This window comes from Callionymus lyra, unplaced genomic scaffold (genome assembly GCF_982586985.1).
Source record: "Callionymus lyra unplaced genomic scaffold, fCalLyr1.hap1.1 HAP1_SCAFFOLD_296, whole genome shotgun sequence".
Lineage (NCBI taxonomy): Eukaryota > Metazoa > Chordata > Actinopteri > Syngnathiformes > Callionymidae > Callionymus > Callionymus lyra.
Genome location: NW_028258697.1, coordinates 1 through 57000, shown reverse-complemented (window position 1 = coordinate 57000; position 57000 = coordinate 1). Strand labels below are relative to the sequence as shown.

The following is a 57000-nucleotide window of genomic DNA, read 5'->3' as shown; positions in this document are numbered from 1 at the left end:
GAGTGACGTCACAGTGTCCACTGTTGAAGGATAAGGATGTTGAGTGTCCAGCTGGAAGGAGCACAGGTACATGTTGTGGTTTATTAAAGTCTCTTTTCATTTTATTGACATCGGTAAATGTAACGCTAAGTTTAAGTGAAGGTATCAAGACCTGTCGCCCTTCCCAGCTATCTTCTAAATAATCCACGGAGGAAAAATTCAGAAAAAAAGTCTTATATAGATCCAGAGCGGTCCGTAATAGGAACAAAAAACAAAACAGGCACTCGGGGCGAAGGCAGGGCACTTCTGGAGATCGGGGTCCCAACAGCAACTAAAACAAAAAGACAAAAGGACTCACTTGAGTAAATAAAAGTGCTGACAACGTCAGGAGTATCCAAAGGATTATCCAGTTGTGATTCAAAGGCGAGGAGCGAGATCGAAAGGACAGCCAACCTGGTCTGGAAACGCAATACTCTGGCGAGTTCTTCCGGGTAGAGACGCTCCTTATCAATGGGAAGAACCCGCCACTCCATCATCCCCAGCCGCGCACCTGCCAGCGTCTGTCACTCAAAACACAGGACACATGAAAACGGAAAACCACCTTCAAAATAAAACAAAAGAACATAAGCATGACACTTGTATGTTGATTCTATCAAATGTATTCTGCCTATTTTAAATGTTGACCTTTTTTCTTATAAGAGTAACTGTCAGGAGTCTTGATGTAAAACGTCACTCAAATGTGTCATTTATTTATTTCTCTCACAGGATTCAGAGTCAATGTTCATTGCACAGAATTTCCATCTCCGTCCTGCACTGTCTGTGATGATGGAACTTACATGGACAAATTGAACCGAGAGAAACATGGTTTCAAGTGTCTCGTCTGTACTGAAGGTAAAGTTTGTTCTTCACTAGAATGATGAGTTGGTCAGTATGTAGATGTGATGTAGAATTTGTTATTGACTAACAGGACTGAGAGAGATCAGATCCTGTACCTTCACAGCAAACACCAAGTGTGAACCTCTGGAGGGTTTTTTCTGTGTGGACGGCTCAGTGGACACATGTGTGGCAGCACAGCAACACTCCACATGTGAACCAGGACAGTTCATCATCAGAGCAGGCGAGTTTCACATCCAACATGTGAAATGCAAGAGTGCAGAAACTATAAGACACACACAATGTTCTTCACAGGAACGTCCTCCACAGACACTGAGTGTGGAACCTGCAGTGAAGGAACATTTTCAAATGGAACGTTCACGTCATGTCAGGATCACAAACAGTGAGTGAAGCTTCACAAATGTTTGCTCCAGATGTTTTCTTCTAAACTGTCTCCACTTGTCTTTGTAGATGTTCAACATATCTACGAGAAGGAACTATTTCTTCTGACTCTGTATGTCGAGAAGGTTTGACACCAGGAGAAGTGGCTGGAATTATTGTTGCTGTGATCGTTCTACTGATCACATGTTCTGTAGTTTATTGGTATAAAAAAAGAAAAAGAGGTAAAAAACAAATGCATTCATAAAAATCACATTATTATATTGATTTGTGTTTATCTGGAGTCATTTCCTTGAATTATTTTTCTCCTTAACCAGATGGAAAAGAGTTCAAGAGAAGAAGGAAGGTATGTAAGAATGTTTTTTAGTCATTTATCAAAGTGATTTAATGTTTAAATGTAATGTTGATTAATTTTGCAAATGTCATCACTTGTACAATTAAAATGAATGTCAATTTTGGTTTAATATCTTCAGCACTGCAGTATTTGTGCATCAGAGAAACGATCATTATTTCTTATTAGGAGGTGGCAGTGGGAATGAATGAATGTATGGATTCAACGGAGCATCCGTGAGAATTTCAATTAGTTTGAGCTTTTTTTTTAATCTAAACTGACTTATTTTTTTCTTGTCTTAGATCAATTTATTCATCTGAGAATAAGTCCGATGAAGTGGAACATGTTCCACTGATGGTAGAACCCGGGGAAGACCCAGAACACACTGAAGAAGCATGTTCCTCCACTGGGCTGGAAACACAGGGGGGTCCTCCAGAAAGAGCTGGACGATGTAACTGGGGAGAAGAAAGTATGGACCTCTCTGCTGAAGCTGCTGCCCCCGTGACAAGAATCCAGATAAACAGACCAGAGATAGCAGACGTTGAATATGAACTAATTGGACACGAGGATATTAAAGTAGATTGTTCAGTCATTCAATAGAATGTTTGAGTTTTATACAACATGAAAAATGTGTTCATAAATGATGTGTTCAGTGAACATAACATATTTCTGGCTGTTTTCATTTGCCTGTGTGTGTAGCTTAGTCTGTGATATAGAAAACAGTTTCTGTCAAAGCTTTCATTAATCTCATAAATGGCTGATCAGTTAAACATCAGCCAGGTTTGAGGATGTACTTCACTCCACAGACGTCAGTGTTGCTTGTTCTTTCACTGCCCTTTTTGTGAGGTCACCAAATTCAGACCAGCACAGATGGACAAAACCCAACAGCACATACAAAGCCACTTGAGAAAGGCAATCATCATGGAGGTGTGTACAGTATATGTTTAGTTAGTTCCTCGTATATTGCATCATAAAAGTCTAACCGTTTACATTTTTATGTTTGACAGACTATCCGATACACAGATGTGGGCTGCAGACCAGAACCTCACGTCCATTGTCATGTGCGTGTCAATGTGCGTCAATGCGCGCGTGTGTCAATGTGCGTCAATGCTTGCGCGCGTGTCAATGTGCGTCAATGCTTGCGTGCGTGTCAATGCGTGTGCGTGTGTCAATATGCTTGCGCGCGTGTCAATGTGCGTCAATGCTTGCGCGCGTGCGTGTCAATGTGCGTCAATGCGCGCGTGCGTGTCAATGTGCGTCAATGCGCCCGTGCGTGTCAATGCGTGTGCGTGCGTCAATATGCGCGAGTGTCAATGTGCGTCAATGCTTGCGCGCGTGTCAATGTGCGTCAATGCTTGCGCGTGTGTCAATGTGCGTCAATGCTTGCGCGTGTCAACACACAACACACGCACGCACACATTAAACAAATGCGCACACCCACATTAAACAAACGCGCACGCACACATAAAACACACGCATGCATACACAGACATGCACTGACAAACGCACACACACACGGTGACATGCAAACATAAAACACACGCACGCACGCACACATTAAACAAACGCGGATTTTATAGGTTTGTTTGTGATGTGTAGTTATGCGTTTGTGTGCATGTCATTGGTGTGTGTGCGCATGTGTCAGTGTGTGTCTGCGTGTGCGTGCGTGTGTGTGTTTTATGTGTGCATGTCACCGTGTGTGTGCGTGTGTCAGTGCATGTCTGTGTGTGCATGCGTGTGTTTTGTGTGCGTCCGCGTTTGTTTTATGTGTGCGTGCGTGCGTGTGTTTTATGTGTGCATGTCACATGAAACAAATGCGCGCACGCACACATAAAACAAATGCGCGCATGCACACATAAAACAAATGCGCGCATGCACACATAAAGCAAATGCGCGCATGCACACATAAAACAAATGCGCGCACGTCACATAAAACAAATGCGCGCACGCACACATAAAACAAATGCGCGCACGCACATATTAAAGAAATGCGCACACAAAACAAATGCGCAAGAGCACACAAAACAAATGCGCGCGCACAGATAAAACAAATGCACACGCACACAACACACGCACGCACACATTAAACAAATGCGCACACCCACATAAAACAAACGCGCACGCACACATAAAACACACGCATGCATACACAGACATGCACTGACAAACGCACACACACACGGTGACATGCAAACATAAAACACACGCACGCACGCACACATAAAACAAACGCGGGTTTTATAGGTTTGTTTGTGATGTGTAGTTATGCGTTTGTGTGCATGTCATTGGTGTGTGTGCGCATGTGTCAGTGTGTGTCTGCGTGTGCGTGCGTGTGTGTGTTTTATGTGTGCATGTCACCGTGTGTGTGCGTGTGTCAGTGCATGTCTGTGTGTGCATGCGTGTGTTTTGTGTGCGTCCGCGTTTGTTTTATGTGTGCGTGCGTGCGTGTGTTTTATGTGTGCATGTCACATGAAACAAATGCGCGCACGCACACATAAAACAAATGCGCGCACGCACACATAAAACAAATGCGCGCATGCACACATAAAACAAATGCGCGCATGCACACATAAAGCAAATGCGCGCATGCACACATAAAACAAATGCGCGCACGTCACATAAAACAAATGCGCGCACGCACACATAAAACAAATGCGCGCACGCACATATTAACGAAATGCGCACGCGCACACAAAACAAATGCGCAAGAGCACACAAAACAAATGCGCGCGCACAGATAAAACAAATGCACACGCACACAACACACGCACGCACACATTAAACAAATGCGCACACCCACATAAAACAAACGCGCACGCACACATAAAACACACGCATGCATACACAGACATGCACTGACAAACGCACACACACACGGTGACATGCAAACATAAAACACACGCACGCACGCACACATAAAACAAACGCGGGTTTTATAGGTTTGTTTGTGATGTGTAGTTATGCGTTTGTGTGCATATCATTGGTGTGTGTGCGCATGTGTCAGTGTGTGTATGCGTGTGCGTGCGTGTGTGTGTTTTATGTGTGCATGTCACCGTGTGTGTGCGTGTGTCAGTGCATGTCTGTGTGTGCATGCGTGTGTTTTGTGTGCGCGCGCATTTGTTTTATGTGTGCGTGCGTGCGTGTGTTTTATGTGTGCATGTCACATGAAACAAATGCGCGCACGCACACATAAAACAAATGCGCGCACGCACACATAAAACAAATGCGCGCATGCACACATAAAACAAATGCGCGCATGCACACATAAAGCAAATGCGCGCATGCACACATAAAACAAATGCGCGCACGTCACATAAAACAAATGCGCGCACGCACACATAAAACAAATGCGCGCACGCACATATTAAAGAAATGCGCACACAAAACAAATGCGCAAGAGCACACAAAACAAATGCGCGCGCACAGATAAAACAAATGCACACGCACACAACACACGCACGCACACATTAAACAAATGCGCACACCCACATAAAACAAACGCGCACGCACACATAAAACACACGCATGCATACACAGACATGCACTGACAAACGCACACACACACGGTGACATGCAAACATAAAACACACGCACGCACGCACACATAAAACAAACGCGGATTTTATAGGTTTGTTTGTGATCTGTAGTTATGCGTTTGTGTGCATGTCATTGGTGTGTGTGCGCATGTGTCAGTGTGTGTCTGCGTGTGCGTGCGTGTGTGTGTTTTATGTGTGCATGTCACCGTGTGTGTGCGTGTGTCAGTGCATGTCTGTGTGTGCATGCGTGTGTGTGTTTTATGTGTGCATGTCACCGTGTGTGTGCGTGTGTCAGTGCATGTCTGTGTGTGCATGCGTGTGTTTTGTGTGCGTCCGCGTTTGTTTTATGTGTGCGTGCGTGCGTGTGTTTTATGTGTGCATGTCACTTGAAACAAATGCGCGCACGCACACATAAAACAAATGCGCGCATGCACACATAAAACAAATGCGCGCATGCACACATAAAACAAATGCGCGCGCGCGCACACAAAACACACGGATGCACACACAGACATGCACTGACACACGCACACACACACGGTGACATGCACACATAAAACAAACGCGGACGCACACAAAACAATGTGCGTCAATGCTTGCGCGTGTCAACACACAACACACGCACGCACACATTAAACAAATGCGCACACCCACATTAAACAAACGCGCACGCACACATAAAACACACGCATGCATACACAGACATGCACTGACAAACGCACACACACGGTGACATGCAAACATAAAACACACGCACGCACGCACACATAATGCCTGTGTTTTGTGTGCGTCCGCGTTTGTTTTATGTGTGCGTGCGTGCGTGTGTTTTATGTGTGCATGTCACATGAAACAAATGCGCGCACGCACACATAAAACAAATGCGCGCATGCACACATAAAACAAATGCGCGCATGCACACATAAAGCAAATGCGCGCATGCACACATAAAACAAATGCGCGCACGTCACATAAAACAAATGCGCGCACGCACACATAAAACAAATGCGCGCACGCACATATTAAAGAAATGCGCACGCGCACACAAAACAAATGCGCAAGAGCACACAAAACAAATGCGCGCGCACAGATAAAACAAATGCACACGCACACAACACACGCACGCACACATTAAACAAATGCGCACACCCACATAAAACAAACGCGCACGCACACATAAAACACACGCATGCATACACAGACATGCACTGACAAACGCACACACACACGGTGACATGCAAACATAAAACACACGCACGCACGCACACATAAAACAAACGCGGGTTTTATAGGTTTGTTTGTGATGTGTAGTTATGCGTTTGTGTGCATGTCATTGGTGTGTGTGCATGTGTCAGTGTGTGTCTGCGTGTGCGTGCGTGTGTGTGTTTTATGTGTGCATGTCACCGTGTGTGTGCGTGTGTCAGTGCATGTCTGTGTGTGCATGCGTGTGTTTTGTGTGCGTCCGCGTTTGTTTTATGTGTGCGTGCGTGCGTGTGTTTTATGTGTGCATGTCACATGAAACAAATGCGCGCACGCACACATAAAACAAATGCGCGCATGCACACATAAAACAAATGCGCGCATGCACACATAAAACAAATGCGCGCATGCACACATAAAGCAAATGCGCGCATGCACACATAAAACAAATGTGCGCACGTCACATAAAACAAATGCGCGCACGCACACATAAAACAAATGCGCGCACGCACATATTAAAGAAATGCGCACGCGCACACAAAACAAATGCGCAAGAGCACACAAAACAAATGCGCGCGCACAGATAAAACAAATGCACACGCACACAACACACGCACGCACATATTAAACAAATGCGCACACCCACATAAAACAAACGCGCACGCACACATAAAACACACGCATGCATACACAGACATGCACTGACAAACGCACACACACACGGTGACATGCAAACATAAAACACACGCACGCACGCACACATAAAACAAACGCGGGTTTTATAGGTTTGTTTGTGATGTGTAGTTATGCGTTTGTGTGCATGTCATTGGTGTGTGTGCGCATGTGTCAGTGTGTGTCTGCGTGTGCGTGCGTGTGTGTGTTTTATGTGTGCATGTCACCGTGTGTGTGCGTGTGTCAGTGCATGTCTGTGTGTGCATGCGTGTGTGTGTTTTATGTGTGCATGTCACCGTGTGTGTGCGTGTGTCAGTGCATGTCTGTGTGTGCATGCGTGTGTTTAATGTGTGCGTGCGCGTTTGTTTTGTTTGCGTCCGCGTTTGTTTTATGTGTGCGTGCGTGCGTGTGTTTTATGTGTGCATGTCACATGAAACAAATGCGCGCACGCACACATAAAACAAATGCGCGCATGCACACATAAAACAAATGCGCGCACGTCACATAAAACAAATGCGCGCACGCACATATTAAAGAAATGCGCACGCGCACACAAAACAAATGCGCAAGAGCACACAAAACAAATGCGCGCGCACAGATAAAACAAATGCACACGCACAAAACACACGCACGCACACATTAAACAAATGCGCACACCCACATAAAACAAACGCGCACGCACACATAAAACACACGCATGCATACACAGACATGCACTGACAAACGCACACACACACGGTGACATGCAAACATAAAACACACGCACGCACGCACACATAAAACAAACGCGGGTTTTATAGGTTTGTTTGTGATGTGTAGTTATGCGTTTGTGTGCATGTCATTGGTGTGTGTGCGCATGTGTCAGTGTGTGTCTGCGTGTGCGTGCGTGTGTGTGTTTTATGTGTGCATGTCACCGTGTGTGTGCGTGTGTCAGTGCATGTCTGTGTGTGCATGCGTGTGTTTTGTGTGCGTCCGCGTTTGTTTTATGTGTGCGTGCGTGCGTGTGTTTTATGTGTGCATGTCACATGAAACAAATGCGCGCACGCACACATAAAACAAATGCGCGCATGCACACATAAAACAAATGCGCGCATGCACACATAAAACAAATGCGCGCATGCACACATAAAGCAAATGCGCGCATGCACACATAAAACAAATGTGCGCACGTCACATAAAACAAATGCGCGCACGCACACATAAAACAAATGCGCGCACGCACATATTAAAGAAATGCGCACGCGCACACAAAACAAATGCGCAAGAGCACACAAAACAAATGCGCGCGCACAGATAAAACAAATGCACACGCACACAACACACGCACGCACACATTAAACAAATGCGCACACCCACATAAAACAAACGCGCACGCACACATAAAACACACGCATGCATACACAGACATGCACTGACAAACGCACACACACACGGTGACATGCAAACATAAAACACACGCACGCACGCACACATAAAACAAACGCGGGTTTTATAGGTTTGTTTGTGATGTGTAGTTATGCGTTTGTGTGCATGTCATTGGTGTGTGTGCGCATGTGTCAGTGTGTGTCTGCGTGTGCGTGCGTGTGTGTGTTTTATGTGTGCATGTCACCGTGTGTGTGCGTGTGTCAGTGCATGTCTGTGTGTGCATGCGTGTGTGTGTTTTATGTGTGCATGTCACCGTGTGTGTGCGTGTGTCAGTGCATGTCTGTGTGTGCATGCGTGTGTTTAATGTGTGCGTGTGCGTTTGTTTTGTGTGCGTCCGCGTTTGTTTTATGTGTGCGTGCGTGCGTGTGTTTTATGTGTGCATGTCACATGAAACAAATGCGCGCACGCACACATAAAACAAATGCGCGCATGCACACATAAAACAAATGCGCGCATGCACACATAAAACAAATGCGCGCGCGCGCACACAAAACACACGGATGCACACACAGACATGCACTGACACACGCACACACACACGGTGACATGCACACATAAAACAAACGCGGACGCACACAAAACAAACGCGCACGCACACATAAAACACACGCATGCATACATAGACATGCACTGACAAACGCACACACACACGGTGACATGCAAACATAAAACACACGCACGCACGAACACATAAAACAAACGCGGATTTTTTTAGAATAGAATAGAATAGAAAAGCTTTATTCATCCCCAGAGGGGAAACACACTTTCACAACAGCGCAGATTAAAAAAAATATATATAGGTTTGTTTGTGATGTGTAGTTATGCGTTTGTGTGCATGTCACTGGTGTGTGTGCGCATGTGTCAGTGTGTGTCTGCGTGTGCGTGCGTGTGTGTGTTTTATGTGTGCATGTCACCGTGTGTGTATGCGTGTGTCAGTGCATGTCTGTGTGTGCATGCGTGTGTTTAATGTGTGCGTGCGCGTTTGTTTTGTGTGCGTCCGCGTTTGTTTTATGTGTGCGTGCGTGCGTGTGTTTATGTGTGCATGTCACCGTGTGTGTGGGCGTGTGTCAGTGCATGTCTGTGTGTGCATGCGTGTGTTTTAGGTGTGCGTGCGCGTTTCTTTGATGTGTGTGTCCGCGTTTGTTTTATGTGTGCGTGCGTGCGTGTGTTTTATGTGTGCATGTCACCGTGTGTGTGTGCGTTTGTCAGTGCATGTCCGTGTACGCATGCGTGTGTTTTATGTGTGCGTGCGCGTTTGTTTTATGTGGGTGTGCGCATTTGTTTAATGTGTGCGTTAGTGCACAGTAAATTTCCAAGTGTCAAAAAGGAAGTGTTAATGTATTTTAACTATTTCATAGACTGGTTTAACTCTTCCAGATGTAACACAACAACAACAGGTGTAAAACGTGGCTCCTCCCCCTGCAGTGCTGTTGTCAATATCCAGAGTTAAAACCCAGGTGTTATTTATTCAGTGTAAAAAGTGAATGAACACTGTCAAGGGTCAATTTAACAATATTCAGTTTTAATATCTTAATATGCTCCGCCCATTTCAAATGATCCAGAAGTTTCTAGAGTAATTGGACCTCATGGACCACCGCCATGTTTCCATTGGTAAAGACTGTGGTAAGTCTCTCCATCTGCTGACTTATATTTAAATGAATTAAACGATTTATACAATTGTATTCACCGTGACTGTACTACCATTCGCTTTTTAGACTTCTAATGTAGATGAATTGCTATGTGGTTCACCAACATTAAGTTACATTCTATTACTTGTAATGCGGTACAGTTAACCTGCGCAGTGAACACCACGTGTAGACACTTGTAACCAATACCACTATGGATTATTGTGTATATTCGGTTTATGGTGCTCGCTCAAAACAACAGATGTATATGCTGTCTGTACATGCGCGCGCCAGTAAGTACGGTAGTTCATTCCCGCGCCACTCCCCCTCTGTCAGGCTTTAGTTTTTAGTAATGTAACCCAGCCGTTTATTTGTCGTTTTATGTTTCAATTATTTTCACTGGAAGTATATAATTAAACCCAGTTGTTATTTTCGTGTTTTATGTTTTATTACTTTTCAATGCATGTATCGCATCAAGACACTGTCGCTTTAAGACGGCCATTGTTTTTTACCTGCGTTCCACGGATGAGACGCGTGGTGTTCAGATGCTTCAGCGGCTCAGAGACTGAGACACGTGTAAGTAAGTAAGTAAGTAAGTAATATTTATTTATATAGCGCTTTTCGAGACCAGGGTCACAAAGCGCTTTAACAATCAAAAACAATACTCAAAACAGTACATACTTCAAAGATCAAGACAACACCGAGAACAACAAGTTCGAGAAATTCAAGGAAAAGCCTGAACAAATAGAAACGTCTTAAGATGTTTCTTAAAGGAGTCAGTAGACTCCATCAAGCGCAAAGAGAGAGGAAGATTGTTCCAAAGCTTAGGAGCAACAGCCTGAAAAGATTTCTCTCCTCTGGTCCTGAGCCGTGTGCGTGGAACCATCAGTAGATTCTGATCCACAGACCTCAGAGACCGAGCTGGGGTGTAAGGCTGGATCAGATCAGTGATGTAAGGAGGAGCCTGACCATGAATAGCTCTGAAAGTAAGAACCAGAATTTTAAAGTTGATCCTGAAAGAAACTGGAAGCCAGTGAAGAGTTTTAAGGATCGGAGAAATGTGAGTTCTCCTACTTGAGCGGGTCAGAATTCTCGCTGCAGAGTTCTGAATCAACTGCAGACGAGACAGCTCCTTCTTGTTAAGACATGAAAACAAACCGTTACAATAGTCCAGACGAGAAGAAACAAACGCATGGATTACAAGCTCCAGATCATGTTGTGACAACATTTTCCTAAGTTTAGAGATTTTTCTCAGTTGAAGGAAACAGTTTCTGGTCAGTTTTCTGCAGTGTTGAACAAGAGACATGTCTTTATCAAATACAACACCCAGGTTTCTCAGGCTCAGTTTGACAGACTGACCTAAGTCACCCAAGTACTGACTCAACCATGGAATCTTATCATCAGGAGCAATCACCAGAGTTTCAGTTTTGTCCACATTAAGCTGTAAAGTGTGCCAACGCTCCTGCAATTTTACTGAATACACTCGCTTATCACTCCTAGGTGAGCCTAAACAAAACGTTTATATTATTGTTTATATTGCTGTGTGTAAATGAATGTTGTGTCGAAGCAGCTATTTAAGTTTTTGTGTGAAACTTGAAGCATTGTTTTATAACTTTATTCAAGTGTATATTTTCGATAGTATTTTATATTGTACTGTTTCACTTTGTTTTGAAAGTAAGTTGCACTTTATATTTTGTTATCTCGTGGTGTTCAGATGCTTCAGCGGCTCAGAGTTCACCGCATCTGTTATTTAACACGCCGATTAAACGTTCGTGCTGTTGTATGGTTAACAAGCGTTGAATGTGTTGAAGGTGCCGTAGCTAAGAATCTTGAATATTAATAAAATAAATCGCCTACCATGACCCACCAATATAGCAAACTTTTTATTGGAATATAAATATATTTTCGTCCTTCAAAATAACAAACAAAATACGTGTGTGAGTTACATTATAATTAAAAAAGCTAAGTTTTAGCGAACTAGCTCTCGTGTTAACGCACCACAGAAAGTTACATTACACGCAATGAAACATTATTTCTGAGTCTTAAAGCAATAATGATATCTTACCTCAATAGACGAGTGACGCGCACCTGATTCCATCAAGTTATGCACAAACGTGAGGATAAAATGCGATCGATCTTTGTCAACAAGTGTGACGTCATCATCCGGAAGTTGCGTATGCGGCAATTTGAAAACTTTTTAGCTGACGCTAAATTTAAACTAAACTTAACTCGGTCTTTATACAAGCACGCATCTACTATTGTATTCATGGCGCTTTTAAACAAACAAGCACAATATCTCATTGTATTCCTGTGGTGTGACGTCACCGCTGCAGGATCAGTTGATTAGCATGTGTGACGTCACCCCTGCAGACTCGCGATTAATGTTGACAAACGTCACGTAGACGCTCATAATCGCAGCTAAATAAAAAGAAAACATATGTCCATAAACGCAATCTCAATGAAAGCTTCTATTTTCATAGAAAAGCGCACCGGATTATAAAGAGGATCAAGCGAAATAGCACAGACTTTATTTTACTCATTCATAAAACAATGTCAACATTATGGAGTTGAAACACCTAAAAATATACAATATAGTCACTTTTACAGGACCTTTTAAGCATGTTTTAATCCGCGAGAGCTTCTTGACTTCCGCGATGCGTAAACAATCCAAGCTCCAAAAAATTAAAATTAAGCATTTTTACCGATTTATATTCACTCTGTACCTCCTTAAAGTGGTTTGAGGTCGTTAAGCACAATCAGGATTAGAATCACACTGTTGATATTAAACATTTCAAATGAGCTTCATAGTTGTAGAATTACGGTAGCCAAATGAAACAGCGACACGTCACGTTACCAAGGCAACGAAGAGATGGGCGACGCGTCAAATGTAACCCGGGTCGTTTGAATCCGACGTCGGGGGGTGCTCTGTATAATACTGGGTGACCCGTGCGTGTCAATGCGTGCGCGCGTGTCAATGTGCGTCAATACGTGTGTGTCAATGTGCGTCAATGTGCGTCAATACGTGTGTGTGTGTCAATGTGCGTCAATGCGTGCGGGTGTGTCAATGCGTATAGACGTGTGTTTATATGTGTGTACATATATGTGTGTATGTGTATAGACGTGTGTGTGTATATATGTGTGTGTATGTGTATAGACGTGTGTGTGTATATATATGTGTGTATGTGTATAGACGTGTGTGTGTGTATATATGTGTGTGTATAGACGTGTGTGTATATATATGTGTGTATGTGTATAGACGTGTGTGTATATGTGTGTATGTGTATAGACGTGTGTGTGTGTGTGTGTGTGTGCATATATATATACGTGTGTGTGTTTATATATGTGTGTATGTGTATAGACGTGTGTGTGTATATATATGTGTGTATATGTGTGTATGTGTATAGACGTGTGTGTGTGTATATGTGTGTATGTGTATAGACGTGTGTGTATATATATGTGTGTATATGTGTGTATGTGTATAGACGTGTGTGTATATATATGTGTGTATGTGTATAGACGTGTGTGTGTATATGTATATGTGTGTATGTGTATAGACGTGTGTGTGTGTGTGTGTGTGTGTATATACTGTATATATATTGTAACGATCCTGTTTGTTCTGTTCATTAATGTTGCGGGCACTTTAAGAAGGTGAGTCTGTGCGCATGCGCAGTTGTTGTTAGAGAGATTTCGCGTTCAACTAGTGGTGTGAAGAACGAGCGGCGTTGGTTGTGGCCGAAACAATAACCTCTCTGTGAGTACAGCGAACAAAGAAACAATATCTGTGCAAGACAACCGTCTGGTCATGTGTGGAGGACCAAACGTTACATTGGTGTCAGAAGCGACTTTTTCGGACCTGCTCCTGAGGCGAAGCTAACGGTTATTAGCAACGAACTTTGCTAACGAACGTCCCCGGTATGTACGGGAAAGTGAAGAGCGAAAGTGAGGAGATGGACGTTGGTGCGAGACGACGGGACCATGCTCAACAGTTAAGAGACGCTGTGTTACAACTCTCAGAAGAAGAATGTGCGTCAATGCGTGCGCCAATGTGCAGCAACTGGGCTTCATCAAGTATCAAACAGATCACACATCACACCTACCATGATTTTGTTCAATGAGATGAAAACTTATTTGATGTTCAATCCAGTGTTCAGATTGACTTCAGTGCTTATGTTTTAGTAGAAGTGAAGCTGTGGTGCTTTAGTTTAATACATGGACACAGCACTAAACTTTGTTGTTGGTTGTTAGTTGTTTTTTTAGATCTTGGGATCAACCGTCACTTTTTAGTAATGGGAGAATTATTTCTCTGCACTGTGCGAGTCGTCCCAGAGCCATTGTTCAGCCTGAAGCCAATACGTTTTTAGGTTGAAAAGTTTGCCCCCCTGAAAAAATGTAATGCCCCCCCTTAAATGTTTTTCTGCAGCCGGGTCTGTCAGTGTTATACTAGATCCACTCAGTATAAACTGTTGTCAACATTGAAGTCAAATCATCTCCAGAAATTATACTTTGTGATGAAGTCTTAATGTTAAAAGAGACAAATGTAATAATATCTTTAATGAATCAATTCATGTACATTTATATCAAACCTGCTATTCCCTGCATGATGGGATCAGAAACACTAGAATTCTACTTTCTCGGGACGTTTTAGATTTACAACGACGACATCATTAAAAGTGTGAACTGCAGTCACACTGCAAGTTTATGTCCATAATCCTTAGATATTCTCTCCAAATGAGAACAATTTAACAGAAGAGTTTAACATTACCTTGGCTGTAGTCATGCTCTGTAGACAGAAGCTTCACCTGCACAGGTGATCTCATTAGCTCGTCCTGTCTCTCCACCTGCACGCAAAGCAACTTGTACTCTCTGCTGCCCTCTAGTGTTGCTAAAACGATTTATTATGTCCAATAAACAAACCTACAGAAAGACTTAACAGTGTGGGTCTTTCTTTTTATTTCAAGGGTCCCCATTTTATCTCAAACATCAATATAGCTAATATTTAACACTAATTGGTAAATATCAAACATGTATGCTTCATTACAGTTGAAACAATTGTTCTCTGGTAACAAATATTTATCATTAAACATGTGTGTTCATGTATGATCCATGGCACTCATCATGATGGACAAATATGATGGAAAAACATTCTATTAGTGTCAGTACAGTACACGAGGTTGGAAATCAACCACGCATTTGCGCATGCGTTGTCCACCTACAAGGAGGTTTATAACGGTCAGACGCGGAAGAATCTACGAAACTATCACTGATAGATTCTCAAAAATCATCTGATATTAAATGATCTTTTCTCTCAAGGATAAGGATGTTGAAGGAGTGACGTCACAGTGTCCACTGTTGAAGGATAAGGATGTTGAGTGTCCAGCTGGAAGGAGCACAGGTACATGTTGTGGTTTATTAAAGTCTCTTTTCATTTTATTGACATCGGTAAATGTAACGCTAAGTTTAAGTGAAGGTATCAAGACCTGTCGCCCTTCCCAGCTATCTTCTAAATAATCCACGGAGGAAAAATTCAGAAAAAAAAGTCTTATATAGATCCAGAGCGGTCCGTAATAGGAACAAAAAAACAAAACAGGCACTCGGGGCGAAGGCAGGGCACTTCTGTAGATCGGGGTCCCAACAGCAACTAAAACAAAAAGACAAAAGGACTCACTTGAGTAAATAAAAGTGCTGACAACGTCAGGAGTATCCAAAGGATTATCCAGTTGTGATTCAAAGGCGAGGAGCGAGATCGAAAGGACAGCCAACCTGGTCTGGAAACGCAATACTCTGGCGAGTTCTTCCGGGTAGAGACGCTCCTTATCAATGGGAAGAACCCGCCACTCCATCATCCCCAGCCGCGCACCTGCCAGCGTCTGTCACTCAAAACACAGGACACATGAAAACGGAAAACCACCTTCAAAATAAAACAAAAGAACATAAGCATGACACTTGTATGTTGATTCTATCAAATGTATTCTGCCTATTTTAAATGTTGACCTTTTTTCTTATAAGAGTAACTGTCAGGAGTCTTGATGTAAAACGTCACTCAAATGTGTCATTTATTTATTTCTCTCACAGGATTCAGAGTCAATGTTCATTGCACAGAATTTCCATCTCCGTCCTGCACTGTCTGTGATGATGGAACTTACATGGACAAATTGAACCGAGAGAAACATGGTTTCAAGTGTCTCGTCTGTACTGAAGGTAAAGTTTGTTCTTCACTAGAATGATGAGTTGGTCAGTATGTAGATGTGATGTAGAATTTGTTATTGACTAACAGGACTGAGAGAGATCAGATCCTGTACCTTCACAGCAAACACCAAGTGTGAACCTCTGGAGGGTTTTTTCTGTGTGGACGGCTCAGTGGACACATGTGTGGCAGCACAGCAACACTCCACATGTGAACCAGGACAGTTCATCATCAGAGCAGGCGAGTTTCACATCCAACATGTGAAATGCAAGAGTGCAGAAACTATAAGACACACACAATGTTCTTCACAGGAACGTCCTCCACAGACACTGAGTGTGGAACCTGCAGTGAAGGAACATTTTCAAATGGAACGTTCACGTCATGTCAGGATCACAAACAGTGAGTGAAGCTTCACAAATGTTTGCTCCAGATGTTTTCTTCTAAACTGTCTCCACTTGTCTTTGTAGATGTTCAACATATCTACGAGAAGGAACTATTTCTTCTGACTCTGTATGTCGAGAAGGTTTGACACCAGGAGAAGTGGCTGGAATTATTGTTGCTGTGATCGTTCTACTGATCACATGTTCTGTAGTTTATTGGTATAAAAAAAAGAAAAAGAGGTAAAAAACAAATGCATTCATAAAAATCACATTATTATATTGATTTGTGTTTATCTGGAGTCATTTCCTTGAATTATTTTTCTCCTTAACCAGATGGAAAAGAGTTCAAGAGAAGAAGGAAGGTATGTAAGAATGTTTTTTAGTCATTTATCAAAGTGATTTAATGTTTAAATGTAATGTTGATTAATTTTGCAAATGTCATCACTTGTACAATTAAAATGAATGTCAATTTTGGTTTAATATCTTCAGCACTGCAGTATTTGTGCATCAGAGAAACGATCATTATTTCTTATTAGGAGGTGGCAGTGGGAATGAATGAATGTATGGATTCAACGGAGCATCCGTGAGAATTTCAATTAGTTTGAGCTTTTTTTTTAATCTAAACTGACTTATTTTTTTCTTGTCTTAGATCAATTTATTCATCTGAGAATAAGTCCGATGAAGTGGAACATGTTCCACTGATGGTAGAACCCGGGGAAGACCCAGAACACACTGAAGAAGCATGTTCCTCCACTGGGCTGGAAACACAGGGGGGTCCTCCAGAAAGAGCTGGACGATGTAACTGGGGAGAAGAAAGTATGGACCTCTCTGCTGAAGCTGCTGCCCCCGTGACAAGAATCCAGATAAACAGACCAGAGATAGCAGACGTTGAATATGAACTAATTGGACACGAGGATATTAAAGTAGATTGTTCAGTCATTCAATAGAATGTTTGAGTTTTATACAACATGAAAAATGTGTTCATAAATGATGTGTTCAGTGAACATAACATATTTCTGGCTGTTTTCATTTGCCTGTGTGTGTAGCTTAGTCTGTGATATAGAAAACAGTTTCTGTCAAAGCTTTCATTAATCTCATAAATGGCTGATCAGTTAAACATCAGCCAGGTTTGAGGATGTACTTCACTCCACAGCCGTCAGTGTTGCTTGTTCTTTCACTGCCCTTTTTGTGAGGTCACCAAATTCAGACCAGCACAGATGGACAAAACCCAACAGCACATACAAAGCCACTTGAGAAAGGCAATCATCATGGAGGTGTGTACAGTATATGTTTAGTTAGTTCCTCGTATATTGCATCATAAAAGTCTAACCGTTTACATTTTTATGTTTGACAGACTATCCGATACACAGATGTGGGCTGCAGACCAGAACCTCACGTCCATTGTCATGTGCGTGTCAATGTGTGTCAATGCGCGCGTGTGTCAATGTGCGTCAATGCTTGCGCGCGTGTCAATGTGCGTCAATGCTTGCGTGCGTGTCAATGCGTGTGCGTGTGTCAATATGCTTGCGCGCGTGTCAATGTGCGTCAATGCTTGCGCGCGTGTCAATGTGCGTCAATGCGCGCGTGCGTGTCAATGTGCGTCAATGCGCCCGTGCGTGTCAATGCGTGTGCGTGCGTCAATATGCGCGCGAGTGTCAATGTGCGTCAATGCTTGCGCGCGTGTCAATGTGCGTCAATGCTTGCGCGTGTCAACACACAACACACGCACGCACACATTAAACAAATGCGCACACCCACATTAAACAAACGCGCACGCACACATAAAACACACGCATGCATACACAGACATGCACTGACAAACGCACACACACACGGTGACATGCAAACATAAAACACACGCACGCACGCACACATAAAACAAACGCGGATTTTATAGGTTTGTTTGTGATGTGTAGTTATGCGTTTGTGTGCATGTCATTGGTGTGTGTGCGCATGTGTCAGTGTGTGTCTGCGTGTGCGTGCGTGTGTGTGTTTTATGTGTGCATGTCACCGTGTGTGTGCGTGTGTCAGTGCATGTCTGTGTGTGCATGCGTGTGTTTTGTGTGCGTCCGCGTTTGTTTTATGTGTGCGTGCGTGCGTGTGTTTTATGTGTGCATGTCACATGAAACAAATGCGCGCACGCACACATAAAACAAATGCGCGCATGCACACATAAAACAAATGCGCGCATGCACACATAAAGCAAATGCGCGCATGCACACATAAAACAAATGCGCGCACGTCACATAAAACAAATGCGCGCACGCACACATAAAACAAATGCGCGCACGCACATATTAAAGAAATGCGCACGCGCACACAAAACAAATGCGCAAGAGCACACAAAACAAATGCGCGCGCACAGATAAAACAAATGCACACGCACACAACACACGCACGCACACATTAAACAAATGCGCACACCCACATAAAACAAACGCGCACGCACACATAAAACACACGCATGCATACACAGACATGCACTGACAAACGCACACACACACGGTGACATGCAAACATAAAACACACGCACGCACGCACACATAAAACAAACGCGGGTTTTATAGGTTTGTTTGTGATGTGTAGTTATGCGTTTGTGTGCATGTCATTGGTGTGTGTGCGCATGTGTCAGTGTGTGTCTGCGTGTGCGTGCGTGTGTGTGTTTTATGTGTGCATGTCACCGTGTGTGTGCGTGTGTCAGTGCATGTCTGTGTGTGCATGCGTGTGTTTTGTGTGCGTCCGCGTTTGTTTTATGTGTGCGTGCGTGCGTGTGTTTTATGTGTGCATGTCACATGAAACAAATGCGCGCGCGCACGCACACATAAAACAAATGCGCGCATGCACACATAAAACAAATGCGCGCATGCACACATAAAACAAATGCGCGCATGCACACATAAAGCAAATGCGCGCATGCACACATAAAACAAATGCGCGCACGTCACATAAAACAAATGCGCGCACGCACACATAAAACAAATGCGCGCACGCACATATTAAAGAAATGCGCACGCGCACACAAAACAAATGCGCAAGAACACACAAAACAAATGCGCGCGCACAGATAAAACAAATGCACACGCACACAACACACGCACGCACACATTAAACAAATGCGCACACCCACATAAAACAAACGCGCACGCACACATAAAACACACGCATGCATACACAGACATGCACTGACAAACGCACACACACACGGTGACATGCAAACATAAAACACACGCACGCACGCACACATAAAACAAACGCGGATTTTATAGGTTTGTTTGTGATCTGTAGTTATGCGTTTGTGTGCATGTCATTGGTGTGTGTGCGCATGTGTCAGTGTGTGTCTGCGTGTGCGTGCGTGTGTGTGTTTTATGTGTGCATGTCACCGTGTGTGTGCGTGTGTCAGTGCATGTCTGTGTGTGCATGCGTGTGTTTTGTGTGCGTCCGCGTTTGTTTTATGTGTGCGTGCGTGCGTGTGTTTTATGTGTGCATGTCACATGAAACAAATGCGCGCACGCACACATAAAACAAATGCGCGCATGCACACATAAAACAAATGCGCGCATGCACACATAAAACAAATGCGCGCGCGCGCACACAAAACACACGGATGCACACACAGACATGCACTGACACACGCACACACACACGGTGACATGCACACATAAAACAAACGCGGACGCACACAAAACAAACGCGCACGCACACATAAAACACACGCATGCATACATAGACATGCACTGACAAACGCACACACACACGGTGACATGCAAACATAAAACACACGCACGCACGAACACATAAAACAAACGCGGATTTTTTTTAGAATAGAATAGAATAGAAAAGCTTTATTCATCCCCAGAGGGGAAACACACTTTCACAACATCGCAGATTAAAAAAAAATATATAGGTTTGTTTGTGATGTGTAGTTATGCGTTTGTGTGCATGTCACTGGTGTGTGTGCGCATGTGTCAGTGTGTGTCTGCGTGTGCGTGCGTGTGTGTGTTTTATGTGTGCATGTCACCGTGTGTGTGTGCGTGTGTCAGTGCATGTCTGTGTGTGCATGCGTGTGTTTAATGTGTGCGTGCGCGTCTGTTTTGTGTGCGTCCGCGTTTGTTTTATGTGTGCGTGTGTTTATGTGTGCATGTCACCGTGTGTGTGGGCGTGTGTCAGTGCATGTCTGTGTGTGCATGCGTGTGTTTTAGGTGTGCGTGCGCGTTTCTTTTATGTGTGCGTCCGCGTTTGTTTTATGTGTGCGTGCGTGCGTGTGTTTTATGTGTGCATGTCACCGTGTGTGTGTGCGTTTGTCAGTGCATGTCCGTGTACGCATGCGTGTGTTTTATGTGTGCGTGCGCGTTTGTTTTATGTGGGTGTGCGCATTTGTTTAATGTGTGCGTTCGTGCACAGTAAATTTCCAAGTGTCAAAAAGGAAGTGTTAATGTATTTTAACTATTTCATAGACTGGTTTAACTCTTCCAGATGTAACACAACAACAACAGGTGTAAAACGTGGCTCCTCCCCCTGCAGTGCTGTTGTCAATATCCAGAGTTAAAACCCAGGTGTTATTTATTCAGTGTAAAAAGTGAATGAACACTGTCAAGGGTCAATTTAACAATATTCAGTGTTAATATCTTAATATGCTCCGCCCATTTCAAATGATCCAGAAGTTTCTAGAGTAATTGGACCTCATGGACCACCGCCATGTTTCCATTGGTAAAGACTGTGGTAAGTCTCTCCATCTGCTGACTTATATTTAAATGAATTAAACGATTTATACAATTGTATTCACCGTGACTGTACTACCATTCGCTTTTTAGACTTCTAATGTAGATGAATTGCTATGTGGTTCACCAACATTAAGTTACATTCTATTACTTGTAATGCGGTACAGTTAACCTGCGCAGTGAACACCACGTGTAGACACTTGTAACCAATACCACTATGGATTATTGTGTATATTCGGTTTATGGTGCTCGCTCAAAACAACAGATGTATATGCTGTCTGTACATGCGCGCGCCAGTAAGTACGGTAGTTCATTCCCGCGCCACTCCCCCTCTGTCAGGCTTTAGTTTTTAGTAATGTAACCCAGCCGTTTATTTGTCGTTTTATGTTTCAATTATTTTCACTGGAAGTATATAATTAAACCCAGTTGTTATTTTCGTGTTTTATGTTTTATTACTTTTCAATGCATGTATCGCATCAAGACACTGTCGCTTTAAGACGGCCATTGTTTTTTACCTGCGTTCCACGGATGAGACGCGTGGTGTTCAGATGCTTCAGCGGCTCAGAGACTGAGACACGTGTAAGTAAGTAAGTAAGTAAGTAATATTTATTTATATAGCGCTTTTCGAGACCAGGGTCACAAAGCGCTTTAACAATCAAAAACAATACTCAAAACAGTACATACTTCAAAGATCAAGACAACACCGAGAACAACAAGTTCGAGAAATTCAAGGAAAAGCCTGAACAAATAGAAACGTCTTAAGATGTTTCTTAAAGGAGTCAGTAGACTCCATCAAGCGCAAAGAGAGAGGAAGATTGTTCCAAAGCTTAGGAGCAACAGCCTGAAAAGATTTCTCTCCTCTGGTCCTGAGCCGTGTGCGTGGAACCATCAGTAGATTCTGATCCACAGACCTCAGAGACCGAGCTGGGGTGTAAGGCTGGATCAGATCAGTGATGTAAGGAGGAGCCTGACCATGAATAGCTCTGAAAGTAAGAACCAGAATTTTAAAGTTGATCCTGAAAGAAACTGGAAGCCAGTGAAGAGTTTTAAGGATCGGAGAAATGTGAGTTCTCCTACTTGAGCGGGTCAGAATTCTCGCTGCAGAGTTCTGAATCAACTGCAGACGAGACAGCTCCTTCTTGTTAAGACATGAAAACAAACCGTTACAATAGTCCAGACGAGAAGAAACAAACGCATGGATTACAAGCTCCAGATCATGTTGTGACAACATTTTCCTAAGTTTAGAGATTTTTCTCAGTTGAAGGAAACAGTTTCTGGTCAGTTTTCTGCAGTGTTGAACAAGAGACATGTCTTTATCAAATACAACACCCAGGTTTCTCAGGCTCAGTTTGACAGACTGACCTAAGTCACCCAAGTACTGACTCAACCATGGAATCTTATCATCAGGAGCAATCACCAGAGTTTCAGTTTTGTCCACATTAAGCTGTAAAGTGTGCCAACGCTCCTGCAATTTTACTGAATACACTCGCTTATCACTCCTAGGTGAGCCTAAACAAAACGTTTATATTATTGTTTATATTGCTGTGTGTAAATGAATGTTGTGTCGAAGCAGCTATTTAAGTTTTTGTGTGAAACTTGAAGCATTGTTTTATAACTTTATTCAAGTGTATATTTTCGATAGTATTTTATATTGTACTGTTTCACTTTGTTTTGAAAGTAAGTTGCACTTTATATTTTGTTATCGCGTGGTGTTCAGATGCTTCAGCGGCTCAGAGTTCACCGCATCTGTTATTTAACACGCCGATTAAACGTTCGTGCTGTTGTATGGTTAACAAGCGTTGAATGTGTTGAAGGTGCCGTAGCTAAGAATCTTGAATATTAATAAAATAAATCGCCTACCATGACCCACCAATATAGCAAACTTTTTATTGGAATATAAATATATTTTCGTCCTTCAAAATAACAAACAAAATACGTGTGTGAGTTACATTATAATTAAAAAAGCTAAGTTTTAGCGAACTAGCTCTCGTGTTAACGCACCACAGAAAGTTACATTACACGCAATGAAACATTATTTCTGAGTCTTAAAGCAATAATGATATCTTACCTCAATAGACGAGTGACGCGCACCTGATTCCGTCAAGTTATGCACAAACGTGAGGATAAAATGCGATCGATCTTTGTCAACAAGTGTGACGTCATCATCCGGAAGTTGCGTATGCGGCAATTTGAAAACTTTTTAGCTGACGCTAAATTTAAACCAAACTTAACTCGGTCTTTATACAAGCACGCATCTACTATTGTATTCATGGCGCTTTTAAACAAACAAGCACAATATCTCATTGTATTCCTGTGGTGTGACGTCACCGCTGCAGGATCAGTTGATTAGCATGTGTGACGTCACCCCTGCAGACTCGTGATTAATGTTGACAAACGTCACGTAGACGCTCATAATCGCAGCTAAATAAAAAGAAAACATATGTCCATAAACGCAATCTCAATGAAAGCTTCTATTTTCATAGAAAAGCGCACCGGATTATAAAGAGGATCAAGCGAAATAGCACAGACTTTATTTTACTCATTCATAAAACAATGTCAACATTATGGAGTTGAAACACCTAAAAATATACAATATAGTCACTTTTACAGGACCTTTTAAGCATGTTTTAATCCGCGAGAGCTTCTTGACTTCCGCGATGCGTAAACAATCCAAGCTCCAAAAAATTAAAATTAAGCATTTTTACCGATTTATATTCACTCTGTACCTCCTTAAAGTGGTTTGAGGTCGTTAAGCACAATCAGGATTAGAATCACACTGTTGACATTAAACATTTCAAATGAGCTTCATAGTTGTAGAATTACGGTAGCCAAATGAAACAGCGACACGTCACGTTACCAAGGCAACGAAGAGATGGGCGACGCGTCAAATGTAACCCGGGTCGTTTGAATCCGACGTCGGGGGGTGCTCTGTATAATACTGGGTGACCCGTGCGTGTCAATGCGTGCGCGCGTGTCAATGTGCGTCAATACGTGTGTGTCAATGTGCGTCAATGTGCGTCAATACGTGTGTGTGTGTCAATGTGCGTCAATGCGTGCGGGTGTGTCAATGCGTATAGACGTGTGTTTATATGTGTGTACATATATGTGTGTATGTGTATAGACGTGTGTGTGTATATATGTGTGTGTATGTGTATAGACGTGTGTGTGTATATATATGTGTGTATGTGTATAGACGTGTGTGTGTGTATATATGTGTGTGTATAGACGTGTGTGTATATATATGTGTGTATGTGTATAGACGTGTGTGTATATGTGTGTATGTGTATAGACGTGTGTGTGTGTGTGTGTGTGTGTGTGTATATATATATACGTGTGTGTGTTTATATATGTGTGTATGTGTATAGACGTGTGTGTGTATATATATGTGTGTATATGTGTGTATGTGTATAGACGTGTGTGTGTGTATATGTGTGTATGTGTATAGACGTGTGTATATATATGTGTGTATATGTGTGTATGTGTATAGACGTGTGTGTATATATATGTGTGTATGTGTATAGACGTGTGTGTGTATATGTATATGTGTGTATGTGTATAGACGTGTGTGTGTGTGTGTGTGTGTGTATATACTGTATATATATTGTAACGATCCTGTTTGTTCTGTTCATTAATGTTGCGGGCACTTTAAGAAGGTGAGTCTGTGCGCATGCGCAGTTGTTGTTAGAGAGATTTCGCGTTCAACTAGTGGTGTGAAGAACGAGCGGCGTTGGTTGTGGCCGAAACAATAACCTCTCTGTGAGTACAGCGAACAAAGAAACAATATCTGTGCAAGACAACCGTCTGGTCATGTGTGGAGGACCAAACGTTACATTGGTGTCAGAAGCGACTTTTTCGGACCTGCTCCTGAGGCGAAGCTAACGGTTATTAGCAACGAACTTTGCTAACGAACGTCCCCGGTATGTACGGGAAAGTGAAGAGCGAAAGTGAGGAGATGGACGTTGGTGCGAGACGACGGGACCATGCTCAACAGTTAAGAGACGCTGTGTTACAACTCTCAGAAGAAGAATGTGCGTCAATGCGTGCGCCAATGTGCAGCAACTGGGCTTCATCAAGTATCAAACAGATCACACATCACACCTACCATGATTTTGTTCAATGAGATGAAAACTTATTTGATGTTCAATCCAGTGTTCAGGTTGACTTCAGTGCTTATGTTTTAGTAGAAGTGAAGCTGTGGTGCTTTAGTTTAATACATGGACACAGCACTAAACTTTGTTGTTGGTTGTTAGTTGTTTTTTTAGATTTTGGGATCAACCGTCACTTTTTAGTAATGGGAGAATTATTTCTCTGCACTGTGCGAGTCGTCCCAGAGCCATTGTTCAGCCTGAAGCCAATACGTTTTTAGGTTGAAAAGTTTGCCCCCCTGAAAAAATGTAATGCCCCCCCTTAAATGTTTTTCTGCAGCCGGGTCTGTCAGTGTTATACTAGATCCACTCAGTATAAACTGTTGTCAACATTGAAGTCAAATCATCTCCAGAAATGATACTTTGTGATGAAGTCTTAATGTTAAAAGAGACAAATGTAATAATATCTTTAATGAATCAATTCATGTACATTTATATCAAACCTGCTATTCCCTGCATGATGGGATCAGAAACACTAGAATTCTACTTTCTCGGGACGTTTTAGATTTACAACGACGACATCATTAAAAGTGTGAACTGCAGTCACACTGCAAGTTTATGTCCATAATCCTTAGATATTCTCTCCAAATGAGAACAATTTAACAGAAGAGTTTAACATTACCTTGGCTGTAGTCATGCTCTGTAGACAGAAGCTTCACCTGCACAGGTGATCTCATTAGCTCGTCCTGTCTCTCCACCTGCACGCAAAGCAACTTGTACTCTCTGCTGCCCTCTAGTGTTGCTAAAACGATTTATTATGTCCAATAAACAAACCTACAGAAAGACTTAACAGTGTGGGTCTTTCTTTTTATTTCAAGGGTCCCCATTTTATCTCAAACATCAATATAGCTAATATTTAACACTAATTGGTAAATATCAAACATGTATGCTTCATTACAGTTGAAACAATTGTTCTCTGGTAACAAATATTTATCATTAAACATGTGTGTTCATGTATGATCCATGGCACTCATCATGATGGACAAATATGATGGAAAAACATTCTATTAGTGTCAGTACAGTACACGAGGTTGGAAATCAACCACGCATTTGCGCATGCGTTGTCCACCTACAAGGAGGTTTATAACGGTCAGACGCGGAAGAATCTACGAAACTATCACTGATAGATTCTCAAAAATCATCTGATATTAAATGATCTTTTCTCTCAAGGATAAGGATGTTGAAGGAGTGACGTCACAGTGTCCACTGTTGAAGGATAAGGATGTTGAGTGTCCAGCTGGAAGGAGCACAGGTACATGTTGTGGTTTATTAAAGTCTCTTTTCATTTTATTGACATCGGTAAATGTAACGCTAAGTTTAAGTGAAGGTATCAAGACCTGTCGCCCTTCCCAGCTATCTTCTAAATAATCCACGGAGGAAAAATTCAGAAAAAAAAGTCTTATATAGATCCAGAGCGGTCCGTAATAGGAACAAAAAAACAAAACAGGCACTCGGGGCGAAGGCAGGGCACTTCTGGAGATCGGGGTCCCAACAGCAACTAAAACAAAAAGACAAAAGGACTCACTTGAGTAAATAAAAGTGCTGACAACGTCAGGAGTATCCAAAGGATTATCCAGTTGTGATTCAAAGGCGAGGAGCGAGATCGAAAGGACAGCCAACCTGGTCTGGAAACGCAATACTCTGGCGAGTTCTTCCGGGTAGAGACGCTCCTTATCAATGGGAAGAACCCGCCACTCCATCATCCCCAGCCGCGCACCTGCCAGCGTCTGTCACTCAAAACACAGGACACATGAAAACGGAAAACCACCTTCAAAATAAAACAAAAGAACATAAGCATGACACTTGTATGTTGATTCTATCAAATGTATTCTGCCTATTTTAAATGTTGACCTTTTTTCTTATAAGAGTAACTGTCGGGAGTCTTGATGTAAAACGTCACTCAAATGTGTCATTTATTTATTTCTCTCACAGGATTCAGAGTCAATGTTCATTGCACAGAATTTCCATCTCCGTCCTGCACTGTCTGTGATGATGGAACTTACATGGACAAATTGAACCGAGAGAAACATGGTTTCAAGTGTCTCGTCTGTACTGAAGGTAAAGTTTGTTCTTCACTAGAATGATGAGTTGGTCAGTATGTAGATGTGATGTAGAATTTGTTATTGACTAACAGGACTGAGAGAGATCAGATCCTGTACCTTCACAGCAAACACCAAGTGTGAACCTCTGGAGGGTTTTTTCTGTGTGGACGGCTCAGTGGACACATGTGTGGCAGCACAGCAACACTCCACATGTGAACCAGGACAGTTCATCATCAGAGCAGGCGAGTTTCACATCCAACATGTGAAATGCAAGAGTGCAGAAACTATAAGACACACACAATGTTCTTCACAGGAACGTCCTCCACAGACACTGAGTGTGGAACCTGCAGTGAAGGAACATTTTCAAATGGAACGTTCACGTCATGTCAGGATCACAAACAGTGAGTGAAGCTTCACAAATGTTTGCTCCAGATGTTTTCTTCTAAACTGTCTCCACTTGTCTTTGTAGATGTTCAACATATCTACGAGAAGGAACTATTTCTTCTGACTCTGTATGTCGAGAAGGTTTGACACCAGGAGAAGTGGCTGGAATTATTGTTGCTGTGATCGTTCTACTGATCACATGTTCTGTAGTTTATTGGTATAAAAAAAAGAAAAAGAGGTAAAAAACAAATGCATTCATAAAAATCACATTATTATATTGATTTGTGTTTATCTGGAGTCATTTCCTTGAATTATTTTTCTCCTTAACCAGATGGAAAAGAGTTCAAGAGAAGAAGGAAGGTATGTAAGAATGTTTTTTAGTCATTTATCAAAGTGATTTAATGTTTAAATGTAATGTTGATTAATTTTGCAAATGTCATCACTTGTACAATTAAAATGAATGTCAATTTTGGTTTAATATCTTCAGCACTGCAGTATTTGTGCATCAGAGAAACGATCATTATTTCTTATTAGGAGGTGGCAGTGGGAATGAATGAATGTATGGATTCAACGGAGCATCCGTGAGAATTTCAATTAGTTTGAGCTTTTTTTTTAATCTAAACTGACTTATTTTTTTCTTGTCTTAGATCAATTTATTCATCTGAGAATAAGTCCGATGAAGTGGAACATGTTCCACTGATGGTAGAACCCGGGGAAGACCCAGAACACACTGAAGAAGCATGTTCCTCCACTGGGCTGGAAACACAGGGGGGTCCTCCAGAAAGAGCTGGACGATGTAACTGGGGAGAAGAAAGTATGGACCTCTCTGCTGAAGCTGCTGCCCCCGTGACAAGAATCCAGATAAACAGACCAGAGATAGCAGACGTTGAATATGAACTAATTGGACACGAGGATATTAAAGTAGATTGTTCAGTCATTCAATAGAATGTTTGAGTTTTATACAACATGAAAAATGTGTTCATAAATGATGTGTTCAGTGAACATAACATATTTCTGGCTGTTTTCATTTGCCTGTGTGTGTAGCTTAGTCTGTGATATAGAAAACAGTTTCTGTCAAAGCTTTCATTAATCTCATAAATGGCTGATCAGTTAAACATCAGCCAGGTTTGAGGATGTACTTCACTCCACAGCCGTCAGTGTTGCTTGTTCTTTCACTGCCCTTTTTGTGAGGTCACCAAATTCAGACCAGCACAGATGGACAAAACCCAACAGCACATACAAAGCCACTTGAGAAAGGCAATCATCATGGAGGTGTGTACAGTATATGTTTAGTTAGTTCCTCGTATATTGCATCATAAAAGTCTAACCGTTTACATTTTTATGTTTGACAGACTATCCGATACACAGATGTGGGCTGCAGACCAGAACCTCACGTCCATTGTCATGTGCGTGTCAATGTGTGTCAATGCGCGCGTGTGTCAATGTGCGTCAATGCTTGCGCGCGTGTCAATGTGCGTCAATGCTTGCGTGCGTGTCAATGCGTGTGCGTGTGTCAATATGCTTGCGCGCGTGTCAATGTGCGTCAATGCTTGCGCGCGTGTCAATGTGCGTCAATGCGCGCGTGCGTGTCAATGTGCGTCAATGCGCCCGTGCGTGTCAATGCGTGTTCGTGCGTCAATATGCGCGCGAGTGTCAATGTGCGTCAATGCTTGCGCGCGTGTCAATGTGCGTCAATGCTTGCGCGCGTGTCAATGTGCGTCAATGCTTGCGCGTGTCAACACACAACACACGCACGCACACATTAAACAAATGCGCACACCCACATTAAACAAACGCGCACGCACACATAAAACACACGCATGCATACACAGACATGCACTGACAAACGCACACACACACGGTGACATGCAAACATAAAACACACGCACGCACGCACACATAAAACAAACGCGGATTTTATAGGTTTGTTTGTGATGTGTAGTTATGCGTTTGTGTGCATGTCATTGGTGTGTGTGCGCATGTGTCAGTGTGTGTCTGCGTGTGCGTGCGTGTGTGTGTTTTATGTGTGCATGTCACCGTGTGTGTGCGTGTGTCAGTGCATGTCTGTGTGTGCATGCGTGTGTTTTGTGTGCGTCCGCGTTTGTTTTATGTGTGCGTGCGTGCGTGTGTTTTATGTGTGCATGTCACATGAAACAAATGCGCGCACGCACACATAAAACAAATGCGCGCATGCACACATAAAACAAATGCGCGCATGCACACATAAAGCAAATGCGCGCATGCACACATAAAACAAATGCGCGCACGTCACATAAAACAAATGCGCGCACGCACACATAAAACAAATGCGCGCACGCACATATTAAAGAAATGCGCACGCGCACACAAAACAAATGCGCAAGAGCACACAAAACAAATGCGCGCGCACAGATAAAACAAATGCACACGCACACAACACACGCACGCACACATTAAACAAATGCGCACACCCACATAAAACAAACGCGCACGCACACATAAAACACACGCATGCATACACAGACATGCACTGACAAACGCACACACACACGGTGACATGCAAACATAAAACACACGCACGCACGCACACATAAAACAAACGCGGGTTTTATAGGTTTGTTTGTGATGTGTAGTTATGCGTTTGTGTGCATGTCATTGGTGTGTGTGCGCATGTGTCAGTGTGTGTCTGCGTGTGCGTGCGTGTGTGTGTTTTATGTGTGCATGTCACCGTGTGTGTGCGTGTGTCAGTGCATGTCTGTGTGTGCATGCGTGTGTTTTGTGTGCGTCCGCGTTTGTTTTATGTGTGCGTGCGTGCGTGTGTTTTATGTGTGCATGTCACATGAAACAAATGCGCGCACGCACACATAAAACAAATGCGCGCATGCACACATAAAACAAATGCGCGCATGCACACATAAAACAAATGCGCGCATGCACACATAAAGCAAATGCGCGCATGCACACATAAAACAAATGCGCGCACGTCACATAAAACAAATGCGCGCACGCACACATAAAACAAATGCGCGCACGCACATATTAAAGAAATGCGCACGCGCACACAAAACAAATGCGCAAGAGCACACAAAACAAATGCGCGCGCACAGATAAAACAAATGCACACGCACACAACACACGCACGCACACATTAAACAAATGCGCACACCCACATAAAACAAACGCGCACGCACACATAAAACACACGCATGCATACACAGACATGCACTGACAAACGCACACACACACGGTGACATGCAAACATAAAACACACGCACGCACGCACACATAAAACAAACGCGGATTTTATAGGTTTGTTTGTGATCTGTAGTTATGCGTTTGTGTGCATGTCATTGGTGTGTGTGCGCATGTGTCAGTGTGTGTCTGCGTGTGCGTGCGTGTGTGTGTTTTATGTGTGCATGTCACCGTGTGTGTGCGTGTGTCAGTGCATGTCTGTGTGTGCATGCGTGTGTTTTGTGTGCGTCCGCGTTTGTTTTATGTGTGCGTGCGTGCGTGTGTTTTATGTGTGCATGTCACATGAAACAAATGCGCGCACGCACACATAAAACAAATGCGCGCATGCACACATAAAACAAATGCGCGCATGCACACATAAAGCAAATGCGCGCATGCACACATAAAACAAATGCGCGCACGTCACATAAAACAAATGCGCGCACGCACACATAAAACAAATGCGCGCACGCACATATTAAAGAAATGCGCACGCGCACACAAAACAAATGCGCAAGAGCACACAAAACAAATGCGCGCGCACAGATAAAACAAATGCACACGCACACAACACACGCACGCACACATTAAACAAATGCGCACACCCACATAAAACAAACGCGCACGCACACATAAAACACACGCATGCATACACAGACATGCACTGACAAACGCACACACACACGGTGACATGCAAACATAAAACACACGCACGCACGCACACATAAAACAAACGCGGGTTTTATAGGTTTGTTTGTGATGTGTAGTTATGCGTTTGTGTGCATGTCATTGGTGTGTGTGCGCATGTGTCAGTGTGTGTCTGCGTGTGCGTGCGTGTGTGTGTTTTATGTGTGCATGTCACCGTGTGTGTGCGTGTGTCAGTGCATGTCTGTGTGTGCATGCGTGTGTTTTGTGTGCGTCCGCGTTTGTTTTATGTGTGCGTGCGTGCGTGTGTTTTATGTGTGCATGTCACATGAAACAAATGCGCGCACGCACACATAAAACAAATGCGCGCATGCACACATAAAACAAATGCGCGCATGCACACATAAAACAAATGCGCGCATGCACACATAAAGCAAATGCGCGCATGCACACATAAAACAAATGCGCGCACGTCACATAAAACAAATGCGCGCACGCACACATAAAACAAATGCGCGCACGCACATATTAAAGAAATGCGCACGCGCACACAAAACAAATGCGCAAGAGCACACAAAACAAATGCGCGCGCACAGATAAAACAAATGCACACGCACACAACACACGCACGCACACATTAAACAAATGCGCACACCCACATAAAACAAACGCGCACGCACACATAAAACACACGCATGCATACACAGACATGCACTGACAAACGCACACACACACGGTGACATGCAAACATAAAACACACGCACGCACGCACACATAAAACAAACGCGGATTTTATAGGTTTGTTTGTGATCTGTAGTTATGCGTTTGTGTGCATGTCATTGGTGTGTGTGCGCATGTGTCAGTGTGTGTCTGCGTGTGCGTGCGTGTGTGTGTTTTATGTGTGCATGTCACCGTGTGTGTGCGTGTGTCAGTGCATGTCTGTGTGTGCATGCGTGTGTGTGTTTTATGTGTGCATGTCACCGTGTGTGTGCGTGTGTCAGTGCATGTCTGTGTGTGCATGCGTGTGTTTTGTGTGCGTCCGCGTTTGTTTTATGTGTGCGTGCGTGCGTGTGTTTTATGTGTGCATGTCACATGAAACAAATGCGCGCACGCACACATAAAACAAATGCGCGCATGCACACATAAAACAAATGCGCGCATGCACACATAAAACAAATGCGCGCGCGCGCACACAAAACACACGGATGCACACACAGACATGCACTGACACACGCACACACACACGGTGACATGCACACATAAAACAAACGCGGACGCACACAAAACAATGTGCGTCAATGCTTGCGCGTGTCAACACACAACACACGCACGCACACATTAAACAAATGCGCACACCCACATTAAACAAACGCGCACGCACACATAAAACACACGCATGCATACACAGACATGCACTGACAAACGCACACACACACGGTGACATGCAAACATAAAACACACGCACGCACGCACGCACACATAATGCGTGTGTTTTGTGTGCGTCCGCGTTTGTTTTATGTGTGCGTGCGTGCGTGTGTTTTATGTGTGCATGTCACATGAAACAAATGCGCGCACGCACACATAAAACAAATGCGCGCATGCACACATAAAACAAATGCGCGCATGCACACATAAAGCAAATGCGCGCATGCACACATAAAACAAATGCGCGCACGTCACATAAAACAAATGCGCGCACGCACACATAAAACAAATGCGCGCACGCACATATTAAAGAAATGCGCACGCGCACACAAAACAAATGCGCAAGAGCACACAAAACAAATGCGCGCGCACAGATAAAACAAATGCACACGCACACAACACACGCACGCACACATTAAACAAATGCGCACACCCACATAAAACAAACGCGCACGCACACATAAAACACACGCATGCATACACAGACATGCACTGACAAACGCACACACACACGGTGACATGCAAACATAAAACACACGCACGCACGCACACATAAAACAAACGCGGGTTTTATAGGTTTGTTTGTGATGTGTAGTTATGCGTTTGTGTGCATGTCATTGGTGTGTGTGCGCATGTGTCAGTGTGTGTCTGCGTGTGCGTGCGTGTGTGTGTTTTATGTGTGCATGTCACCGTGTGTGTGCGTGTGTCAGTGCATGTCTGTGTGTGCATGCGTGTGTTTTGTGTGCGTCCGCGTTTGTTTTATGTGTGCGTGCGTGCGTGTGTTTTATGTGTGCATGTCACATGAAACAAATGCGCGCACGCACACATAAAACAAATGCGCGCATGCACACATAAAACAAATGCGCGCATGCACACATAAAACAAATGCGCGCATGCACACATAAAGCAAATGCGCGCATGCACACATGAAACAAATGCGCGCACGTCACATAAAACAAATGCGCGCACGCACACATAAAACAAATGCGCGCACGCACATATTAAAGAAATGCGCACGCGCACACAAAACAAATGCGCAAGAGCACACAAAACAAATGCGCGCGCACAGATAAAACAAATGCACACGCACACAACACACGCACGCACACATTAAACAAATGCGCACACCCACATTAAACAAACGCGCACGCACACATAAAACACACGCATGCATACACAGACATGCACTGACAAACGCACACACACACGGTGACATGCAAACATAAAACACACGCACGCACGCACACATAAAACAAACGCGGATTTTATAGGTTTGTTTGTGATCTGTAGTTATGCGTTTGTGTGCATGTCATTGGTGTGTGTGCGCATGTGTCAGTGTGTGTCTGCGTGTGCGTGCGTGTGTGTGTTTTATGTGTGCATGTCACCGTGTGTGTGTGCGTGTGTCAGTGCATGTCTGTGTGTGCATGCGTGTGTTTAATGTGTGCGTGCGCGTTTGTTTTGTGTGCGTCCGCGTTTGTTTTATGTGTGCGTGCGTGCGTGTGTTTATGTGTGCATGTCACCGTGTGTGTGGGCGTGTGTCAGTGCATGTCTGTGTGTGCATGCGTGTGTTTTAGGTGTGCGTGCGCGTTTCTTTGATGTGTGCGTCCGCGTTTGTTTTATGTGTGCGTGCGTGCGTGTGTTTTATGTGTGCATGTCACCGTGTGTGTGTGCGTTTGTCAGTGCATGTCCGTGTACGCATGCGTGTGTTTTATGTGTGCGTGCGCGTTTGTTTTATGTGGGTGTGCGCATTTGTTTAATGTGTGCGTTCGTGCACAGTAAATTTCCAAGTGTCAAAAAGGAAGTGTTAATGTATTTTAACTATTTCATAGACTGGTTTAACTCTTCCAGATGTAACACAACAACAACAGGTGTAAAACGTGGCTCCTCCCCCTGCAGTGCTGTTGTCAATATCCAGAGTTAAAACCCAGGTGTTATTTATTCAGTGTAAAAAGTGAATGAACACTGTCAAGGGTCAATTTAACAATATTCAGTGTTAATATCTTAATATGCTCCGCCCATTTCAAATGATACAGAAGTTTCTAGAGTAATTGGACCTCATGGACCACCGCCATGTTTCCATTGGTAAAGACTGTGGTAAGTCTCTCCATCTGCTGACTTATATTTAAATGAATTAAACGATTTATACAATTGTATTCACCGTGACTGTACTACCATTCGCTTTTTAGACTTCTAATGTAGATGAATTGCTATGTGGTTCACCAACATTAAGTTACATTCTATTACTTGTAATGCGGTACAGTTAACCTGCGCAGTGAACACCACGTGTAGACACTTGTAACCAATACCACTATGGATTATTGTGTATATTCGGTTTATGGTGCTCGCTCAAAACAACAGATGTATATGCTGTCTGTACATGCGCGCGCCAGTAAGTACGGTAGTTCATTCCCGCGCCACTCCCCCTCTGTCAGGCTTTAGTTTTTAGTAATGTAACCCAGCCGTTTATTTGTCGTTTTATGTTTCAATTATTTTCACTGGAAGTATATAATTAAACCCAGTTGTTATTTTCGTGTTTTATGTTGTATTACTTTTCAATGCATGTATCGCATCAAGACACTGTCGCTTTAAGACGGCCATTGTTTTTTACCTGCGTTCCACGGATGAGACGCGTGGTGTTCAGATGCTTCAGCGGCTCAGAGACTGAGACACGTGTAAGTAAGTAAGTAAGTAAGTAATATTTATTTATATAGCGCTTTTCGAGACCAGGGTCACAAAGCGCTTTAACAATCAAAAACAATACTCAAAACAGTACATACTTCAAAGATCAAGACAACACCGAGAACAACAAGTTCGAGAAATTCAAGGAAAAGCCTGAACAAATAGAAACGTCTTAAGATGTTTCTTAAAGGAGTCAGTAGACTCCATCAAGCGCAAAGAGAGAGGAAGATTGTTCCAAAGCTTAGGAGCAACAGCCTGAAAAGATTTCTCTCCTCTGGTCCTGAGCCGTGTGCGTGGAACCATCAGTAGATTCTGATCCACAGACCTCAGAGACCGAGCTGGGGTGTAAGGCTGGATCAGATCAGTGATGTAAGGAGGAGCCTGACCTTTAAAACGGATAAAACCGGAGTCCGTTTCCGTCGCTCCAACACGACGTCACCTCCGGGTCTTAATACTTTGCTTTATGGAGAAAAAAGGATCAATTCAGAGTGTACGGTCGTTTATTCACCGCTTCAAAACAAACAAACATAGAAACTTTTACGATCGATCGGACTCGCTCTTTGCCGGCAGCTGTACAGGTCAATAGCTCCGGGAAAGACGGTCCCTGGTTATGGGTTGTCTCTACATTTAAGGGAAAGTTTCCTGTCCAGGGGGTCGCCTTTTCCGGGGCAGTGGTTCTGTTATGTTAACTTCTGTTTCGAGTCACCTGGAGAGTAACTTCCTTCCTTGCCTGTTGTGTGGGCAAGTTCCTTTGTCTTCCAGCCCCCCTCTTTTGGGTGTGTTCCGTGTTGCCCTTTTGTTTCACGTCCACAGGTGTGAACAGAGCAGACAGACAGTCCTTCATTAAATCGCTGAATAATCTCTAGTCTGTTTCAAGCTACCCTTGACACAGTGTATATCAGTATGCAAGTGAAATGTTGGTTGTGAATGTGTATTTAAACGTTTAAGCTCTTAGATGAGGCTAGTATTTTATACTCTATATTTTGATCATCTTTTTAGCATTAATTTAACTTATGGCGTATACGTATAGTGTAGAATAATTTCCAATCTAACACCATGAATAGCTCTGAAAGTAAGAACCAGAATTTTAAAGTTGATCCTGAAAGAAACTGGAAGCCAGTGAAGAGTTTTAAGGATCGGAGAAATGTGAGTTCTCCTACTTGAGCGGGTCAGAATTCTCGCTGCAGAGTTCTGAATCAACTGCAGACGAGACAGCTCCTTCTTGTTAAGACATGAAAACAAACCGTTACAATAGTCCAGACGAGAAGAAACAAACGCATGGATTACAAGCTCCAGATCATGTTGTGACAACATTTTCCTAAGTTTAGAGATTTTTCTCAGTTGAAGGAAACAGTTTCTGGTCAGTTTTCTGCAGTGTTGAACAAGAGACATGTCTTTATCAAATACAACACCCAGGTTTCTCAGGCTCAGTTTGACAGACTGACCTAAGTCACCCAAGTACTGACTCAACCATGGAATCTTATCATCAGGAGCAATCACCAGAGTTTCAGTTTTGTCCACATTAAGCTGTAAAGTGTGCCAACGCTCCTGCAATTTTACTGAATACACTCGCTTATCACTCCTAGGTGAGCCTAAACAATACGTTTATATTATTGTTTATATTGCTGTGTGTAAATGAATGTTGTGTCGAAGCAGCTATTTAAGTTTTTGTGTGAAACTTGAAGCATTGTTTTATAACTTTATTCAAGTGTATATTTTCGATAGTATTTTATATTGTACTGTTTCACTTTGTTTTGAAAGTAAGTTGCACTTTATATTTTGTTATCGCGTGGTGTTCAGATGCTTCAGCGGCTCAGAGTTCACCGCATCTGTTATTTAACACGCCGATTAAACGTTCGTGCTGTTGTATGGTTAACAAGCGTTGAATGTGTTGAAGGTGCCGTAGCTAAGAATCTTGAATATTAATAAAATAAATCGCCTACCATGACCCACCAATATAGCAAACTTTTTATTGGAATATAAATATATTTTCGTCCTTCAAAATAACAAACAAAATACGTGTGTGAGTTACATTATAATTAAAAAAGCTAAGTTTTAGCGAACTAGCTCTCGTGTTAACGCACCACAGAAAGTTACATTACACGCAATGAAACATTATTTCTGAGTCTTAAAGCAATAATGATATCTTACCTCAATAGACGAGTGACGCGCACCTGATTCCGTCAAGTTATGCACAAACGTGAGGATAAAATGCGATCGATCTTTGTCAACAAGTGTGACGTCATCATCCGGAAGTTGCGTATGCGGCAATTTGAAAACTTTTTAGCTGACGCTAAATTTAAACTAAACTTAACTCGGTCTTTATACAAGCACGCATCTACTATTGTATTCATGGCGCTTTTAAACAAACAAGCACAATATCTCATTGTATTCCTGTGGTGTGACGTCACCGCTGCAGGATCAGTTGATTAGCATGTGTGACGTCACCCCTGCAGACTCGCGATTAATGTTGACAAACGTCACGTAGACGCTCATAATCGCAGCTAAATAAAAAGAAAACATATGTCCATAAACGCAATCTCAATGAAAGCTTCTTTTTTCATAGAAAAGCGCACCGGATTATAAAGAGGATCAAGCGAAATAGCACAGACTTTATTTTACTCATTCATAAAACAATGTCAACATTATGGAGTTGAAACACCTAAAAATATACAATATAGTCACTTTTACGGGACCTTTTAAGCATGTTTTAATCCGCGAGAGCTTCTTGACTTCCGCGATGCGTAAACAATCCAAGCTCCAAAAAATTAAAATTAAGCATTTTTACCGATTTATATTCACTCTGTACCTCCTTAAAGTGGTTTGAGGTCGTTAAGCACAATCAGGATTAGAATCACACTGTTGACATTAAACATTTCAAATGAGCTTCATAGTTGTAGAATTACGGTAGCCAAATGAAACAGCGACACGTCACGTTACCAAGGCAACGAAGAGATGGGCGACGCGTCAAATGTAACCCGGGTCGTTTGAATCCGACGTCGGGGGGTGCTCTGTATAATACTGGGTGACCCGTGCGTGTCAATGCGTGCGCGCGTGTCAATGTGCGTCAATACGTGTGTGTCAATGTGCGTCAATGTGCGTCAATACGTGTGTGTGTGTCAATGTGCGTCAATGCGTGCGGGTGTGTCAATGCGTATAGACGTGTGTTTATATGTGTGTAGATATATGTGTGTATGTGTATAGACGTGTGTGTGTATATATGTGTGTGTATGTGTATAGACGTGTGTGTGTATATATATGTGTGTATGTGTATAGACGTGTGTGTGTGTATATATGTGTGTGTATAGACGTGTGTGTATGTGTATAGACGTGTGTGTATATGTGTGTATGTGTATAGACGTGTGTGTGTGTGTGTGTGTGTGTGTGTATATATATATACGTGTGTGTGTTTATATATGTGTGTATGTGTATAGACGTGTGTGTGTATATATGTGTGTATGTGTATAGACGTGTGTGTATATATATGTGTGTATATGTGTGTATGTGTATAGACGTGTGTGTATATATATGTGTGTATGTGTATAGACGTGTGTGTGTATATGTATATGTGTGTATGTGTATAGACGTGTGTGTGTGTGTGTGTGTGTGTATATACTGTATATATATTGTAACGATCCTGTTTGTTCTGTTCATTAATGTTGCGGGCACTTTAAGAAGGTGAGTCTGTGCGCATGCGCAGTTGTTGTTAGAGAAATTTCGCGTTCAACTAGTGGTGTGAAGAACGAGCGGCGTTGGTTGTGGCCGAAACAATAACCTCTCTGTGAGTACAGCGAACAAAGAAACAATATCTGTGCAAGACAACCGTCTGGTCATGTGTGGAGGACCAAACGTTACATTGGTGTCAGAAGCGACTTTTTCGGACCTGCTCCTGAGGCGAAGCTAACGGTTATTAGCAACGAACTTTGCTAACGAACGTCCCCGGTATGTACGGGAAAGTGAAGAGCGAAAGTGAGGAGATGGACGTTGGTGCGAGACGACGGGACCATGCTCAACAGTTAAGAGACGCTGTGTTACAACTCTCAGAAGAAGAATGTGCGTCAATGCGTGCGCCAATGTGCAGCAACTGGGCTTCATCAAGTATCAAACAGATCACACATCACACCTACCATGATTTTGTTCAATGAGATGAAAACTTATTTGATGTTCAATCCAGTGTTCAGGTTGACTTCAGTGCTTGTGTTTTAGTAGAAGTGAAGCTGTGGTGCTTTAGTTTAATACATGGACACAGCACTAAACTTTGTTGTTGGTTGTTAGTTGTTTTTTTAGATTTTGGGATCAACCGTCACTTTTTAGTAATGGGAGAATTATTTCTCTGCACTGTGCGAGTCGTCCCAGAGCCATTGTTCAGCCTGAAGCCAATACGTTTTTAGGTTGAAAAGTTTGCCCCCCTGAAAAAATGTAATGCCCCCCTTAAATGTTTTTCTGCAGCCGGGTCTGTCAGTGTTATACTAGATCCACTCAGTATAAACTGTTGTCAACATTGAAGTCAAATCATCTCCAGAAATGATACTTTGTGATGAAGTCTTAATGTTAAAAGAGACAAATGTAATAATATCTTTAATGAATCAATTCATGTACATTTATATCAAACCTGCTATTCCCTGCATGATGGGATCAGAAACACTAGAATTCTACTTTCTCGGGACGTTTTAGATTTACAACGACGACATCATTAAAAGTGTGAACTGCAGTCACACTGCAAGTTTATGTCCATAATCCTTAGATATTCTCTCCAAATGAGAACAATTTAACAGAAGAGTTTAACATTACCTTGGCTGTAGTCATGCTCTGTAGACAGAAGCTTCACCTGCACAGGTGATCTCATTAGCTCGTCCTGTCTCTCCACCTGCACGCAAAGCAACTTGTACTCTCTGCTGCCCTCTAGTGTTGCTAAAACGATTTATTATGTCCAATAAACAAACCTACAGAAAGACTTAACAGTGTGGGTCTTTCTTTTTATTTCAAGGGTCCCCATTTTATCTCAAACATCAATATAGCTAATATTTAACACTAATTGGTAAATATCAAACATGTATGCTTCATTACAGTTGAAACAATTGTTCTCTGGTAACAAATATTTATCATTAAACATGTGTGTTCATGTATGATCCATGGCACTCATCATGATGGACAAATATGATGGAAAAACATTCTATTAGTGTCAGTACAGTACACGAGGTTGGAAATCAACCACGCATTTGCGCATGCGTTGTCCACCTACAAGGAGGTTTATAACGGTCAGACGCGGAAGAATCTACGAAACTATCACTGATAGATTCTCAAAAATCATCTGATATTAAATGATCTTTTCTCTCAAGGATAAGGATGTTGAAGGAGTGACGTCACAGTGTCCACTGTTGAAGGATAAGGATGTTGAGTGTCCAGCTGGAAGGAGCACAGGTACATGTTGTGGTTTATTAAAGTCTCTTTTCATTTTATTGACATCGGTAAATGTAACGCTAAGTTTAAGTGAAGGTATCAAGACCTGTCGCCCTTCCCAGCTATCTTCTAAATAATCCACGGAGGAAAAATTCAGAAAAAAAAGTCTTATATAGATCCAGAGCGGTCCGTAATAGGAACAAAAAAACAAAACAGGCACTCGGGGCGAAGGCAGGGCACTTCTGGAGATCGGGGTCCCAACAGCAACTAAAACAAAAAGACAAAAGGACTCACTTGAGTAAATAAAAGTGCTGACAACGTCAGGAGTATCCAAAGGATTATCCAGTTGTGATTCAAAGGCGAGGAGCGAGATCGAAAGGACAGCCAACCTGGTCTGGAAACGCAATACTCTGGCGAGTTCTTCCGGGTAGAGACGCTCCTTATCAATGGGAAGAACCCGCCACTCCATCATCCCCAGCCGCGCACCTGCCAGCGTCTGTCACTCAAAACACAGGACACATGAAAACGGAAAACCACCTTCAAAATAAAACAAAAGAACATAAGCATGACACTTGTATGTTGATTCTATCAAATGTATTCTGCCTATTTTAAATGTTGACCTTTTTTCTTATAAGAGTAACTGTCAGGAGTCTTGATGTAAAACGTCACTCAAATGTGTCATTTATTTATTTCTCTCACAGGATTCAGAGTCAATGTTCATTGCACAGAATTTCCATCTCCGTCCTGCACTGTCTGTGATGATGGAACTTACATGGACAAATTGAACCGAGAGAAACATGGTTTCAAGTGTCTCGTCTGTACTGAAGGTAAAGTTTGTTCTTCACTAGAATGATGAGTTGGTCAGTATGTAGATGTGATGTAGAATTTGTTATTGACTAACAGGACTGAGAGAGATCAGATCCTGTACCTTCACAGCAAACACCAAGTGTGAACCTCTGGAGGGTTTTTTCTGTGTGGACGGCTCAGTGGACACATGTGTGGCAGCACAGCAACACTCCACATGTGAACCAGGACAGTTCATCATCAGAGCAGGCGAGTTTCACATCCAACATGTGAAATGCAAGAGTGCAGAAACTATAAGACACACACAATGTTCTTCACAGGAACGTCCTCCACAGACACTGAGTGTGGAACCTGCAGTGAAGGAACATTTTCAAATGGAACGTTCACGTCATGTCAGGATCACAAACAGTGAGTGAAGCTTCACAAATGTTTGCTCCAGATGTTTTCTTCTAAACTGTCTCCACTTGTCTTTGTAGATGTTCAACATATCTACGAGAAGGAACTATTTCTTCTGACTCTGTATGTCGAGAAGGTTTGACACCAGGAGAAGTGGCTGGAATTATTGTTGCTGTGATCGTTCTACTGATCACATGTTCTGTAGTTTATTGGTATAAAAAAAGAAAAAGAGGTAAAAAACAAATGCATTCATAAAAATCACATTATTATATTGATTTGTGTTTATCTGGAGTCATTTCCTTGAATTATTTTTCTCCTTAACCAGATGGAAAAGAGTTCAAGAGAAGAAGGAAGGTATGTAAGAATGTTTTTTAGTCATTTATCAAAGTGATTTAATGTTTAAATGTAATGTTGATTAATTTTGCAAATGTCATCACTTGTACAATTAAAATGAATGTCAATTTTGGTTTAATATCTTCAGCACTGCAGTATTTGTGCATCAGAGAAACGATCATTATTTCTTATTAGGAGGTGGCAGTGGGAATGAATGAATGTATGGATTCAACGGAGCATCCGTGAGAATTTCAATTAGTTTGAATTGAATTGAATATTAGTACTTCACTCCACAGCCGTCAGTGTTGCTTGTTCTTTCACTGCCCTTTTTGTGAGGTCACCAAATTCAGACCAGCACAGATGGACAAAACCCAACAGCACATACAAAGCCACTTGAGAAAGGCAATCATCATGGAGGTGTGTACAGTATATGTTTAGTTAGTTCCTCGTATATTGCATCATAAAAGTCTAACCGTTTACATTTTTATGTTTGACAGACTATCCGATACACAGATGTGGGCTGCAGACCAGAACCTCACGTCCATTGTCATGTGCGTGTCAATGTGTGTCAATGCGCGCGTGTGTCAATGTGCGTCAATGCTTGCGCGCGTGTCAATGTGCGTCAATGCTTGCGTGCGTGTCAATGCGTGTGCGTATGTCAATATGCTTGCGCGCGTGTCAATGTGCGTCAATGCGCCCGTGCGTGTCAATGCGTGTGCGTGCGTCAATATGCGCGCGAGTGTCAATGTGCGTCAATGCTTGCGCGCGTGTCAATGTGCGTCAATGCGCGCGCGTGTGTCGCGCGTGTGTCACGCACACATTAAACAAATGCGCACACCCACATTAAACAAACGCGCACGCACACATAAAACACACGCATGCATACACAGACATGCACTGACAAACGCACACACACACGGTGACATGCAAACATAAAACACACGCACGCACACATAAAACAAACACGGATTTTATAGGTTTGTTTGTGATGTGTAGTTATGCGTTCGCGCGCACACAAAACACACGGATGCATACACAGACATGCACTGACACACGCACACTCCCCCATGTCATGAGGGAAGTTGGGGGGCCAGCAGTATTTCATGGGCGGTCCCACAAATGCGCACGAGCACACATAAAACAAATGCGCTTGCACACATAAAACAAATGCACACATAAAACAAATGCACACGCACACAACACACGCACGCACACATAAAACAAATGCGCACACCCACATAAACAAACGCGCAGGCACACATAAAAACACACGCATGCATACACAGACATGCACTGACAAAACAAAATAGGTTTGTTTGTTTTATTTATTTTATAGGTTTGTTTGTGATGTGTAGTTATGCGTTTGTGTGCATGTCACTGGTGTGTGTGCGCATGTGTCAGTGTGTGTCTGCGTGTGCGTGCGTGTGTGTGTTTTATGTGTGCATGTCACCATGTGTGTGTGCGTGTGTCAGTGCATGTCTGTGTATGCATCCGTGTGTTTTGTGCGCGCGCGCGCATTTGTTTTATGTGTGCGCGCACGCATTTTTTTATGTGTGCGTGCGCGTTTGTTTTATGTGTGCGTGCGCGCATTTGTTTCATGTGACATGCACACATAAAACACATGCACGCACACATAAAACAAACGCGGACGCACACATCAAAGAAACGCGCACGCACACCTAAAACACACGCATGCACACTCAGACATGCACTGACACACGCACACACACACGGTGACATGCACACATAAAACAAACGCGGACGCACACAAAACAAACGCGCACGCACACATAAAACACACGCATGCATACATAGACATGCACTGACAAACGCACACACACACGGTGACATGCAAACATAAAACACACGCACGCACGAACACATAAAACAAACGCGGATTTTATAGGTTTGTTTGTGATGTGTAGTTATGCGTTTGTGTGCATGTCACTGGTGTGTGTGCGCATGTGTCAGTGTGTGTCTGCGTGTGCGTGCGTGTGTGTGTTTTATGTGTGCATGTCACCGTGTGTGTGTGCGTGTGTCAGTGCATGTCTGTGTGTGCATGCGTGTGTTTAATGTGTGCGTGCGCGTTTGTTTTGTGTGCGTCCGCGTTTGTTTTATGTGTGCGTGCGTGCGTGTGTTTATGTGTGCATGTCACCGTGTGTGTGGGCGTGTGTCAGTGCATGTCTGTGTGTGCATGCGTGTGTTTTAGGTGTGCGTGCGCGTTTCTTTTATGTGTGCGTCCGCGTTTGTTTTATGTGTGCGTGCGTGCGTGTGTTTTATGTGTGCATGTCACCGTGTGTGTGTGCGTTTGTCAGTGCATGTCCGTGTACGCATGCGTGTGTTTTATGTGTGCGTGCGCGTTTGTTTTATGTGGGTGTGCGCATTTGTTTAATGTGTGCGTTCGTGCACAGTAAATTTCCAAGTGTCAAAAAGGAAGTGTTAATGTATTTTAACTATTTCATAGACTGGTTTAACTCTTCCAGATGTAACACAACAACAACAGGTGTAAAACGTGGCTCCTCCCCCTGCAGTGCTGTTGTCAATATCCAGAGTTAAAACCCAGGTGTTATTTATTCAGTGTAAAAAGTGAATGAACACTGTCAAGGGTCAATTTAACAATATTCAGTGTTAATATCTTAATATGCTCCGCCCATTTCAAATGATCCAGAAGTTTCTAGAGTAATTGGACCTCATGGACCACCGCCATGTTTCCATTGGTAAAGACTGTGGTAAGTCTCTCCATCTGCTGACTTATATTTAAATGAATTAAACGATTTATACAATTGTATTCACCGTGACTGTACTACCATTCGCTTTTTAGACTTCTAATGTAGATGAATTGCTATGTGGTTCACCAACATTAAGTTACATTCTATTACTTGTAATGCGGTACAGTTAACCTGCGCAGTGAACACCACGTGTAGACACTTGTAACCAATACCACTATGGATTATTGTGTATATTCGGTTTATGGTGCTCGCTCAAAACAACAGATGTATATGCTGTCTGTACATGCGCGCGCCAGTAAGTACGGTAGTTCATTCCCGCGCCACTCCCCCTCTGTCAGGCTTTAGTTTTTAGTAATGTAACCCAGCCGTTTATTTGTCGTTTTATGTTTCAATTATTTTCACTGGAAGTATATAATTAAACCCAGTTGTTATTTTCGTGTTTTATGTTTTATTACTTTTCAATGCATGTATCGCATCAAGACACTGTCGCTTTAAGACGGCCATTGTTTTTTACCTGCGTTCCACGGATGAGACGCGTGGTGTTCAGATGCTTCAGCGGCTCAGAGACTGAGACACGTGTAAGTAAGTAAGTAAGTAAGTAATATTTATTTATATAGCGCTTTTCGAGACCAGGGTCACAAAGCGCTTTAACAATCAAAAACAATACTCAAAACAGTACATACTTCAAAGATCAAGACAACACCGAGAACAACAAGTTCGAGAAATTCAAGGAAAAGCCTGAACAAATAGAAACGTCTTAAGATGTTTCTTAAAGGAGTCAGTAGACTCCATCAAGCGCAAAGAGAGAGGAAGATTGTTCCAAAGCTTAGGAGCAACAGCCTGAAAAGATTTCTCTCCTCTGGTCCTGAGCCGTGTGCGTGGAACCATCAGTAGATTCTGATCCACAGACCTCAGAGACCGAGCTGGGGTGTAAGGCTGGATCAGATCAGTGATGTAAGGAGGAGCCTGACCATGAATAGCTCTGAAAGTAAGAACCAGAATTTTAAAGTTGATCCTGAAAGAAACTGGAAGCCAGTGAAGAGTTTTAAGGATCGGAGAAATGTGAGTTCTCCTACTTGAGCGGGTCAGAATTCTCGCTGCAGAGTTCTGAATCAACTGCAGACGAGACAGCTCCTTCTTGTTAAGACATGAAAACAAACCGTTACAATAGTCCAGACGAGAAGAAACAAACGCATGGATTACAAGCTCCAGATCATGTTGTGACAACATTTTCCTAAGTTTAGAGATTTTTCTCAGTTGAAGGAAACAGTTTCTGGTCAGTTTTCTGCAGTGTTGAACAAGAGACATGTCTTTATCAAATACAACACCCAGGTTTCTCAGGCTCAGTTTGACAGACTGACCTAAGTCACCCAAGTACTGACTCAACCATGGAATCTTATCATCAGGAGCAATCACCAGAGTTTCAGTTTTGTCCACATTAAGCTGTAAAGTGTGCCAACGCTCCTGCAATTTTACTGAATACACTCGCTTATCACTCCTAGGTGAGCCTAAACAAAACGTTTATATTATTGTTTATATTGCTGTGTGTAAATGAATGTTGTGTCGAAGCAGCTATTTAAGTTTTTGTGTGAAACTTGAAGCATTGTTTTATAACTTTATTCAAGTGTATATTTTCGATAGTATTTTATATTGTACTGTTTCACTTTGTTTTGAAAGTAAGTTGCACTTTATATTTTGTTATCGCGTGGTGTTCAGATGCTTCAGCGGCTCAGAGTTCACCGCATCTGTTATTTAACACGCCGATTAAACGTTCGTGCTGTTGTATGGTTAACAAGCGTTGAATGTGTTGAAGGTGCCGTAGCTAAGAATCTTGAATATTAATAAAATAAATCGCCTACCATGACCCACCAATATAGCAAACTTTTTATTGGAATATAAATATATTTTCGTCCTTCAAAATAACAAACAAAATACGTGTGTGAGTTACATTATAATTAAAAAAGCTAAGTTTTAGCGAACTAGCTCTCGTGTTAACGCACCACAGAAAGTTACATTACACGCAATGAAACATTATTTCTGAGTCTTAAAGCAATAATGATATCTTACCTCAATAGACGAGTGACGCGCACCTGATTCCGTCAAGTTATGCACAAACGTGAGGATAAAATGCGATCGATCTTTGTCAACAAGTGTGACGTCATCATCCGGAAGTTGCGTATGCGGCAATTTGAAAACTTTTTAGCTGACGCTAAATTTAAACTAAACTTAACTCGGTCTTTATACAAGCACGCATCTACTATTGTATTCATGGCGCTTTTAAACAAACAAGCACAATATCTCATTGTATTCCTGTGGTGTGACGTCACCGCTGCAGGATCAGTTGATTAGCATGTGTGACGTCACCCCTGCAGACTCGCGATTAATGTTGACAAACGTCACGTAGACGCTCATAATCGCAGCTAAATAAAAAGAAAACATATGTCCATAAACGCAATCTCAATGAAAGCTTCTATTTTCATAGAAAAGCGCACCGGATTATAAAGAGGATCAAGCGAAATAGCACAGACTTTATTTTACTCATTCATAAAACAATGTCAACATTATGGAGTTGAAACACCTAAAAATATACAATATAGTCACTTTTACAGGACCTTTTAAGCATGTTTTAATCCGCGAGAGCTTCTTGACTTCCGCGATGCGTAAACAATCCAAGCTCCAAAAAATTAAAATTAAGCATTTTTACCGATTTATATTCACTCTGTACCTCCTTAAAGTGGTTTGAGGTCGTTAAGCACAATCAGGATTAGAATCACACTGTTGACATTAAACATTTCAAATGAGCTTCATAGTTGTAGAATTACGGTAGCCAAATGAAACAGCGACACGTCACGTTACCAAGGCAACGAAGAGATGGGCGACGCGTCAAATGTAACCCGGGTCGTTTGAATCCGACGTCGGGGGGTGCTCTGTATAATACTGGGTGACCCGTGCGTGTCAATGCGTGCGCGCGTGTCAATGTGCGTCAATACGTGTGTGTCAATGTGCGTCAATGTGCGTCAATACGTGTGTGTGTGTGTCAATGTGCGTCAATGCGTGCGGGTGTGTCAATGCGTATAGACGTGTGTTTATATGTGTGTACATATATGTGTGTATGTGTATAGACGTGTGTGTGTATATATGTGTGTGTATGTGTATAGACGTGTGTGTGTATATATATGTGTGTATGTGTATAGACGTGTGTGTGTGTATATATGTGTGTGTATAGACGTGTGTGTATATATATGTGTGTATGTGTATAGACGTGTGTATATGTGTGTATGTGTATAGACGTGTGTGTGTGTGTGTGTGTATATATATATACGTGTGTGTGTTTATATATGTGTGTATGTGTATAGACGTGTGTGTGTATATATATGTGTGTATATGTGTGTATGTGTATAGACGTGTGTGTGTGTATATGTGTGTATGTGTATAGACGTGTGTGTATATATATGTGTGTATATGTGTGTATGTGTATAGACGTGTGTGTATATATATGTGTGTATGTGTATAGACGTGTGTGTGTATATGTATATGTGTGTATGTGTATAGACGTGTGTGTGTGTGTGTGTGTGTGTGTGTGTGTGTATATACTGTATATATATTGTAACGATCCTGTTTGTTCTGTTCATTAATGTTGCGGGCACTTTAAGAAGGTGAGTCTGTGCGCATGCGCAGTTGTTGTTAGAGAGATTTCGCGTTCAACTAGTGGTGTGAAGAACGAGCGGCGTTGGTTGTGGCCGAAACAATAACCTCTCTGTGAGTACAGCGAACAAAGAAACAATATCTGTGCAAGACAACCGTCTGGTCATGTGTGGAGGACCAAACGTTACATTGGTGTCAGAAGCGACTTTTTCGGACCTGCTCCTGAGGCGAAGCTAACGGTTATTAGCAACGAACTTTGCTAACGAACGTCCCCGGTATGTACGGGAAAGTGAAGAGCGAAAGTGAGGAGATGGACGTTGGTGCGAGACGACGGGACCATGCTCAACAGTTAAGAGACGCTGTGTTACAACTCTCAGAAGAAGAATGTGCGTCAATGCGTGCGCCAATGTGCAGCAACTGGGCTTCATCAAGTATCAAACAGATCACACATCACACCTACCATGATTTTGTTCAATGAGATGAAAACTTATTTGATGTTCAATCCAGTGTTCAGGTTGACTTCAGTGCTTATGTTTTAGTAGAAGTGAAGCTGTGGTGCTTTAGTTTAATACATGGACACAGCACTAAACTTTGTTGTTGGTTGTTAGTTGTTTTTTTAGATTTTGGGATCAACCGTCACTTTTTAGTAATGGGAGAATTATTTCTCTGCACTGTGCGAGTCGTCCCAGAGCCATTGTTCAGCCTGAAGCCAATACGTTTTTAGGTTGAAAAGTTTGCCCCCCTGAAAAAATGTAATGCCCCCCCTTAAATGTTTTTCTGCAGCCGGGTCTGTCAGTGTTATACTAGATCCACTCAGTATAAACTGTTGTCAACATTGAAGTCAAATCATCTCCAGAAATGATACTTTGTGATGAAGTCTTAATGTTAAAAGAGACAAATGTAATAATATCTTTAATGAATCAATTCATGTACATTTATATCAAACCTGCTATTCCCTGCATGATGGGATCAGAAACACTAGAATTCTACTTTCTCGGGACGTTTTAGATTTACAACGACGACATCATTAAAAGTGTGAACTGCAGTCACACTGCAAGTTTATGTCCATAATCCTTAGATATTCTCTCCAAATGAGAACAATTTAACAGAAGAGTTTAACATTACCTTGGCTGTAGTCATGCTCTGTAGACAGAAGCTTCACCTGCACAGGTGATCTCATTAGCTCGTCCTGTCTCTCCACCTGCACGCAAAGCAACTTGTACTCTCTGCTGCCCTCTAGTGTTGCTAAAACGATTTATTATGTCCAATAAACAAACCTACAGAAAGACTTAACAGTGTGGGTCTTTCTTTTTATTTCAAGGGTCCCCATTTTATCTCAAACATCAATATAGCTAATATTTAACACTAATTGGTAAATATCAAACATGTATGCTTCATTACAGTTGAAACAATTGTTCTCTGGTAACAAATATTTATCATTAAACATGTGTGTTCATGTATGATCCATGGCACTCATCATGATGGACAAATATGATGGAAAAACATTCTATTAGTGTCAGTACAGTACACGAGGTTGGAAATCAACCACGCATTTGCGCATGCGTTGTCCACCTACAAGGAGGTTTATAACGGTCAGACGCGGAAGAATCTACGAAACTATCACTGATAGATTCTCAAAAATCATCTGATATTAAATGATCTTTTCTCTCAAGGATAAGGATGTTGAAGGAGTGACGTCACAGTGTCCACTGTTGAAGGATAAGGATGTTGAGTGTCCAGCTGGAAGGAGCACAGGTACATGTTGTGGTTTATTAAAGTCTCTTTTCATTTTATTGACATCGGTAAATGTAACGCTAAGTTTAAGTGAAGGTATCAAGACCTGTCGCCCTTCCCAGCTATCTTCTAAATAATCCACGGAGGAAAAATTCAGAAAAAAAAGTCTTATATAGATCCAGAGCGGTCCGTAATAGGAACAAAAAAACAAAACAGGCACTCGGGGCGAAGGCAGGGCACTTCTGGAGATCGGGGTCCCAACAGCAACTAAAACAAAAAGACAAAAGGACTCACTTGAGTAAATAAAAGTGCTGACAACGTCAGGAGTATCCAAAGGATTATCCAGTTGTGATTCAAAGGCGAGGAGCGAGATCGAAAGGACAGCCAACCTGGTCTGGAAACGCAATACTCTGGCGAGTTCTTCCGGGTAGAGACGCTCCTTATCAATGGGAAGAACCCGCCACTCCATCATCCCCAGCCGCGCACCTGCCAGCGTCTGTCACTCAAAACACAGGACACATGAAAACGGAAAACCACCTTCAAAATAAAACAAAAGAACATAAGCATGACACTTGTATGTTGATTCTATCAAATGTATTCTGCCTATTTTAAATGTTGACCTTTTTTCTTATAAGAGTAACTGTCAGGAGTCTTGATGTAAAACGTCACTCAAATGTGTCATTTATTTATTTCTCTCACAGGATTCAGAGTCAATGTTCATTGCACAGAATTTCCATCTCCGTCCTGCACTGTCTGTGATGATGGAACTTACATGGACAAATTGAACCGAGAGAAACATGGTTTCAAGTGTCTCGTCTGTACTGAAGGTAAAGTTTGTTCTTCACTAGAATGATGAGTTGGTCAGTATGTAGATGTGATGTAGAATTTGTTATTGACTAACAGGACTGAGAGAGATCAGATCCTGTACCTTCACAGCAAACACCAAGTGTGAACCTCTGGAGGGTTTTTTCTGTGTGGACGGCTCAGTGGACACATGTGTGGCAGCACAGCAACACTCCACATGTGAACCAGGACAGTTCATCATCAGAGCAGGCGAGTTTCACATCCAACATGTGAAATGCAAGAGTGCAGAAACTATAAGACACACACAATGTTCTTCACAGGAACGTCCTCCACAGACACTGAGTGTGGAACCTGCAGTGAAGGAACATTTTCAAATGGAACGTTCACGTCATGTCAGGATCACAAACAGTGAGTGAAGCTTCACAAATGTTTGCTCCAGATTTTTTCTTCTAAACTGTCTCCACTTGTCTTTGTAGATGTTCAACATATCTACGAGAAGGAACTATTTCTTCTGACTCTGTATGTCGAGAAGGTTTGACACCAGGAGAAGTGGCTGGAATTATTGTTGCTGTGATCGTTCTACTGATCACATGTTCTGTAGTTTATTGGTATAAAAAAAGAAAAAGAGGTAAAAAACAAATGCATTCATAAAAATCACATTATTATATTGATTTGTGTTTATCTGGAGTCATTTCCTTGAATTATTTTTCTCCTTAACCAGATGGAAAAGAGTTCAAGAGAAGAAGGAAGGTATGTAAGAATGTTTTTTAGTCATTTATCAAAGTGATTTAATGTTTAAATGTAATGTTGATTAATTTTGCAAATGTCATCACTTGTACAATTAAAATGAATGTCAATTTTGGTTTAATATCTTCAGCACTGCAGTATTTGTGCATCAGAGAAACGATCATTATTTCTTATTAGGAGGTGGCAGTGGGAATGAATGAATGTATGGATTCAACGGAGCATCCGTGAGAATTTCAATTAGTTTGAGCTTTTTTTTTAATCTAAACTGACTTATTTTTTTCTTGTCTTAGATCAATTTATTCATCTGAGAATAAGTCCGATGAAGTGGAACATGTTCCACTGATGGTAGAACCCGGGGAAGACCCAGAACACACTGAAGAAGCATGTTCCTCCACTGGGCTGGAAACACAGGGGGGTCCTCCAGAAAGAGCTGGACGATGTAACTGGGGAGAAGAAAGTATGGACCTCTCTGCTGAAGCTGCTGCCCCCGTGACAAGAATCCAGATAAACAGACCAGAGATAGCAGACGTTGAATATGAACTAATTGGACACGAGGATATTAAAGTAGATTGTTCAGTCATTCAATAGAATGTTTGAGTTTTATACAACATGAAAAATGTGTTCATAAATGATGTGTTCAGTGAACATAACATATTTCTGGCTGTTTTCATTTGCCTGTGTGTGTAGCTTAGTCTGTGATATAGAAAACAGTTTCTGTCAAAGCTTTCATTAATCTCATAAATGGCTGATCAGTTAAACATCAGCCAGGTTTGAGGATGTACTTCACTCCACAGCCGTCAGTGTTGCTTGTTCTTTCACTGCCCTTTTTGTGAGGTCACCAAATTCAGACCAGCACAGATGGACAAAACCCAACAGCACATACAAAGCCACTTGAGAAAGGCAATCATCATGGAGGTGTGTACAGTATATGTTTAGTTAGTTCCTCGTATATTGCATCATAAAAGTCTAACCGTTTACATTTTTATGTTTGACAGACTATCCGATACACAGATGTGGGCTGCAGACCAGAACCTCACGTCCATTGTCATGTGCGTGTCAATGTGTGTCAATGCGCGCGTGTGTCAATGTGCGTCAATGCTTGCGCGCGTGTCAATGTGCGTCAATGCTTGCGTGCGTGTCAATGCGTGTGCGTGTGTCAATATGCTTGCGCGCGTGTCAATGTGCGTCAATGCTTGCGCGCGTGTCAATGTGCGTCAATGCGCGCGTGCGTGTCAATGTGCGTCAATGCGCCCGTGCGTGTCAATGCGTGTGCGTGCGTCAATATGCGCGCGAGTGTCAATGTGCGTCAATGCTTGCGCGCGTGTCAATGTGCGTCAATGCTTGCGCGTGTGTCAATGTGCGTCAATGCTTGCGCGTGTCAACACACAACACACGCACGCACACATTAAACAAATGCGCACACCCACATTAAACAAACGCGCACGCACACATAAAACACACGCATGCATACACAGACATGCACTGACAAACGCACACACACACGGTGACATGCAAACATAAAACACACGCACGCACACATAAAACAAACGCGGATTTTATAGGTTTGTTTGTGATGTGTAGTTATGCGTTTGTGTGCATGTCATTGGTGTGTGTGCGCATGTGTCAGTGTGTGTCTGCGTGTGCGTGCGTGTGTGTGTTTTATGTGTGCATGTCACCGTGTGTGTGCGTGTGTCAGTGCATGTCTGTGTGTGCATGCGTGTGTTTTGTGTGCGTCCGCGTTTGTTTTATGTGTGCGTGCGTGTGTTTTATGTGTGCATGTCACATGAAACAAATGCGCGCACGCACACATAAAACAAATGCGCGCATGCACACATAAAACAAATGCGCGCATGCACACATAAAGCAAATGCGCGCATGCACACATAAAACAAATGCGCGCAAGTCACATAAAACAAATGCGCGCACGCACACATAAAACAAATGCGCGCACGCACATATTAAAGAAATGCGCACGCGCACACAAAACAAATGCGCAAGAGCACACAAAACAAATGCGCGCGCACAGATAAAACAAATGCACACGCACACAACACACGCACGCACACATTAAACAAATGCGCACACCCACATAAAACAAACGCGCACGCACACATAAAACACACGCATGCATACACAGACATGCACTGACAAACGCACACACACACGGTGACATGCAAACATAAAACACACGCACGCACGCACACATAAAACAAACGCGGGTTTTATAGGTTTGTTTGTGATGTGTAGTTATGCGTTTGTGTGCATGTCATTGGTGTGTGTGCGCATGTGTCAGTGTGTGTCTGCGTGTGCGTGCGTGTGTGTGTTTTATGTGTGCATGTCACCGTGTGTGTGCGTGTGTCAGTGCATGTCTGTGTGTGCATGCGTGTGTGTGTTTTATGTGTGCATGTCACCGTGTGTGTGCGTGTGTCAGTGCATGTCTGTGTGTGCATGCGTGTGTTTTGTGTGCGTCCGCGTTTGTTTTATGTGTGCGTGCGTGCGTGTGTTTTATGTGTGCATGTCACATGAAACAAATGCGCGCACGCACACATAAAACAAATGCGCGCATGCACACATAAAACAAATGCGCGCATGCACACATAAAACAAATGCGCGCGCGCACACAAAACACACGGATGCACACACAGACATGCACTGACACACGCACACACACACGGTGACATGCACACATAAAACAAACGCGGACGCACACAAAACAATGTGCGTCAATGCTTGCGCGTGTCAACACACAACACACGCACGCACACATTAAACAAATGCGCACACCCACATTAAACAAACGCGCACGCACACATAAAACACACGCATGCATACACAGACATGCACTGACAAACGCACACACACACGGTGACATGCAAACATAAAACACACGCACGCACGCACACATAATGCGTGTGTTTTGTGTGCGTCCGCGTTTGTTTTATGTGTGCGTGCGTGCGTGTGTTTTATGTGTGCATGTCACATGAAACAAATGCGCGCACGCACACATAAAACAAATGCGCGCATGCACACATAAAACAAATGCGCGCATGCACACATAAAGCAAATGCGCGCATGCACACATAACACAAATGCGCGCACGTCACATAAAACAAATGCGCGCACGCACACATAAAACAAATGCGCGCACGCACATATTAAAGAAATGCGCACGCGCACACAAAACAAATGCGCAAGAGCACACAAAACAAATGCGCGCGCACAGATAAAACAAATGCACACGCACACAACACACGCACGCACACATTAAACAAATGCGCACACCCACATAAAACAAACGCGCACGCACACATAAAACACACGCATGCATACACAGACATGCACTGACAAACGCACACACACACGGTGACATGCAAACATAAAACACACGCACGCACGCACACATAAAACAAACGCGGGTTTTATAGGTTTGTTTGTGATGTGTAGTTATGCGTTTGTGTGCATGTCATTGGTGTGTGTGCGCATGTGTCAGTGTGTGTCTGCGTGTGCGTGCGTGTGTGTGTTTTATGTGTGCATGTCACCGTGTGTGTGTGTGTGTCAGTGCATGTCTGTGTGTGCATGCGTGTGTTTTGTGTGCGTCCGCGTTTGTTTTATGTGTGCGTGCGTGCGTGTGTTTTATGTGTGCATGTCACATGAAACAAATGCGCGCACGCACACATAAAACAAATGCGCGCATGCACACATAAAACAAATGCGCGCATGCACACATAAAACAAATGCGCGCATGCACACATAAAGCAAATGCGCGCATGCACACATAAAACAAATGCGCGCACGTCACATAAAACAAATGCGCGCACGCACACATAAAACAAATGCGCGCACGCACATATTAAAGAAATGCGCACGCGCACACAAAACAAATGCGCAAGAGCACACAAAACAAATGCGCGCGCACAGATAAAACAAATGCACACGCACACAACACACGCACGCACACATTAATCAAATGCGCACACCCACATAAAACAAACGCGCACGCACACATAAAACACACGCATGCATACACAGACATGCACTGACAAACGCACACACACACGGTGACATGCAAACATAAAACACACGCACGCACGCACACATAAAACAAACGCGGATTTTATAGGTTTGTTTGTGATCTGTAGTTATGCGTTTGTGTGCATGTCATTGGTGTGTGTGCGCATGTGTCAGTGTGTGTCTGCGTGTGCGTGCGTGTGTGTGTTTTATGTGTGCATGTCACCGTGTGTGTGCGTGTGTCAGTGCATGTCTGTGTGTGCATGCGTGTGTGTGTTTTATGTGTGCATGTCACCGTGTGTGTGCGTGTGTCAGTGCATGTCTGTGTGTGCATGCGTGTGTTTTGTGTGCGTCCGCGTTTGTTTTATGTGTGCGTGCGTGCGTGTGTTTTATGTGTGCATGTCACATGAAACAAATGCGCGCACGCACACATAAAACAAATGCGCGCATGCACACATAAAACAAATGCGCGCATGCACACATAAAACAAATGCGCGCGCGCGCACACAAAACACACGGATGCACACACAGACATGCACTGACACACGCAC

General features: G+C 42.7%; 5 long non-coding RNA genes across 5 annotated transcripts; 2 read left to right on the top strand and 3 right to left on the bottom strand.

Moving 5' to 3' along the window:
* Positions 1-40: 40 nt before the first annotated feature.
* LOC148057934 (uncharacterized) lies at positions 41-12178 on the bottom strand. Its single transcript, XR_015710300.1, has 3 exons — positions 12103-12178; positions 433-539; positions 41-310 (listed from the first exon to the last, which is right to left on the bottom strand). It is a non-coding gene; the product is annotated as an uncharacterized LOC148057934 (long non-coding RNA).
* Positions 12179-16532: 4354 nt separating this feature from the next.
* Positions 16533-17141, top strand: LOC148057933 (uncharacterized). The gene is made up of 3 exons (XR_015710303.1): positions 16533-16620; positions 16689-16841; positions 16935-17141. It is a non-coding gene; the product is annotated as an uncharacterized LOC148057933 (long non-coding RNA).
* Positions 17142-26691: 9550 nt separating this feature from the next.
* Positions 26692-38076, bottom strand: LOC148057931 (uncharacterized). The gene is made up of 3 exons (XR_015710302.1): positions 38001-38076; positions 27085-27191; positions 26692-26962 (listed from the first exon to the last, which is right to left on the bottom strand). It is a non-coding gene; the product is annotated as an uncharacterized LOC148057931 (long non-coding RNA).
* On the top strand, positions 27820-28428 carry LOC148057932 (uncharacterized). Its single transcript, XR_015710299.1, has 3 exons — positions 27820-27907; positions 27976-28128; positions 28222-28428. It is a non-coding gene; the product is annotated as an uncharacterized LOC148057932 (long non-coding RNA).
* Positions 38077-41245: 3169 nt separating the features above from the next.
* LOC148057930 (uncharacterized) lies at positions 41246-47654 on the bottom strand. Its single transcript, XR_015710301.1, has 3 exons — positions 47579-47654; positions 41639-41745; positions 41246-41516 (listed from the first exon to the last, which is right to left on the bottom strand). It is a non-coding gene; the product is annotated as an uncharacterized LOC148057930 (long non-coding RNA).
* Between the last annotated feature and the right edge of the window lie 9346 nt (positions 47655-57000).